The 72,089-nt window shown below is 39.1% G+C and overlaps 2 protein-coding genes and 1 long non-coding RNA gene across 3 annotated transcripts; all 3 read right to left on the minus strand.

The window, feature by feature from the left end:
• Nucleotides 1-30,146: 30,146 nt before the first annotated feature.
• On the minus strand, nt 30,147-31,084 carry LOC104433119 (probable glutathione S-transferase parC). Its single transcript, XM_010045772.3, has 2 exons — nt 30,721-31,084; nt 30,147-30,644 (listed from the first exon to the last, which is right to left on the minus strand). Exons 1-2 carry the CDS (start codon nt 31,036-31,038, stop codon nt 30,300-30,302), a joined length of 663 nt encoding a protein of 220 aa, XP_010044074.2. The 5' UTR covers nt 31,039-31,084; the 3' UTR covers nt 30,147-30,299.
• A 12,672-nt stretch (nt 31,085-43,756) lies between these two features.
• Nucleotides 43,757-48,693, minus strand: LOC120289042. The gene is made up of 6 exons (XR_005546987.1): nt 48,418-48,693; nt 47,825-48,001; nt 45,619-45,894; nt 45,301-45,422; nt 44,593-44,720; nt 43,757-43,880 (listed from the first exon to the last, which is right to left on the minus strand). It is a non-coding gene; the product is annotated as an uncharacterized LOC120289042 (long non-coding RNA).
• A 3,005-nt stretch (nt 48,694-51,698) lies between these two features.
• On the minus strand, nt 51,699-52,631 carry LOC104433118 (probable glutathione S-transferase). Its single transcript, XM_010045770.3, has 2 exons — nt 52,275-52,631; nt 51,699-52,202 (listed from the first exon to the last, which is right to left on the minus strand). The coding sequence occupies exons 1-2, from the start codon at nt 52,590-52,592 to the stop codon at nt 51,858-51,860; spliced, it is 663 nt and encodes a 220-aa protein (XP_010044072.2). The 5' UTR covers nt 52,593-52,631; the 3' UTR covers nt 51,699-51,857.
• Nucleotides 52,632-72,089: the final 19,458 nt, after the last annotated feature.

Genomic DNA, 72,089 nt, shown 5'->3' on the forward strand with positions numbered 1-72,089 from the left:
CAACCACTCAGGCTTGTCCTAGTTATTCATGACCCATCGATCATGACCAACTCAACAATTGGTGGTCATCCGGCATAACCGGGTGTCGTCCCACTCCGTCGGGCATGACATCATCCCGCGTAAACTCATCAAGACGGCATTCCATAAGGAGCATTGGCCTAACCTTCACCGCAACGGGCATTCGTTGACGTGAGGCATTCAAACTTAATCAGGTATTGTCCCGTGTAAATGCATCATGATGCGTTCACTACCCCCGTAAATGCATTCCGTTGACGTGGGGCATCCGAATCAGGTATTGCTCTGCGTAAACGCATCAGGACGGGTTCACTAGCTCACGTAAATGCATCAGGGTACTTAGGTGATCAGACACCAACACATATTTGGCAAAGTACACTGTGCTTTGCACTCAAATATCTTATGTTCAAATAATGGACTTTGCCACTTTTCTTCATATTACAAAATCATTCTAGTAAAATAATCATGCGTGGTCACGCATTTAAATCGAACTAGTAAGCATGGTACACTCTCATCTCAAAATTCTACGATTTTATATACTATATAAAATTTTGGCATCAAAACCCGATACCCGGTATTTTTTTAATCAAATACCAAAAAATCAATTTTTGCAATAATAGCCAATAATCACCACCAAGCACTCAATTGCACAAATAAGTGATCAATTTCACATATAAACTCATCCACGGCTATCAGCATAAAATTATGGTAAATGGCTATCCTGTCACAATTTACGTTAATTATAATTAATTAAATAAATTACAATTAAATTAAATTAATCTAATTAAATTAAACTAACCATTGTTAACTAACCATAGTTAACTAACTAACCCTAGTAAACTAAACTAACCTAGGGTTGTATAGCCTAACTAAACTAACCCCTAACCAAACTAACCTAACTAACTAACCATCCTAATTATTAGTTATGCTAACAAGATTACACTAATCCTAATTAAGGCTAAACTAACCTACTAAGTGTAATTAACTTCCTAATCTGAGATTAGGGCGTTAACTCGCTGGAGTAGGGCGGTGATGGGTTCATGGTGATGGCGGTGCAAGGCGGTGAGATTCTGTGACTACGGCGTCACCAACGGAGGCTCAGATGAGGCTGAAATTAGCCCTCAAGGCTCACGGCTTGGGCTAGAATCTGGCTTTGTGGAAGGGCTAGTCTCAGCTTGGTTGGCGGGCTAGACGCGCGGGGATGGGCTGGATGGGTGCTGGCGGGTTGGACGGCTAGGGGCGGCTGTTGGGTGGTCACGGTTGCTAGAGTTGGTGGTGGTGATTGGTGGCGTCGAGGCTGGATGACGCGGACGGCAGGGACGGTGAGGGTTGCGACTGGGCTCGAGGTGGTGCGGCTATGCGAGTAGAGCGGCAGTAGTTGTTGGCTAGCACGAGAAGCTGGGATGGTGGAGGTGATTTCGTTGATGGCCGGTGGAACTTGGTGGGTGTTGCGATGAGTGAAAGCTTGAAGAAGGAAGCAAGTGAGAGGGAAATGAAAAGGAAGCAGAAGCAGCAAAAGGGGGGAGTCGACTGGGCAGAAGGCACGCATGGAGGGAGAGCAAGGTGGGAGAGAGAGGGACCAAGAAGGTCAAGACCTTGGCCAATGGTAAGCCAAGGGAAATATCTCATGCACTTGAGTGCATTTGCCTCAAAGTCTTTAGCCTTCTATCTCAAAGCATCATCCAATGGCTGATTTTCTTTCATTTCCTCACCAAATCAAGTCATTTTGGTGGCCAATTAAACTTATTCAGCAACTCATACGAATTTCTCTTCATTTCTTTTTGTCGATTTTGATTTTTTCACAATTTTCTGGGTTCGATAGAAATTTCCCGAAAGATGAGATGAGGTCCTAAAAATAAATTGTGATATGCTCGAACGTTCGATTCCCGAAATCGAATTCAATTTCGTGGTTAAAATCAACCGGACGCAATTTTAGCGCGACCTAACCTACTGGGTAGCTTTTAGGAATTTTATTGCGTTTGACCTGTGGTCGATAATTTGAGATCCACATTTGTGCATCTTTGACTTGTCGGCGACTCTCGATTGTCGTAAAATCGACAGAAAACCAAGTTGGTGTCGTTCGACACGAATTTCGCAATCACGCGGAATCACCCGCAATTCAATTACGTCTTTCAATCGAATCGACCTATATCCGATCACTTTTCAATTATAACGGTGTCATATTGATCATTGCCGATTATCACGATTGAGCAGTCGATTTCTGATCGAATTATCAAGTCTGCCGCGTTTATATCCCGTAATGGTTTTACCTAATAGGTTAGTTAACTCGTGAGTGGCCAACTCAAAGAAAAAGGACTATAGGCACGTTGATGAAATGCCCATTTCATATATTCGAGACGGGGTCGAAATTTAGGATGTCACAACTCTTCCCCTCTTATAAAAATTTCATCCTCAAAATTTAAACCATTACAATTCTTCTTAAAAAGGTGGGGGTATTGATGTCTCATTGATTCTTCACTTTCCCACATTGCTCCTTCTGTTCCGTGGTGTTGTCAGACCACTTTGATAAAGGGAATTGTCTTGTTGTGTAGCACTTGCTCCTTTTGATCCACGATCCAAACCGGTCTCTCCACGTACGATACTCTTTCGTCCACATCTAATTCTTCAAAATTTTAGCACGTGGATTAGGTCAAGTTCATACTTCCTCAACATCGACACGTGGAAGACGTCATGCACCTGAGCAAGTCTTGGCGGCAATGCAAGATGATACGCCAAAGTCCCAATTCGCTCCAAAATTTCAAATGGACCGACGTACCTCAGACTTAACTTCCTTTCTTGCCAAGCGCGAAGTACCCCCATCGGTGGCACTTTAAGGAATACGTGTTCACCAACTTGGAATTCCAATGGTTTTTGTCGCTTATCTGCATAACTTTTATGGTGACTCTAAGCGGTCTTTAATCTTTCACGAATAACTTTGACGACGTCAACTGACTGCTGAACCAACTCAGGGCTGGTGATCTTACGCTCTTTGACTTCATCCAAACAAACTGGAGTTCTGCAAGCTCTACCATACAACGCTTCAAACGGTGCCATCTGAATGCTCTGCTGATAACTATTGTTGTAAGTGAACTCAACTAAATGAAGCTATTTCTCCCAGCTTCCCTTGAAGTCCAATACGCAAGCTCACAGCATGTCTTCTAGGGTTTGAATCGTCCTCTTAGATTGGTCATCCGTTTGTGAATGATAGGCCGTTCTGTACTGTAGCTTCGTTCCCAACGCAGTTTGTAAGCTTTTCCAGAAAGCAGCTGTAAACTTCGGGTCTTGATCTGACGTAATTGTTACTGGTACTCCTTGCAGTCGAACTATCTATCGCACGTACAACTTAGCATATCTATCCAATGCATAGTCCTTTCGTATGGCGATGAAGTGAGTAGACTTTGTCAATCTATCAACTACATCTTGTATGAAATCATTACTTTGTTGACTCTTTGGTAATCCCATCACAAAATCCATTGTGATATATTCCCATTTCCACTTGGAAATCTCGAGAGGTTGCAAAAGTCCTCCTAGCTTGTAATGCTGTACTTTCACTTGTTGGCACGTCAGACACTTGGTAACATGTCTGGCGATATCCGCCTTCATACTAGTCCACCATAGTGTTGATGCAGATTCCGATACATCTTCGTACTGCCTGGATGAATGTTGTAACTGCTACGATGAGCTTCTGACAAAATCTCCTCCTTAAGCTCTATATCGTCAGGTACACACAATCGTCCACAAAACTTTAGGGTTTCGTCCTTAGAAATCTGAAAGTCAGCCCTCCTCTTTTCTGCATCCTCTTGTAGAATTTTCTGGATCTCAGGATCTGTCAACTACAACATCTTAATTCTTATCTACACTTCTGGTTCAATTTTGAGGGTGGCCATAAGATTTGAAAGGTGGCCTACCTCAAATTTGAAAACCGAATCTCGAGCTCCTTTGAGTAAGATCCACTCCTGAATCATCATCTGTGCAATCAATGACTTTCCGACTCAACAAATCTGCAACCTTATTAGTTTTCCAGGATGATACGAGATGTCACAATCGTAGTCCTTGAGAAGTTCCATCCAATGACGCTATCTCATGTTCAACTCATTCTGAGAGAATAAGTACTTTAGGCTCTAGTGGTCTGTAAAGATTTGGAACTTTTCTCCATACTAGTAGTGTCTCCAAATCTTTAGAGCGAATATGATCGCTACAAGTTCTAAGTCATGCGTTGGGTAATTCAACTTATGAGACCTCAAATGATGGGACACGTATGCAACAACTCTGCCATGCTTCATTAAAACACAACCTAGTCCTCTGTATGATGCATCACTAAAGATCTTGTATCCTCTAGGACCAAACGAAATGTCAGCACTAGTGCAGTAGTCAGTTTTGCTTAAACTCTTGGAAACTACGCTCACACTTATTCGTCCATACAAATTTCTCTTCCTTTTTCAGCAATTGGGTTAGGGGCATGGCTATTGCTAAAAACCTTTCCACGAACCGTTTGTAATAACCTACCAATCCCAAGAAACTTATGATCTTTGTTACTATCGTCGGCCTTGGCCAATTTATCACCGCTTTAATCTTGGTCGGGTTCACGGAAATCCATTCACCTGAAATCATGTGACTTAAGAAAGCTACACGAGTCAATCAAGACTCGAACTTACTGAACTTGGCATACAGTCCGTGGTTTTGCAAAGTCTTAAATATTGTCCTTAAATGTCTTTCGTGCTTCTTTGGACTTCTTGAGTACACCAAGATGTCGTCGATAAACACTATCACGAACTAATCCAAATACTCATTGAACACTCGGTTCATCAAATCCATGAAAGCAGCTGGAGCGTTGGTCAAACCAAATGACATTACGGTAAATTCATAATGACCGTAATGCATACAAAATGTCGTTTTCGGTATGTCTTCCTTCTAATCCTTAGCTGATGGTACTTTGCCCTCAACTTGATCTTGGAAAATATCGACACTCTCTACAGCTAGTCAAATAAGTCATTAATCCTCGGTAACACATACTTGTTCTTGATCGTAACATCTGGTTGAGTTGCCGATAGTTGATGCAAAGATGCAATGAACCATCATTCTTCCTTACAAACAGAAGTGCTCCCTAAGGTGATGCATTGGGACGTATAAATCCTTTGTCTAACAACTCCTGCATCTACACCTTTAGTTCCTTCAATTCTGACAACGACATACGGTTAGGGGCCTTAGAGATTGGCTCCATCCTAGGGGCCAACTCAATCACGAACTTGATCTCCTTTTATGGGGGCAAATCGAGTTAATTCTTCAGGAAACACATCATAAAACTTTGGTACCATGGCGATGCCCTCCATCTTTGGCTCCTCAACTGTCGTATCCACTACAGTTGCCAAATAATCTTGGCAACCTACATCTAACAAATGGGTTGCCTTAATCGATGAGATTAAGGTAATCGAGGGTCCTCCTTGACTTCCAATAAACTCGAAACTTTCACCTGTTAACGGGTTAAATTGAACCGATTTATGATAACAGTCTACAGTAACTCGTTGTTTGGTGAGCCAATCCATGCCAATGATTACATCAAAATCATACATGGCTAGCACAATCAAATCTATCATTTCCTCTCACTCACCAATAACTAACTTGCAACCAGGACACCTTACTACAGACAACAGTTTATCCTTTAACGGGGTCGATATACTAATGATTGACCCCAACGGTTCTGGACTCAACCCTATCAACTTAACATATTACTAAGTGATAACTGAATGCGTAGCCCCAAGGTCAAATAAAGCATAAATAGTATGGTCGTTCATCAAGATCGTACCTGTGACCATGTCTGGTGAGTCATTTGCCTCTCGTCAGGTGACAACATACACCCTTCCTTGCATTAGTGGCCTGTTCAATTCGCCTTGTGGTGTGTTCAGTGACGCACTCCCTCTATTATGTCCCATCGATAGTAGTGGCAGCTGTGATCCCATAGGCCTATGTGGATAGCTTCTTATTTGATGGTCGTACTAGCCACATCTATAACATGCTCTCGGCCTAGTAGAACACGGGGTTGATCCATGTTGTCTTCCGCGGAAACGACACACACCATTCGGGTTAGGTGCTAACTTTCTAATCCCACCCTTTTTGTTGGGCGGAATGGGATACCTTCCACTTGACATCGGCTTCTTCCCAAACCGATTACCATCTCTACTAGAGCTTAACCATGACCCAGATGCAGCGACTCGCTCATTCAAGTTCCTCTCGATCAACTGTGCCCTTTCATATAGATTGTTGTAATCCTTCAGATTCAACGGCATGAGCGGATCCTTAATCTCCGGTTTGAGGCCATCTTTGAACCTTCTAGCTTTATCCATTTGATCCTCTATCAGCCTTGGTGCATACCTGGACAGCTTGATGAACTTCACCTCGTACTAGTCTACTGGCATCAGACCCTGATGAAGATGCTGAAATTCTGCCATCTTCTGCTCTCTAGCGTAATTAGAGAAATACTTCCCTTAAAAAAATTGTACGGAGGCGTTCCACACTAGGGACCGTGCCTTCTGGAAACACTCTTCCTCTGGTGGCTTCCCACAAGGTGCTTGCATTCCCTTACAGCTAGTAGACCGCTAAGATTACCTTGTTTTCCTTAGAGCACCTCAGAAGTGCAAAGACTTTTTCTAACTCTTGGATCCAGAGGGTTGCAGCTTTAGGATGGCCTGCTCTAGTGAATCGCGACGGATTCAACTTTAGAAATTGCTCAACTAACTTATGCATCAGTTGCTCCTTGATCACATTTTCAGGTGGGACCTCAGCAGGTGCGATAGTAACAGCGGCTATGGCAGCGGCAGCGGTGGTAGCTGCGGCTTGATTCTAGGCCTGTTACCCCATCATGTTCCCCAACGTCTCAAGCGCTTGAACGATCCCATCGATTCTAGGATCGCCTGGTGCTACTCCCTTAGTACCGGCCTGTGGCGGTACTCTAACACTCACGCTAGCCTGAGCCGACGCTTTACCTTGGGTATCGACCCTAATCGGCATCCTACCTGGAGTAACAGACACAACAGTCCTCTTCCGATGAGTTCTCTATTCAAGATCACTCATACTACAAGATCTTTATAGAACCTGCTTTCCAATTCCAACACAGAATTAGGAATTTGAGCAACCCACATAAACAATCAATCAATCACAAGCATCAGTGTAAGGAAAAAGACATTTCTTACTAACTATCCCATGACCCGTCACACCTTACCATTCGGGCAGGGATATCACGCCTTGAACCATTGGGCATGTGCACACCCCTCGCCAGTTGATTAAAATGCAACGTTCCTAGGACACGTCGCCGATACTTCATTTTTATTTTTCAATTATGTACATGCGGAAATGAATTAAATAAACACCCTAACAACCAGCAAACACTGGGATAGTAAAAACTAGCTAACACCTTTTTCACAAACCACACTTTATATACATATTAGGTTAGCCCTACAAGTCTATATACAAAAGTTTGACTAAAAAGAGGTTACCAGCCAACCTACACTATGGGCCCCTCAGCCTCGGGGTTCGGATCCTCCACAACACCATTTGGGATGTTGCCATAGGATGAGCTACCTCCCTTTCTTCCCCATCTCGGTTTTGATGGTAAGTTTGTCAAAACCTTGCAAAGGACCTCCCGAGCCCCATAAGGATAGTTGAGAAAGCAAGCTTTGAAACGATGAGGTACCTAGTGACGGAGACCCTCATCGACCTAAGTAGTGGTCACAACTAACTCACAGGTCAAGTTGGTCCTAGGAATAGGGAAGTAGGAGGGCTCGTAGTCTAACTCCTTTGGTACCCCAAAATGAACGGATGATCTTCCATACTATGGACTTGAAAATATTTAACCATGACGGGGTGAGATAAACCTTAGCGAGTCAAAACCCTAAACCCCGATTAGGATGAGAATTCACCTAGAGGTAGCTTAAACATGTGTCACACACAAACTTAACTCGCCTCAACACATCCTTGCAGATTAGTGCACCACATATATCATATGCATACGGCAAACGTATTTCATAATTGGAACACATCAATTCATCTTTCAATCAATCACAAGGGTCCCGATTATAAGGTAAAACTGTTATGACACGGTGTGCCACACAATTTTGCCCCATAATCAGGCATGGCTATCTCAACCACTTAGGTGTGTCCTAGTTATTTATGATCCATCGACCATGGCCAACTCAACAGTTGATAGTCATCCGGCATAACCAGGCGTCGTCTTACTCCATTGGGCACAACATGTAAATGCATCAAGATGACATTCCATAAGGAGCATTGACCCAGCCTCCACTGCGACGGGCATCCGTTGACATGAGGCATCCGAACTTAATTAGGCATCACCCCACATAAATGCATCGGGACGGGTTCACTACCCTGCGTAAATGCATCCGTTGATGTGGGCATCCAAACTTAATTAGGCATCGGCCCACGTAAATGCATCAGGACGGGTTCACTACCTCTTGTAAATGCATTAGGGTACTTAGGTGATCACACACCAGCACATACTTGGCCAAGAACACCATGCTTTGCACTCAAATATCTCGTGTTCAAATAATGGACTTTGCCACTTTTCTTCATATTAAAAAATCATTCTAGTAAAATAATCGTGTGTGGTCACGCATTTAAATCAAACTAGTAAGCATGGTACACTCTCATCTCAAAATTCCACGATTTTATATACTATATAAAATTTTGGCGTCAAAACCCAACACCCGGTATTTTTCTAATCAAATACCAAAAAATAATTTTTGCAATAATAGCCTATTCACCACCAAGCACTCAATTGCACAAATAAACGATCAATTTCACATATAAACTCATCCACAATGATCAGCATAAAATTTTGGTAAACGGCTATCCCGTCACAATTTACGCTAATTATAATAATTAAATAAATTGTAATTAAATTAAATTAATATAATTTAATTAAACTAACCATTGTCAATTAAACTAACCATAGTTAACTAATGAACTAACCCTAGTCAACTAAACTAACCTAGGTTAGTATAGCCTAACTAAACTAACCCCTAACCAAATTAACCTAACTAACTAATCATCCTAATTACTAGTTACACTAACTAGATCACACTAATCCTAATTAAGGCATCAATAAATGCTAACACTACTAACGTGTAATTAACTTCCATCGAATATAAGATCGGGACGGGTTCACTACCTCCAGTAAACGCGTTAACTGATCATTGGCCAAGAACACCGTTTTGCATTCAAATATCTCGTGTTCAAATAATGGACTTTGCCACTTTTCTTCATATTAAAAAATCATTCTAGTAAAATAATTATGCGTGGTCACGCATTTAAATCAAACCGGTGCATGGTCTCTCATCTCAAAATTCCACGATTTTATATACTATATAAAAGGCGGGTATTTTTCTAATCAAATACCAAAAAATAATTTTTGAATAATAGATAATCACCACCAAGCACTGTACAAATAAACGATCAATTTCACATATAAACTCATCCACAATGATCAATAAAATTTTGCGCCATCAAATTTACGGAATTATAATAATTAAATAAATTGTAATTAAATTAAATTAATATAATTTAATTAAACTAACCATTGCAATTAAACTAACCATAGTTTACTAACTAACCTAGTCAACTAAACTAACCTAGGAGGCTGAAATTAACCTGTTACCTAACTAGATCAAGGCTAAACTAACCTACTAAGGATTAGGGCTTAGGCATGAATATGACTTTGTGGCACCACTAACGGAGGCTCGAGGGGCTGAAATCTGGTCTCATGAATATGACTTTGCTCTCAGGCTGGGGGTTGGACTTGCGGGGATGGGCTGGACGGGTGTTGGCGGGTTGGACGGCTAGGGGCGGCTGCTGGGCGGTCATGGTTGCTGGAGTTGGAGGTGGTGATTGGTGGCGTCATCCAATGGCTGATTTTCCTTCATTTCCTCACCAAATCAAGTCATTTTGGTGGCCAATTAAACCCATTCGACAGCCTATACGAATTTGTCTTATTTCTTTTTGCCGATTTTGATTTTTCCACAATTTTCTAGGCTCGACAGAAATTTCACGAATGATGAGACGAGATCCTAAAAATAAATTGTGACACGCTTGAACGTTTGATTCCCGAAATCGAATTCAATTTCGTGGATAAATTCGATTGGACGTGATTTTAGCACAACCTAACCTACCGAGTAGCTTTTAAGGATTTTATTGCGTTTGACCCATGGTTGATAATTTTTTATCCACATTTGTGCATCTTCGACTTGTCGGCAACTCTTGGTTATTGTAAAAATCACAAGGTTTCAATTGTGTGTACCAAGTACAAAATCGACAGAAAATCGGGTTAGTGCCATTCGATGCGAATTTCGCAATCACGTGGAATCACCCGCAATTCAATTACGCCATTCCATCGAATCGACCTATATCTGATTACTTTTCAATTATAATGGTGTTGTATTGATTATTGCTGATTATCACGGTCGAGTAGTCGATTTCTGATCGAATTCTCAAGTCTGCCGCGTTTATATCCCTTAATGGCTTCATCTAATAGGTTAGTTAACTCGTGAGTGGCCAACTTAGAGAAAAAGGACCATAGGTGCATTGACGAAATGGCCATTTCATATATTCGAGACGGGGTCGAAATTTAGGATGTCACAACATAAGATCAAGAATGCTTAACTAGTAAATTGGTAATTTAGTTGAATAGTGGGAATATCACTTTTAGGTTTAATATTTGTCGTTTCCACATTCTTATCACCAAAATATTGCCATCACATCTTAGAAAAATACTAAAGTACCCACAAGAAATCCATCAACCACATCCTAGCCATGTAACAAGCTTAATGATCCAATTCAAGTGAATACAAGAATTTCACATACCATGATTATAGCTTAATCACAGTTGACAACAATAGCCAAATACTAGTTAACAACCAATAACCTATCAAGTCAAGAGTACCAAGTAGATTAATCTAACTTGGCCCTTACAATTTTCACTTATCTTGAACAAAGATTTGGACATCTTAAAACTTTAATCACCTTCAGAGCAAAGTGAACAAGAACAAACATTAACAACTCTCAATCTTTCTAAACAACAAAAGTAATTTGACAAGATGAATAGGAAGCCCAAAATTCACCTTGTGAAAACTTGAAAGGATAAATTAGAAGCTTCAACAACGCAAGAGTGGAATCCTTGCTTTTAATCAAAAGATTGGAAAGTGAGAATCGAGAAAGAGAGATTGAGGACTTGAAGTATTTGGGAATGAAAGTGTATGGCCAAGGGGAATGTATCTAGAAGCTTTCATAAAATATAAAAGCATGAAAACAACTAGCCATGGGTAAAAAGTAATTATGGCGTTGGATTAAAAGCTTTAGGTGTAAAAAGAGGAATGGTTTTTCAATCCAAAGAATACATGTGGGGCTTTAGGTGTAAAGAGGGGAGTGCTGCCCCAACCCAAGGAATATATGTAATCTTACAAGTGACCTAATAGGATAAGCTATAAGAAGATATTTTAATCCAAATAAAAGATGGCCTCTTCTTAGCCAAGTAAAAGAAGGATTCATCAATAGTATTAATCAACAAAGGTTAAAATACATGACATAATTTGATAGGCTAAGTTTAATGTCACCATTTAGGAGCAAGTGAGTTAATACTTAAGTGACATGGCAAGATTTTGGATGGAAATATGAAGGTGTTTGATTTTTTTTTTTTTTTTTTGGGAGGGGGGGGTTGGGGGGGAGGGAATCATTGGCCGAGCATAATGCATAAACGAGGATGCATTATTTGAGTTGCATTCATTTCAAGCGTTAATGAACGATAGAGAAGATCTTGACATGTGTATCTCATTAACTAAAAATAATACATTTTAACTAAGGTTAAAAACCATGATAGCATTGGGGTTAAAAACATTTGTGGAGAGAGAGAGAGAGAGAGAGAGAGAGAGAGAGAGAGAGAGCATGAATGATGATTTAAGTTTATGAAGAGAATTAATGAGTTAAAGTTAACAATGTTGAGGTCATGCATGATGAAATTCCATGGTTAAAACTTGATAGCATTGGGGTTAAAAACATTTGAGAGAGAGAGAGAGAGAGAGAGAGAGACCAAATAGATGCATGAATGATGATTTAAGTTTATGAAGAGAATTAATGAGTTAAAGTTAACAATGTTGAGGTCATGCATGATGAAATTCCATGGTTAAAACTTGATAGCATTGGGGTTAAAAACATTTGTGGAGAGAGAGAGAGAGAGAGAGAGAGAGAGAGAGAGAGAGAGAGAGAGAGAGAGAGAGAGAGAGAGAGACAAATAGATGCATGAATGATGATTTAAGTTTATGAAGAGAATTAATGAGTTAAAGTTAACAATGTTGAGGTCATGCATGATGAAATTCCATGGTTAAAACTTATGGTTGAAAATGAGGGAGATGTGGTCAAGTGAAAAACTACACATGGCTACAACTGGATTGCTTAATAAAGATATTTTATAAGTTACTAGGAGATGTTATTTATCAAGGAAACCAGTATCCATTCTAAACACTGATAAACCCCAAAAATATATTGAACTTACTAAAATTATGGTGAAAGATAATAGATGCTAGGAGAATCTTAACTCTAAATTAGTAACATGAAAATCTCTCAATATGTGTACTCAAAGTATAGTAGTCCCCAATAACAATCACTATTGCGATATGTGATTCACCATCACTCCATAAAATCAACTTATGTATGAATGCTCAATAATTACACCTAGGTGGAATCACATTTTGAAAGTCATAAATACGGAAATACATTCTAGATCTTCAACGTACTATAAAGTCAATAGTCCAATTGAACTTTCTATTGGTGACACTTATTGTTTTTATTTCCTATATATTAGTAATTGATGTGTGAATTTCCGAATATCACACGGATAGTTCATATTCAACTCTTTTTGAGTCTCCTTGAATTGAATTTCAATGAATTTTCACTTCATCATACCTTATCGCATTAAGGCACATTATTCGTATGAATAAGCTCATTAAGGTCCTATCCTAGGCGCAACACTTTTATTCGTGTTAATATTATCTAAAGAGGATGCGAGAAATGATGACAGAGTCTACTAAATGTGTAGTTGAGTTTAAATTTCTTGGCCCTAAGCATATACATAATTACATAATAGTCACCGTGTTGTTTGTGGGGGTGTTAAAAAGCCCAGTGACCCTAAAGCCCAAATTGGTTTAGTGCTATATACAAGCTCAATAATGAAGGATAATGATCAAGCATAGAGTATGTCCATGTGAGGTTCGTGGACGTGCTCTCTTAAAGGGAGAGCTCTCGCTATCCATGGTGATCAATAGAGCACCACGAACGCCACATATCTCTCTCCAAGTGAGAGCTCTCTTTCTATCCCTGGTGATAGTTGCCTTTTACAAACTCTTATGACGTGCTCTCTTCAAGGGAGAGCTCTCGCTATCCATGGTGATAGATAGAGCACTAGGATCACCACAAATCTCTCTCTAGGTGAGAGCTCTCTCTATCCATGGTGATAGTTGCCTTTTTCAAACTCTAATCCTTTTTTCCCTCTTCCCTTAACCATAAACACCACGTACCTAACAATACACTCTTCCCACATCATCGATTTTCCATAGAAGGCGGATTCACCCAAATTCGCCAAACCCCCATAAACCCTAAACCATCCTTTTCTTTCTCAATTGTCTATTACTCCCTGGTACACAAATATATTTTCCATGTGTAGAACTTCATAGTTGCTTACTTCTCACAAAATAATTTGGCCTCTCATATATTGAAGCTCCCTTCACCCTTCATCCCAAATGTCCCAATGATTTGCTCCATTTCTTGCTGAATTTTCTACCTATCTGGGCAATGTGTTTCGTTTATAGACGAGCTCTTAGAAGCCTTTTCCTAAAAGGGGACTCTGTGTCGTGAATGATTGCTTCCATCTACGAGTGTTACAAATTAAGGTACTTTATTCTTTGGTTGTTATTTTCCCTTCCTTTGGAACTTTGGTGTAACAAATTAGTTGGGTCTTCTTTGTTGGTGGTACTTTGAACCCCAAGATAAATATATAATGTTGGCAGATAACATAAGTGCCAAAACTTGATAGGGAGGACACTTTAAGAAGAAGAAGAAGAAGAAGAAGAAGAAGAAGAAGAAGAAGAAGAAGAAAGAAGAAGATTGCAAAAGGCTTGTTGTTTTGCCTCTTATTTGAATTTGAATTTAAATATTAATGAAATTAAATTTAAAACTAAAATTTTAAAAAATAAGAAGAAGTAGAAGAAGAAGAACAAGAGTGCAAAAGGCTTATCTAGCCATGTTAGCGTTCAAAACAATGACGTTTTCGGCTTATCTAGCCATGTTAGCGTGTAAAACGATTGTTTTATACTTGTCTCACTAGAAAAAGCCATGTTGATATTTTGGTCAGACTTTCTTGCCATCAATACTTAACTGATCTGTTTTGCTCCGATTTTGACACTTAAGTATACATTTCCGAAATTTTGGCACTTAAATGTTCCCTATGTCAAGTTTTGGTACTCTAGGTATCTACATCTCATAAAATGTCTAACTGGGTCCAAGGGCCTTGTCCAAGTTCCTTCTTAGATTAAAAAATAATAATAATATTCTAAAAATAAACTTATTGTTTTCTTAGTGGCATATATGCCTTTGCTTGGTTGTTCACTAGTTGATTTGCGTGCTTAAATCAAAGTGCTTAATTATCCTTACTAATGGATGCTTTGATTCCCTTTCCATTTCGCGTATCATGTTCTTCACATGTTAGTTTAGGCAAGGGTTTAGAATTCATTAGGGGTTAATGATGTTAGCCTATTGCTTTGCGAATGCAAATGGAGGTTAATTATCAATTAATAAATCATTGGATCGGTGAGGAGGTAGAGGGGATATTCGAATTGCATGGACCTCGAATTTTGGTTGATCAATTAAGTTGTGTGATCTTTTTGATGCTTGCTTTGAGTTTTGTATGAGTTGAATCCGAATTGGTTATCAATAGTTGGTGGCTAGTGAGATGAAGGCAGCGGTTACTAGAGAAGGGCAATCCATGGAGGCATTTCAAGAAGGTGTCTAGTGTTAGGATCATTAATCTAGTTCAAGTTAGTTTGGTTAATAGACTTAGATTTAATGATTAAACTAACGTAGGCTTTAGTCTAGTTTAGTGAGTAAAAACCAATTAGACTCATGATTAGCTTGTTACGTAATGGTTAGTTGAGCTTAGGCTAGTCTTATTGTGTAATAAAAACCAATATAATTAGGCACGCCCTAATCTATCTCAATTTTAGGAACTAGGATTAATATAAAATGTCAAGCTTCTTGGGAGGGGGTTTCATGTCCTAACATTTACAACGAGACCATAGATATTCTTTGTCCGATCGTATTAGGTTGTCATTTCTCGTACTGTTTCCTAAATGCTTTCAATACCTAGATGTTTACTTCAAAGTCATTTCAATAACTTGTTTGTCAATTTCTCTCTCTAGAACAATTGGTTACTTGCTCACTTAGTGGATTGATGCATTTAGGATCATAAATAGTAATTAAGAGTGAAGAGCCTCTTAGATAGCACATTTTCAAGTTAGATACTGAAAGAATGCTAACAGGACTATTAGTTTAAACAAGTTTCAGAAATTAGAAATTTTGGTTGTGTAGGATTCGAGACAACCCTCTAGTGTCTTAATTGATTTCTAGCTGACTCTAAATGGCTAGTAGGCAATCTTAGAAATATTAGGTTGTTAGATAACTAAAATGAAATATTCAACGTTGAGCAAGATACGGGTTTAGGAGAGCTCGCACTCCCAATTGATGGATTGTTTTGGATCCTTAAAATAATTTGATTTGATGAACCATTCGAATTGTCTTTTGAGTAATACTTCTAAACCTATTCCATACCTTTTGGGAAGAAGTCATGCCAAGTCCAATTGACATTTGTTTCTCTTTAGTTATCTTAGCATGTGTTAAATTAATTATGTGGATGTCTCTATGCTTGCATGAAGAGTATGCAAAAGAATTGGAAGCTGCCTAGAACTGGATTGGACTAGCCCATAATTGACGGTTCCCAAGGAATCGGTTAGATAATCAGTTCCAATAATAAGAACTAGTAAGTATTGGTCCAATTCTTAGTTCTAGGTGTGAAACCGTCCACTCGAATTGGACCATTAATTTATATTTTAATTTTTAAGAAAAATTAAAACCGTAAATCCGTAATCTCCCTTGTTAGTTGTCTTGTCTTATCTCGGTCTCTCTCATCTTAACTTTCTCAAGCAAATCTCTTGGTCTTTTTGTCCCTCTAATCCCAACTCTCATTAACTCAGGGTTGCGCCTTTGGTTGTTCCTCACAACACGACTCATGGCCTCACCTCCTTCTCTCATTCTCAATTTGTCACGCCCGATCCTAGAGCATGTGCCCATCCCTCAATGGTCAATAAAATTTGCGACGTTCCCAGGATGCGTCGCCAACCTATTCATTTTAATGCACATGCGGAAGCGAATTAAAACACCCCTAACAACAAACAACATGGGATAGGAAAGTAGGACAACCATTCACAACCAAAACACGCCTTTATTAACACACCAAGTTTAATTACAAAGGTCTACAAAAGATTGGTTTTTCAAAAAGGAACTGTCCTACGACCACTAGTCGGACACGTTCACCGATCCTTTAGACTCCATGGACTTCTCAGCCCCCAGAGGCCACCTAAAACGATTCGTCATTACTACCATTTATGGACTTGAAAATTGAGCCCACAACAAGGTGAGACAATGTATCAGCAAGTTCACCCCCTACACCCATATTAGAAAGGAAATACGCCTAAGGGCATCCAGCCACACAACCACTCAATTAGAACAAGGGATTTACCTCACCTTAGTTCCCTCCTGCACATCAGTACATTTCATATCACAACCATAAGCAGGAATCAAACTTAACCAATTGGAACACCATAAATCATTTCTCAAACAAACACAAGGGATCCCGATTATAGGGCTAAATCGTTGTGACACGTCCCATTCCATGCCACAAATTTTGTCCCATAATTTGACGCATCTATCTCAATCAATCATGTGTTCCAATTGATTAATATTACCCGCACAGGTAGTTTTACCCGACACACATCAGTCCTTGGCGTAGCCAGGCCTTGTCTCACTCCTTTGAGTAGGACAACATCCTTCGACACACATTGGGGACGGTATTCCATTAAGCATTCCCAAAGGAACTTATGTCCAGAATCTACTGCGATTGGCTTCCCTTGATCAAGGGCGTCCCATATAGGGGTAACGTCTACCACACACACCGGAGACGGGTTCTCTTAATCAGCACACAACCATCAATCTTGGCCCAGGACACTGTGTATTGCACTCACATTCCTCAATTAAAATAGTGATCTTGGCCTATTTTCTTTGTATTACAAACACTTGATAAAGTAGTTGTGTATAGGTACATGGTCAATTTAAACTAGAAAAATTGATACCATTTCTTTTCAAATTCCACTATTTGATATAATATTTAAAAAATCTTTTCGGTGTTGAAACCCAACACCCGGTATTTTTCAACTAAATACCAAAAATTTCACAATCATCACTTATTTACACAATCCAACAATCAATTGCATAATCTGATCACACCACAACAATCAGCATGAAATTCTAACGATTGACTATCCCGGTATAATTTTTGGAAAATATTAAATAAATAAATAAATTCTGAAATTAATTAAATAATACTAAATATAATATAGATTAATATAAATTAAATAAATAAATTCGAAATAATTAATTAAGTGCCTAATTAAGCTTACACCAATCTAATTGCCTAATTAGCCTTAATTAAATATCTACTAAACTAATCTAATTAGCTTATACTAAACTAATCTAACCACCTAAGCCATACTTAACCTAATCTAATCAATCATTAAGCATGATTAACCTCATAAGCAATGTTTAGTGAATAAACTCAACGATTTAACGATCCGGTGAGTCCACGGCGACGACATCGCGGAGGTGGGCGACAAACAAGCTTGTGGTGACACCAAGTGAGGCCGGGAAGGGCCCGAAAAAGCCTCCTGAAGCTCACAGCTGGGCTGTGAGTTCGGTTTCTGCCCTTGGACAGCGGGGGCTGAACTGGCGGCTTGGATTGGCTAAAATGGCCAAGCCGGGACATCAACTACAATGGCGAAGTGGCTTGGGGGCTACTGGACGGCGGCCGACAAGCTGGATGGAGACGAACAGGGCTCGGGACACAGTTAGGCTTGTGATTGGAGGCCAAACGGGCATATGAGATCGAGTAGTGGCGAGCGAGTAGTTGTTGGCTTCGGCTGCTCGAACGAGGCACAACGGCGGTCGGACGGATAGTAAGAGGCTTGAATGGATAGTAGGAGGCTCGGACGGGCTGCTGGCTATTCTCCTATGGTTTTCTCAAGATTTTCCTAAGCCTTAACAATGGAGAAAGCAAGGCTTCAAGGAGGAAGAAGGCTGCTGAAGAGAGGGGGACCTCAAAGGCTTCCAAGGCTCCTACACTTGTCCAATTCTCCCTTGCCTCGCCCCCACCAGCCATCAGCCATCCATAGCCCATTCATCTCTCCTTAATCTTCCCCAACAAGTTTGCCAAAGGGTCCAAAATGTTGTCTCCCCCATGGCCTGCGAATTTGTGACATCTACTCTTCAATTTCATTCAATTCTTCTTCAAATCAATCCAAATTGAAGCCCATAAATTCAACCAAGGTGTCCTCACTTAATTCCACATTTTTCCTCATCAATTGAACCCACTTGACGGCCAAAGATGCGACCAAAAACAGGCCTACAAATTTCTCGGTCCAAAATAACCTTACTTTGATTTTTAACTGAAAATTTCGATTTGTAAAAAAATCTTATAAGGATGAGTTGACGTTTCTAAAAAGATGTGTGACATAAAAGAACTTTTAATTTCTAAAATCGAATTTAAGTTCACGGTTAATTTCAATCTAACGCGATTTTAGCGCGTCTTAGCCTATCGGTAGCTTTTAGGAATTTTTGGTACAATTGACCCGTGGTCAATTACTTTCAATCCACAATGTATATCTTCGACTCATTGACGATTCTCGGTTGTCGTGAAAATATCGAGATTTCAAATACGGACATAGGGTACAAAAATGATAGAATAATTAGTCCAGTGTCGTTCGATGAGAATTTCACAATCAGGTGGAATCACCCACACATTGATCACATATCTCAGTTGAAACCGGCCTATCTTTGATTTCTAGTCAATTTTGACAATGTCGTATTGACTCTTGCAGATTAGCACGGTTAAGCAGTCGATTTCTAGTCGAATTCTTAAGTCTGTTGCGTTAAATTCCCTTAACAGCTTCACTTGATAGACTAGTCATCTCGTAAGTGATTAGCTCGGAGAAAAGAACTATAGGCGCATCGATGAAAAGCCCGACTCATTAAATTGAAAACAGAAGTAGAAAATCAGGATATTACAACTCTTCCCCTTTTATAAAAATTTCATCCTCGAATTTAAACCATTGCAAATCTTTAAGTAAAAAGGTGGGGGTACAGTTGTCTCATCGACTCTTCACTTTCCCAAGTTGCTCCTTATGTGCCGTGGTGTTGCCAAACCACTTTAACCAATGGGATTGTCTTGGTTCGTAGAACTTGTTCCTTTCGATTCACAATTTGAATTGGTCCTTCCACATATGACATTTTGTCGTCCGCATCTAATTCTTCAAAATTTAGGACGTGGATCTGGTCAGGCTCATACTTCCTCAACATCAACATGTGAAATATGTGATGCACTTGTGCCAACCTCGGCGGTAATGCAAGAAGATACGCTAGAGTCCCTATTCTTTCCAAAATCCCAAAGGGACCTACGTATTTCGGACTCAGTTTTCCTTTGTTGCCAAAGCGTGAAGTACCCTCATTGGTGACACCTTCAAAAGACGTGCTCACAAATTTGGAATCGCTTATTTGCATAGCTTTTCTGGTGGCTTTGAGTGGTCTTTATTCTGTCCTTGATAATTGCAATTGCATCCACTAACTGCTGAACCAACTTTGGGCTTGTGATCTTTCGTTCTCCGACCTCATCCCAACACACCGGCGTTCTACACACTCTGCCATACAATGCTTTGAAAAGAGCCATCTGAATGCTCTACTGGTAGCTGTTGTTGTAGGTAAACTCGACAAGATGAAGATGTTCCTCCCAGCTTCCTTTGAAATCCAACATGTAAGCTCGCAGCATGTCTTTGAGGGTTTGAATCATCCTCTCAGACTGGCCATCCGTCTGGGGATGATAGGCTGTACTATACTATAGCTTAGTTCCTAAAGCAATCTGCAAACTTTTCCAAAAGGCAGCTGTAAATCTCAGGTCTTGGTCAAAAGTAATCGTTACCAGCACTCCATACAGACGAACTATCTGACGCATATACAATTTTGCATGCCTGTCCAAATCAAGGTCCTTTCGCATGACAATGAAGTGAGCCGACTTTGTCAGTCTGTCAACCACTACTCAAATAGAATTATTACCTCTCTAACTTCTTGGTAAGCTTGTCACAAAATCCACTGTGATGTGTTCCCATTTTCACTTGGGAATCTTGAGAGATTACATAAGTCCTCCCGGCTTATAATGATGTGCCTTCACTTGCTGACACGTCAGACATTTGGCAACATGCTTGGAGATATCTGCCTTCATACCAGACCACCAATAATGTTGATGCAGATTCTGATACATCTTCGTACTAACAGGATGAATTTTGTAACTACTATGATGAACTTCTAACAAGATCTCCTCCTTAAGCTCTGCATCGTCGGGTACACATAATTGTCCTCGGAACCTTAGTGTTCCATCTTCAAAAATATGAAAATTAGCCTTTCTCTTGTCGGTATCCTCTTGTAGAATCTTTTGAACATTTAGGTCTATCAACTGAAGCATTTTAATTTTGATTTGTACTTCTGGTTCAATTATGAGGGTGGCCATAAGATTCGAAAGATGGCCTACCTCAAATTTGAAAACCGAATCTCGAGCTTTCTCAAGTAAATTCCACTCCTTAACCAGCATATGCGAACTGTAGACTTTTGACTCAGCACATCCCCGACTTTATTGACCTTTCCAAGGTGATACAGAATATCACAATCATAGTCCTTCAGAAGTTCCATCCAGTGACATTGTCTCATATTCAACTCCTTCTGAGAGAATAGATACTTGAGACTTTGATGGTCAGTGAAGATTTGGAATCTTTCTCCACACAAGTAGTGTCTCCAAATCTTCAAAGCGAAAATGATCGTTGTGAGTTTTAAGTCATGAGTTGGGTAATTCAACTCATGAGGTCTCAACTAATGGGACGTGCATGCAACGACCCTACTATGTTACATCATCATGCAACCCAATCCTCTAAATGACGCATCACTATAGATCTCATATCCTTTAAGACCAAATGGTATGGTCAGCACAAGTGCGGTAGTCAGCTTCTGTTTTAGCTCTTGGAAATTACACTCGCACTTGTCTGTCCACACAAACTTCTCTTCCTTCTTTAGTAGTTGAGTCAACGGCGATGCTAAAGTGAAAATCCTTCCACGAACCTTTTGTAATACCCTGCCAAACCTAGAAAACTTATGATCTCTATTACTGTTGTTAGTCTTAGCTAGTTGATCACTGCTTCAATCTTGGACAGGTCCATGGAGATTCCTTCGCTTGAAATCATGTGACCTAGGATAGTAACATGAGTCAACCAAAACTTGCATTGCTAAACTTAGTGTATAGTTCATGATTCCGCAGAGTTTGAAGCACTATCCTTAAGTGCTTTTCATGTTCCTCAAGACTATTAGAGTACACTAGGATGTCGTTGATGAAAACAATCACAAATTGATCCACGTACTCCTTGAACACTCGGTTCATTAGATCCATGAAAGCAATTGGAGCGTTCATCAAACCAAACGGCAATATAGTGAACTCATAATGGCCATATCGAGTACAAAAAGCTAACTTTAGTATATCCTCATTTCCGATCCTCAATTGATGATACCCTATCTTCAAGTCGATCTTAGAAAATATCGACGCTCCTTGTAGCTATTCAAACAAGTCATCGATCCTCGGCAATGGATACTTATTCTTGATCGTCACCTGATTGAGTTGATGATAGTCGATGCATAGACGCAACAAACTATCTTTCTTCTTCATGAACATAACTGGTGCTCCCCAAGGTGATGCACTAGGACGTATGAATCCCTTATCCAACAATTCCAGCATCTACACCTTTAGTTCCTTAAACTCAAACAACACCATCCGGTAAGGAGCCTTAGAGATTGGCTCTATCCCGGGTGCTAGCTCAATCACAAACTTTATCTCTTTTTCTAGAGGCCGACTTGGCAATTCTTTTGGAAACACGTCTGGAAACTCTTGAACCACTGCGATGTCTTTGATCTTTAGCTCCTCAATTGTTGTATCCACGACAGTTGCTAGGTAACCTTGACAACCCCCGTCTAACAAACGGGTTGCCTCTAGCGATGAGATTAAAGTAATCAAGGGTCCTCCTCAACTCCCAATAAACTCGAAGCTCTCACCCATTATCGAGTTAAACTGAATCACTTTGCGATAGCAGTCCATCTTAGCCCATTACTTGATGAGCTAGTCCATGCCAATTATCAAGTCGAAATCATACATGGCTAGGACTATCAAGTCTATCTTCCTCTCTCGCTCACTAATTACTAACTTGCAACTAGGACAACCCACTATAGCTAACACCTTATCTTTTAAAGGTGTAGATATACTAACCACTAACTCCAACAACTCAGGAATCAATCCTATCGGCTTAACATATCGCTAAGCTATAAAGGAATGAGTTGCACCAGGGTTAAATAAAACATAAGCAGTGTGGTTGTTCAACGAGACCATACCTGTGATCACATTAGGCGAGTCCTCAGCCTGTCTTCTAGTGATAGCGTATGTCTGTCCTTGAGTTGGAGGTCTGTTCACCACCCTGCGGTGCATTCGACAGCACATACCCCCGGTTCTGACCATTGGTGGTAGCGTGCCAAGAACTGCGGTCCCATATGCTTTCTAGGATAGTTCCTGGCTATGTGACCCTGTTGGCCACATTTATAACATGTACCCATCTTACAATGGCATGGGGCTAATCCGTGTCGTTTTTCGCAGAAATGACACATGCCATTCTATCTTAGCGCTGACTTTTCTATTCCACCCTTCCTGTTGGGTAGAATGGGATACCTTCCTCTAGACATAGGTTTTTTTTCCAAACCTATTTCCATTCCTATTTGAACCAAATCGCTACCCAGATGCAGCGGCTTGTTTGTTCTGGTCTCTCTCTATCATTCGGACTCGTTCATACAAGTGACAACAAGTAGCTCAAGTGAAGGAAGTGATCATCAATCTGAAAAATTAATCAGGGAAACATAAGTCCGGTCATCCCAAAATCTTATTGACATCAATGAAGGAATACGCACAAGATCCAAAAGGCGAAGAGTCTAATGCCGTGGCTCTTATTTCTGAAATAGAACCCAAGAGCATAGAAGAAGCTTTATCCGATGAAAGCTGGAACTCCAAAATCGAAAGGTAAATAAGTTGTTGGGCTAAATGGGTTTTTCGAGAAACAAGATGGACGAAAGGTAAGTCGTAAGAAACAAGCAAGACTGCGTGGCAAGGGATACACAAAGAAGAAGGGGATCGACTATGACGAGACTTATGCACATTAGCAAGGTTAGAAGCAATTCGTTTATTACTTGCATTTGCTTGTCATAAAAATTTCAAGGTTATTTCAAATGGACGTCAAAAGTGCTCCAAAAATGGATTCATCTATGAGAAGTCTATGTGGAACAACCATCGGGGTTTGAAGACCCAAAGAAACCGGACTCGGTATTCGAGACTCAATAAGGCCTTATATGGCTTAAAACAAGCACACCTCGGCTTGGTATGACCCAGGTGATAAGTTTAATTCAAAATGGATTTGTTAAGGTAAAGTGGACACTACTCTTTTATTAAAAAGAGAAAGCAAGTTTTCTGCTTGTTCAAATATATGTCGATGATATTATCTTTGGATCCTCTAATGAAAGTCGTACAAGGAAATTTTCTAAGACTATGCATGATGAATTTGAAATGAGCATGATGGGTGAGTTAACCTTCTTTCTTGGACTTCAAATAAAACAATTGGAGGAAGGAACTTTTATTCATCAAGAAAAACATGCAGTGATCACACAATCAAAAAGTTTGGTCTGGACATTTGCAAAAAGAATTTGGTACATACCAATGTCCAAGTTCCTTGAAAATAGACAAAGATAAAAAGAAGGGAAGAAGAGTGATCAAAGGCATGCAGGGAGTATCATCGGATCTCTTCTTTATCTTCTTGCTCTAGACACGACACTTTGTTTAGTGTTTGCATTTGTGCAGATTTCAATCGAGACCCAAAAAGAATCTCATTTGAATGCTGCGAAACGTATTGTAAATATGTTTCATCAACTTCAAGCATCGGTTTTGGTATCCTAAGAGAGACCTTAATCTTATGGGATATTTTCAGAGACGCGAATCTGGCCGGTTGCGGGATTGATAGAAAAGAGCACTTCGAGAACTTGCCGGTTGCTTGGAATAGGACGGTGTCTTGGTTTTCAAGGAAACAAAAACACGTGGCTCTTTCAACAACGAGCGGAGTATGTAGCCCTTGGAAGTTTAACATTCATAAATTTTATGGATAAAACAACAGCTAAGAGACTTTGGAATTGAGCTCATGCACGGAGATTAATTGCGACAACACGGCGCTATCAACCTCACCAAAATCCAATTCTCCACTCAGGGAAGCAAAGCATATAGAGATTAGACATCACTTTATTAGAGACCATGTTGATACCTTCCTCTAGACATATGTTTTTTTTCCAAACCTATTTCCATCCCTATTCGAACCAAACCTCTACCCAGATGCAACGGCTTGATCGTTCTGGTCTCTCTCTATCATCCAGACTCATTCATACAAGTTGCTTTGTAGTCCTTCAAGTTGAGTGGATTGGCGGACTCCTCAATTCCGGTCTAAGTCCATCTCTGAACCTTCTAGCTTGATCTGCTGGATCCTCGATTAGTCTAAGGGCGGACTGTGACAGTTCAGTGAACTTCACTTCGTATTGATCTATTGTCATTGTACCTTAGCGAAGGTGCTGGAATTCTACCATCTTCAGTTCTCTTGCACTCTCAGAGAAGTACTTGCCGTTGAAGACCTCGACAAAGGTGTTCCACTCTATGACCACACCTTTAGGGAACACTATTCCTCTAGTGACCCTCCACCAAGTGCTTGCAATTCCTTGCACCTGATATGCTACAAGGATGACCTTCTCTGCCTTGGTGCACATTAGCAGCAAATGCCTTCTCTAAACCCTAGATCCATAAGGTTGCAACTTCAGGATTTCCTGCACCAGTGAACCTTGGCAGGTTCAACTTATGAAATTGCTCCATTAGCTTATGCATTGGCCTCATAGCAACTACGTTCCCAGGTGGAACTTCAGCAGGTGTGGCGATAGGTGCGGCAGCGGCTGCGGTAGCAGCGGCATTAGTGGCGGTAGCAACAGTAGCATTAGCAGCGGCAATAGCGACAGCTGTAATGGCGGCGGTAATGGTGGCGGCTTAATTCTGGGCCTGTTGCCCCATCAAATTCCCCAAGGCCTCTAGCGCTGCATGATCCCGACAGTTCCCGGATCACCATGTGATACTACACCAGCACCGACCGGAGGTGGTGTTACTCCACTAGCGCTAGCCTCAGCTTGCGCTCTACTCTAGGCACCTCGGGTACCGACCCTGGTCGATGTCCTACCCCGAGTCATAAGGTCTACTGCTTTCTTCCTAGGAATCCTCTGCTCCTGATCACTCAACTCATAGACTTTCTACAGGACTTGTTCCCAATTCTACATAGAATTAGAAATTGAGTGATCCTCACAAACAATCTACCAATTAGCTACTAATCACATGCATCAGCATAAATTAAAGGCATTTCCTACTAACTATCCCATAAACCATCGCACCTTATCACTCCAAACACTGACTAGCTCTGATACCACTTCATCGAGGATGTCACGCCCCGATCCTCGAGCGCGTGCCCATCCCTCGGTGGTCGATAAAATTTGTAACGTTCCCAGGACGCGTCGCCGACCCATTCATTTTAATGCATATGAATAAGTGAATTAAAACACCCCTGACAACAAATAACGTGGGATAGGAAAGCAGGACAACTGTTCACAACCAAAACATGCCTTTATAAACACACCAAGTTTAATTACAAAGGTCTACAAAAGACCGGCTTTCAAAAAGGAACTGTCCTATTATCACTAGTCAGACACATTTACCAATCCTTTAGACTCCACGGGCTCCAAGGCTTCTTGGCCTCCCGAGGCCACCAAAATGATCTGGCCTCATTGCCATCTACAGACCTGAAAATTGAGCCCACAACGAGGTGAGACAATGTCTCAACAAGTTCACCCTCCTAAACCTTTATTAAGAAGGAAATACGCCTAAGGGCGTCCTAGCCACACAGCCACTCAATTGGAACAGAGGACTTACCTTGCCTCAGTTCCCTCCTACACGTCAGCACATTTCATATCATAACCATAAGCAGGAATCACACTTAACCAATTGGAACGTCACAAATCATTTCTCAAACAAACACAAGGGATTCTGATTATAGGGCCAAATCATTGTGACATGTCCCATTCCATGCCACGCAATTTTGTCCCATAATCCAGCGCATCTATCTCAATCAATCACGCGTTTTAATTGATTAATACTACTCGCACATGTAGTTTTACCCGACACACATTAATCCTTTGGCGTAGCCATGCCTCGTCTCACTCCTTTGAGCATGGCAACATCCTTCGACACACATCGGGGACGGCATTCCATTCGGCATTCCCGAAGGAGCTTCGATCCTAGAATCTACTGCGACCGGCTTTCCTTGACCAGGGGCATCCCATATAGGGGTAACGTCCTATCAACACATACCGGGGACGGGTTCTCTTAATCAGTACACGACCATTCAATCTCGGCCTAGGACACTATGTGTATTGCACTCACATGCCTGAATTAAAATAGTTATCCTGGCCTATTTTCTTCATATTACAAACACATGATAAAATAGTCGTGTGCGGATACACGGTCAATTTGAACTAGAAAAAATGATACCCTTCATTTTCAAATCCCACTATTTGATTAAAAATCATTTTCGGTGTCAAAACCCAGCACCCGATATTTTTCAACTAAATACCAAAAATTTCACAATCATCACTCAATTGCACAATCCAACAATCAATTGCATAATCTGATCACACCATAGCAATTAACACGAAATTCTAACAACTAACTATCCTGGTATAATTTTCGGAAAATATTAAATAATTAAATAAATTCCGAAGTTAATTAAATAATACTAAATATAATATAGATTAATATAAATAAATTAAATAAATTCGAAAATAATTAATTAAGTACCTAATTAAGCTTACGCTAATCTAATTGCCTAATTAGCAAACTAATCTAATTAGTTTATACAAAACTAGTCTAACCACCTAAGCCATACTTAACCTAATCTAATCGATCATTAAGCATGATTAACCTCCTAAGCAAGGTTTAGTGAGTAAACTCACCGGTTTAGCGATCTTGTGAGTCCATGGTGACAGCAACATGGAGGCGGGCGACACACAAGCTTGTGGTGATACCAAGCGAGGTCGGGAAGGGCTTGGAAAAGCCTCTCGAAGCTCATAGCTGGGCTGTGAGTTCGGTTTCTGCTATTAGACGGCAAGGGCTGAATTGGCGGCTTGGATTGGTTGAAATGGCTAAGGCAGGACAGCAGCTGCAACGGCAGAGCTATGGCGGCTTGGGGGTGGCTGAATGGCGGCCGGCGAAGCTGGATGGAGACAGACAGGGCTCGAGACGCGGCTGGGTTCGCGATTGGAGGCTAGACGGGAGGATGGGATCGAGTAGCAATGGGTGAGCAGCTGTTGGCTTTGGTTGCTCGGACGAGCCACAGCGGCGGTCGAATGGACAGCAGGAGGCTCGACAGGCTACTAGCTATTCTCCTCTAGTTTTCTCAAGCTTTTCCTAAGCCTCAACAATGGAGAAAGCAAGGCTTCAAGGAGGAAGAAGGCTACTGAAGAGAGGGGGGGGTCCTCAAAGGCTTCTAAGGCTCCTACACTTGTCCAATTCTCCCTTGCCTTGCCCCCACCAGCCATCAACCATCCACAGCCCATTCCTCTCTCCTCAATCTTCCCCAACAAGCTTGCCAAAGGGTCCAAAATGTTGTCTCCCCCATGGCCTACGAATTTGTGACATTTACTCTTCAATTTCATTCAATTCCTCTTCAAATCAATCCAAATTGAATCCCATAAATTCAGCCAAGGTGTCCTCACTTAATTCCACATTTTTCATCATCAATTGAACCCCTTGGCCAAAGATGCGACAAAAAACGGGCCTACGAATTTCTCAGTCCAAAATAACCTTACTTTTATTTTTCGCCGAAAATCTCGGTTTGCAAAAAAATCTTCTGAGAATGAATTGACGTTCCTAAAAAGAAGTGTGACATAACATAACTTATAATTTCTAAAATCAAATTTAAATTCGCGGTTAATTTCAATATGGCGTGATTTTAGTGTTTCATAACTTACCGGGTAGCTTTTAGGAATTTTTGGTGCAATTGACTCATGGTCAATTACTTTCGATCCATAATGTTCTTCGACTCATTGGCGACTCTCGGTTGTCGTGAAAATTGTGAGATTTCAAATATTGACACATGGTACGAAATGATAGAACAATTAGTCCAGTGATGTTCGACGAGAATTTCACAATTAGGTGGATTCACCCATACAGTGATCACATATCTCAGTCGAACCAGCCTATCTCTGATCTCTGGTCAATTTTGACAATGCCGTATTGACCTTTACAGATTAGCACGGTCGAGCATTCAATTTCTGGTCGAATTCTCAAGTTTGTAGCGTTAAATTTCCTTAACGGCTTCACCTGATAAACTAGTCATCTCGTGAGTGATCAACTCAGAGAAAAGAACTATAGGTGCATCGATGAAACGCCCGGCTCATTCAATTGAAAACAGAAATGGAAAATTAGGATGTCACACAATCTCTTTCATTTACCATAAGTTGGAAACCCTAATTCCCGCAATTTGCCCTTTTATTATTATTATTATTTCTTCAATCTACTCATTGTTCGAAGTACCGAGAGGAAAGTGGAGTAATCTTTACACATGTTCAAAGGGAAATTCTTTGAGCTACATTGGAAGTGAAACTTGTGATTCACCAGCTTCACAAGTAGTAAACTTTGTGGTAAATTTGTTGTGATTCTTGTGTCATTATACTCACTGTTTGAAGTATTGTGAGGAAAGTGAAGTATTCTTTGCACTTGTTTAAAAGGAAACTCTTTGGGTTGCATTTGAAGTGTACCTTGTGATTCACAAGTTGTGAAGTTTGTGGCAAATCTTGTTGTGATTCTTGTGTCATTGTAAAGTTGTCTAATTTATTGTGTCGGATGGGCTTGTTCCATGTACTTGGCTTTGTTATGAGGGCAAAGCAATTAAAGAACAAGCATTTTTATTTTTATTTTACAAACGTGGCAATTGATAAATAGAGCATTCTTTTTTGTTGGGAAAAAAGAAGAAGAAGAAGCTTGGTGGACAAGTTCATGGCTTGTTGGAAAACAAACCAGTAATTGTGTGAAGCTTGGTGGGACCATAGAACTAACGGACAGTTTCCGGTTTCAATTTTTCGGAACTGTTCTTTAGTGGGTGGTTCCCAGTTCTAGAGTGAGAATCATCCACCCTGAAGTCGATCACCCCTACCCGCATGCATAGGAGAGAAATAATGTTCAATCCCATTAATGAATTTCTCAATTCAAAGGCTCACAGGACTTGATTATAAACTTAGTTCAAAACTGTATGCATCAAGAACGACCTTGAATGGGTTCCGCCTAAGAATTGACTGGTTTCAAGTTGGGAAACAGGAAAAGAATCAGTTTCCAGTGAACACTCTTGAAATCGGCTGGGTAAGGCTAGTCAATTCGGTTCCTGATTTCAACCGATTTGATTGCTTATCCCCAAACACATACGGTGGACGACGGAATTGATCAATTTCCATCACTTGTGGTGCATGTGCGTGACTAACACAAAGCATAATGTGAAACGGGATTCATGAAATGGTGTATATAGTTTATTAGCTAGTCCAGAAATACTCAAATACCAAAAGGAAATCATGAAAGTAGAAAGAGCTAAGCCTCATCCGAAGGAGAGGAGTTATGAACAAAAGAGTCATGAAATGACCATAATGAGACTAAAGTATTATTACTGCGCCTGAACCTTCTTCCTGACCTCCGACATGAAGTCATAGACCTTGTGCTGGTCGGGCAACGACCTGGCCACGCTCTCCCTCTGCATGCACCGCTTGGCCCATCCCACCAACTTGGGGCACTCCTCCTCGAAGCTACAACCTGTCAACGTCTCCACAGCATAGAACCAGCTATAGAACGGTATTATCGACACATCTAAAAACCCAAACCTCTCGCCTCCAAAGTAAGCCGTGTCCCCAAGCTCTCCCTCCAGCATCTTTAAGCCCTCGATATACTCCTTCTTCGCCGCCTCTTGGGCCTCTCCTGTCGATCTCCATGCCGTCCGTCCCGCAGGAAATATCTGCACCCTCATGTCATATCTCGATGTTAAGCGCACTTACCAAGGAAATGATTGAAAGATGTTCTATCTGTCTTACCTTCTTGTCCACGTAGTCGGCCCAGAATCTGGCACGGGCGCGCTCGTGAGGTTCGGAAGGCAAGAGAGGGGACTCGGGACCCCAAGTCTCGTCGATGTACTGGACGATGATGTGGGATTCGCAAACTGGCTTGCCGTTGTGGATGAGGACGGGAATTTTCTTGTGGACTGGGTTCATCTGCAGGAGCAGGGGGCTCTTGTTGCTCAGAAGTTCCTCCTCCCTCAAATCAAAGTGCACGCCCTTCTCTCTCAGGGCGATTTTCGCCCTCATCCCGAACGGGCTCGGCCAGAAGTCTAGCAATATCACTTCCTCTGCCATTGAAGAATTTGCCCTTAAGAAAGTTTCTTTGTGGTGAAAAGATAAAAGCAGGAGCCACTTAAGTAGTGGGAAAGACAACATTGACGAGACTTCTCTTAGTCGCTGCAATGTTTGAGAGGCTGCTCAATAACGTCATTGCTTGCGTCATTGTCGGTCCAAGTCAATGCTGGAAGTCCGCCCGATTAGATGATGGATTAGGTATCACGTGAACGAGACTACTGCTATTATTATTATTATTATTATTATTATTATTATTATTATTATTATTATTATTATTATTAATTGCATCATGGATTAGGTATTCGGCAATCTCGGTCGGCGGGTGGCTGACGACAGACAATGGTGGGTGGCTGTGAGCAGCAAGTAAAAGAAAAAGAAAAAAAAAGAAAGAAAAAAATAGACTTATTTTTTAAAAATTATTTTCAGAAACAAGAAAATATTTTTTTTTATACATTTTGTTCTCGTTGCAAATCTATATCCTTAGAAAAATTAGTTGATATTATCAAATGGATTTCTGTTCTTTTTTTGTTTAACATAACAAAAGAACAGAAATACCAAGAAATAGAAACGTTAATAATCGGGCCCTAATGAGCTGGAGAAAGGGATTTTTTGTCTCCAATTAAAACCAGCCAACGATTTCACAAGGAGGAAGGGGCGTAAAAGACAAAGCGCACACGAGAGAGAGATTGGGAGAGACGATTTTTGGAGATCCTTTTTTTCTCCGGCTGGCTCTCAGCTCTCCACGCGCAATCACTGATCATTCACACGACCTCACGCCCTTTTGATCACCGGATATTGCCAGCGTCGTCTCGCTTCTGGCCACAATCGGTCAGGCTGTCCCCAAGAGGCTCTCATCTCCACGTCCCAAGGTTCCGAAGTGATTGGTTCATGGAGAAACTCCTGTTGCCGATGCTCGCTCTTGCTGGCGACGCCTGCCGAACCTTCCTTGTAAAGGCTCGACCGGCGACTATGACATACAAGGTAAGGCCTCCTCCCTGTTTTGGTACAACTGGAGACCGGGACTCACCATTCCCCGTTCATAGATATTAACTTTGAGTGCTGCTCTGTTATTGGATTCGGATGTGAGTTCGAGTCTCAAATGAGATAATATCCTCCTGTTACATTTGAGCAGTTTTTGTTGGATATTTTAGCAGTTAAGAAATATTTGTTAGAACTTATGACCACCATGAAAACTATCAATTTTGTAAAGATTTTACGAAAAAGACATAATTACTTTCTAATGTGATTTATTTCTTCATAAACTTTTCGTTATTTTATAATGGCTATACAATAGTCATCTTCTTCAATAATTATCAAAACGGTTTCCTGACGACTTTCTCTTTTATTTGAATATAAAATCAAAATTGCAAACCACATTGAAAAAGAGTCAATGAATTTAAAAAAAAAAAAATCTTTTCTTTTCATTTTCTTCTTCCTTGCTAGGTTATACACATAACGTTATTCTTGCTCCCTTTATTATTAAATGTAGAATAAAGAAGAAGGTTTGTTGTATTTTGGGAAGGTAGCCACTAGAGTCTAAGTTTTGTACTTCAAGGGATGAAACTTGGGGTGTGCATAGTCTGGGTGGGTGGTTCTCGACCTAGAATTGGGAACTGTCTGCTAAGGATTGGTTCCGAAAAATTGGAACCAGGATCCACTCGTTTATTGCATGGATCCACCCGGGAACTGGACCGCCGGTTCGGTTTGGTTCCCGGGTGGATCCATGGAATCGGTCTCACCAATAGAGAATGAGCAATGGAAGGGGCAATGTCAAAGAACCAAAAAGATGGGACTTTGTAATGGAAAGAGAAGGCTTTTGAGCTGAAATAAAGATGGGTACTTGGGAGGGTTCTAGTACTTGGATTTGGAGGGCGGAGGCGGTGTTTTAGGGTTTCTTTGCTACTGTTTTGCAGCTCCCTTCCATGTTGTTTCATCGGGAAGTGACGGAGCTCTGCAGCGTCGATGGAGGATGGCGAGCTACGGGACCTCAAAATTGAGATCTTTCGAGTTTTGGGGAAGGAAGGGAGCGTCGAGAGCCACAGGCTCTCGGGACTTTGTAAGGTTTTCAGTGGTGGGTCGACTAATGAGCATGAAGCTGAAGCTGGAAAATGGTGGTGATTGAGAGAGAGAGAGAGAGAGATTTCAGTGGTGGGTCGACTAATGAGCATGAAGCTGAAGCTGGAAAATGGTGGTGATTGAGAGAGAGAGAGAGAGAGAGAGAGCAAATTCGATCGGATTTGTTAATTAGTAATTTCATTTTTTTAATATTAAAAATTAATCGGTTTGGTCCGGATGGGCGGGTGGACAAATCTGCCCATGGAATCGGGAACCAGACCGGTACCCACCGGTTCCCATAAATTGGAACTGGGAACCATACTGGTTTCCTCAAGAACCACCGGTTCTGGGCGGTTCCGGTCCGGTTCCGGGTGGTCCGGGTGGATCCCGGTTCTTTTGCACACACCTAGATGAAATTATTTTTAAGGCCAATGCTTGCACATCTTAGAGAATTAATTCTATTTCTCTCATCTTTTTCAATAGTTTCTACCAATCATCATCATCATCATCATCATCATCATTATTATTATTTTCATATTGTTTAACATTTTTCCAATAATCTTAAGGGTAATTGCCTTAAAGATTCTCAAACTGAAATTGTCACCACCACCATTGCCATTATCAACACCGCCGCAATTGATACCTCTACCTCCGCCGCTCCAATGGTGCTGTCACCGTTATCATGTATGTCCTTTTATTGAGCCTAGGGATGTTCTATTTTGTTATTATACTGAATTCTCGTTTTTGCTAATAGACCATGCTTCAATGACGCTGTTAATGTTTTTGTCATGTTAACTGAAAATAAGAAAATGGACTGATGATCTGAAGGACTATGATGTGCTTGAAGAGTTGAGTTTACCTTAATCCTTAATGTCGAATATGAGTGCGATTCCTTGACCCGTCTCTATGTAGTTTGTGAATGGCGTTATTCTCCATGATTTATGAGCAAGTTCCACCAAATGGTGGCGTGACTTGGTCGTGCTTGCTTGGGACTGCGGCGTGGGCCTATGACTGCATATTTTCGCACGTTTTTTTATTTTTATTTTTTGGTAATTGCTCGCTCGTGTATGCCCAATAAGTGCATGAAGGTGCAAGAATGCTCTCTCATCCATGCGCGTAGCTTAGTGATCGTTAGATCAAAGGTACAATTCCCACTCTATGCATTATTTTCTTTCATCATCGTCCATTGGATCAGTTCAATCCAAAAAAAAAAAAAAAATTACTATGTTAGTCAGGGCTCTAGTTCATGTGTTTACTATTCAGTGAAGAGATAAGAAATCGTGATTCATTTTTCTCTTGGTTTTTATTTGTAATAAGTCAATAAAGTTGATAGAAACTGATTTTTCTTGTGTTGTGTCCATGCCGGATGTCAAAAGAAATAACAAGATTTTCCGTCAATTTGGCATTACGTGATTCATGTTTACCTTTAGTTGATTTTACATAAAAGAATATTCTGAAAATTACTGCTATGTTTGTATACATTAGCTTTGGAAAGTTGCCGAGAACATTCACTGCCATATACAATTACATGTGATGATATTTGAGTTCAATTCAAACGTGATCTTGTCACAAGGTAATTGGGATAAGTACACTATTAGTGCCAAAAGTTGTATACGACGCTCACTTTGGTGCCAATAGTTTATGTCAAATCACTTAAGTACCAAATCGGAGGAAAAACAATCACTTTGGTGCCACCGGCGAGAGATTCCGACCAAAATGATGGCGTGGCTTTTATATTTATAAAAAAAATCGACATGGCTTTTAAACAACGTTGTTTTCCGTCCTCCTTAAGAAAACGACATCGTTTTGCCGTCATATGTGGATGGCCTCACAAAAACGACGCCGCACAACTCATATGGGATTGAAATTAGGGTTTTTTTTGTTTGATCCTCGCCCAACACTGACCTAGCTAGCTCGGCCACCGTCCCTCGGCCACCCTGCTCGGCCACCGTCGCTCGGCCTCCATCGTAGTTGCTTGACTTGGTGAGCAAGGAGAGGCTGAGGTTGTTTCTCGGGCAAGAAGCGACGGGAAGAATAGGAGGCGAGGGCGGAGAAGGAGAAGGAAGAAGAGGGTTGAAGGTGGAGAGAGAGAAGACGAGGAGGGCAAGGGAAACAAGGAGGGCGTAAATGGAGATGGTGGATTAGGCTCTACTCAAGGAGCGGCTGGTGCTGGTGTTGTTCTTCAGGGAAGAAGACGATGGGGAAGCCTTGCCATGCCTTCTCTCTCTCTCTCTCTCTCTCTCTCTCTCTCTCTCTCTCTCTCTCTCTCTCTCTCTCAATTTGGAGATTTAGGGTTTTGACTTAGGGAAAAGACGCCAAACAAGCATAGGATGAGAGAATGCATGGGCAACATTTATCTAATTGGCTAATGATGATACACCCTCAATATTTACCATATATATTTCAAGTTCAAAACTTTATCCTAAAATCCTTCTATCTTACCAAATTCAACATGAAAGGGCAGAAGCTGAAACTCAACAATATGCAAATTTGTAAAGTCTAACGTGAGGGACAAAGCTATTCAATTCCAATGAATCACACTTAGACCCAATCAAGCACTAAAATGATCGCTTTTCAAATTTTTGGCACTTAAGTGATCCAAAATAATTTTTTTGCAATAAAGTGATCGTCGTACACAACTTTTGGCACTGATAGTGTACTTACCCCAAGGTAATCCTAGTATATGTGTGCTTGATTGGGTCTAAGTGTGTGTCATTGGAATTGAATAGCTTTGTCCCCTCACGTTAGACTTTACAAATTTGCATATTGTTGAGTTTCAGCTTCTGCCCTTTCATGTTGAATTTGGTAAGATAGAAGGATTTTAGGATAAAGTTTTGAACTTGAAATATATATATGGTAAATATTGAGGGTGTATCATTAGCCAATTAGATAACTGGTGCCCATGCATTCTCTCATCCTGTGCTTGCTAAAGTGGTATCTTTCTGAATTGCCTTTAATCACCTTTTTAGCTAGCTTAGCATAATAGACATTGATAATTGCGTGAGTATGCTTTTCGCATCCTGCCTTTATGTGGTATTCTCTAAATATGTATTTTCCATGTTTCACGTTATAAATCACCACTGGACGTTGCTTAAAGGTTGCTTAAAGAGTAAAAGTCTGCTATGAGTTTTACATGAACACTGTTTTTGTGAAACATTGTGAGCCTATCTTGAATTTATCAGATTCCTACTCGACTTATGTTTAAAATAGTGAAATAGGTTTATACTTTATAATAGCCGCAAAATTCATGGGTTGAAATGTGCAATGTCACTTTGGCAATGATTGATTTTATTTGTTATTTTTTCACGCATGACTTTTGATAGAGTTATCAAATATCATTTTATTGCATAATGAAATTGGTTAAACATTTTCATCGAGCATGCATTGTTGAGATTTTCTTTGGTAATTCATATTTAATAATATTGACAGGATGTTTTTTAGAATCATAATTACACTTAATTGTAGTTATTATCTGGATTTATTATTCATTTTGGGTTTAGCCTCTGAGTTCTGGTTAACTTTTTGGAGCAACATGTTCGACAATGGTATAGTGACGATGTGAAATTTTTTTTTTTTTTTTTTTTTTTTGGGAATATTTACTTTGTCAATTTATGTTGAATGGCTTTTTAGAGACTTGATTGGCTTTTTACATTGGGAATGAATATACCTTTAGTTAATTGCCATGGAGATGGAATTGCCATCTTTTCTTTGCACCCGTAGCCAACAGTAATGTCTTTTATGAAACACTTTCTTCAAGGATGATTGCCAACTAATCTTTGACATTTTATACAGTGGATTTCTCATTATATTAGAAGGATACATTGATACTAATTAGATCTCATATTTAGTGAGATAAAATCCACTATAGTATATGTGTTCGCCATTGGTGGAGGTGCTACAACTAGGAAATTAGCCAAAATGAAAATTGTGAGGGAAATGACAATCCTACTAAACCGAATGTTAACTTGGTTCAAACAGATGATTCTGATGACATAATTGTTGCGATCATTTCTCAAGCCAATATTATGGCTAATGCGAAAGAATACGTGGTAGACTTAGGTGCTACTAGACATATATGGATCTAGTGTCTGTTAAGCCCCTACGAGAAGGAATCTCACATCACTTGGGAGAAGTCAACCCACTCTACATATAACCTTTGAAGTTACCCTCACCTCACAAAATCCTCCTACATTCTAGTAGGGAAAGGAGAAGAAACTATTATTATATTTTAAAAATTTGAGAACTACTCAAGTTCTTGAGAAAATGGAAAATTCTCGATACCGTTGTATAACTCATTCTATGCTTTGGAGAAACTGGCCAATTGCAGCGTCACGGAGCAGTGCGCCAAGCTGGTGCAATGGGCTGAGCAGTGTATGTAGAGGGAGAGCGTGGCCAAGTCGTTGCCAGACCAGCACAAGGTCTATGACTTCCTATTGGTACTCAAGAAGAAGCTTCAGCCCCTGTAGAATCTGAGTCTGATTATGCTCATCTCATCACTCTTTTGTTCAGAACCCTTCTCCTTTGGTTGAGGCTCACTCTTTCCACTTTCGACAATTTCCATTCAGCATTATGTTTTGAATAATTCGTGATTATTAGCCAACGAATGTTGAATCTAATAAAAGAGAAAATGCTATCATTCACCATCATGATAGTACTTCGATTCTCTCACCACTTTCATGAAATTTCAACATGAACCACAAAGTTATACGGGAGAGGGAGTTTCGACTCTCTAGTTACTCTCATAAACTCTTGACTTGAACCAAAGAGTTATGGAGAAGAACGAGATTTGACTTTCGCAATTTTCATGGTGCTTTGACATTAATTAAAGAATTACATAGGAATTATGAAACTTCCACATGAACTAGAGTTATGGAGGAGAAGGGGAGAGGGAGTAAGGTTTTTTTTTTTTTTTTTTTTAGAAGTCTCATTGCCCCTCCTTCGAGAATTAGAAAGATCTTTTCCAAGTTTGAATTTTTTCATTAAAATTTTGAGTTATCCAACTTCAATTTTATTTACATGTTTTTATTATTATTTTCACTCTTATTTATTTATTTTTATCCCCTCTCATCATTAATATGAAAACTGTTGTTATTTTTATTCATAATTTTATTTTTTAATTCATATATCATTTTTATTTAATTGAATTGAGAAGTTTGTTAATAGAAAAAAATTAGCTTTCACACATGGATATAAGAAATTTTCTTGACCTTTATCCCACCTCCACTTTGTGATATTTTTATTCGGACCATATTTCCTTATAGTCGGCCGACCTATTAGGGGTGCATGACAACCCCTGTTTCTGTTCCAGAAATAATTTTTCTATTCCAGACTTGTTTCTGGAATAGAAATCCGTTTGATAAAATTATTCCATTTTTCTATTTCTGAAATAGATTTTTGTTTCAGAAATAGGTTTGGAATAGAAATCAGAAGTAAAATTTTTATACTTCTCTATTTCTGGAACAGAAATGAGAAATAAAAATTATTCTCATCGTTCGTCAACCAGTCCTTCATCTGTCACCGCTGACCACTGTCTATCGGTCGCCGGCTGTCGGCCATTGGTTCGCCGCTGTTCAAAAGGAAGAAATTTTATGTCGTTATTAAACGAATTTCTATTTTTAGAATATAAATTTTATATCGTTATCAAACGGTTATTTTTGCTTAGAAACTCATCTAGAAAAATCTCTCTTCCATAAATCAATTTCTGGTTAGAATGGTTATCATTCATGCCCTTACTGTCTTAGGCAAAAACCAGACACGATACATGGTGGTGATTGTTTTAGCCTTAGGGTTAATCACTCTTTCTGCAAGAACGAGGATAAACGATGCGGCCTTTTTCCTCCCATATATTTTGGGCTTTAGGAGCTCCACTCCCTGTTTTAAATTACCTCCTTCTTAACACCAAAAAAAGGGTTCAGCGGGCTGTAGATGATCAATAAGGCCCACCAAGCCCGAAATAGGGGATAAGGACCCACAGGTGCCAAAAGTTGGCACAAAGGGACACTTAAGTGCCAAAAGTTACGAAATGTACACTTAAGTGCCAAAATCGGAGCAAAATGGATCACTTGAGTGCCAATTCGGCCAAAATCCAGCCAAAATGCCGACGTGGCATTTTTCCAGCGAACCGAGCCCAAAACGACGCCGTTTTGCACGCTGACATGGCCAAATAATGCAAAAACAACGTCGTTTTTTACTCATGTGATAAAATAATAATATAAAATTAAATAAATTAAATTTAAAAATAGATTTAGTTAAAATATTAAAAAATAATAACTTTAATGGTTAAAATATTAAAAAAATAATAAATTTAATGAATACTGATAGAAACGGATTCCTAAAAATGAACATATACTAGAATTGTCGAATACTAAAAACAAACACAGAAACAAGCCTGAGGATACGTGTAACACCAATCAAAAGGCACATCACAAGGACAGAAGTACTTTGTTTTTCATGGATTAAATATTTTTTATAGTCTTGAGAGGGATCAATTGAAGCCTTTGAGTTCCTTTCTTGAAAGAGATTTCACCGACGTAAAAAACCGGAATAACGTACATTCTGTTTTTTTTTCCTTTCAACGTTTTTTTTTATACATCAATTATTTTATATAAAAATAACTACCCTCTCTCTTATGAGCACTTCCTTACAGGCCGAGTTTTGGCTCAACACGGGCGAATGGGCTAGGTTTTGGTCCAACATGCTTTATAATAAAACCATCATCTCTCACTCGCACATGATGGGCTGAACATAACTCTTTCTTCTCCTTTTTGCAACGCTCATACTAGTAAATAATTCGTGTGACCAGTATATTTCGTGAGCTCGTTATCATACATCTGTTAGGAATATATAACAACTCAAATTGAGCATTACATTTTTCAAGTAGATATAGTATGTAATATCATAAATCGATTAATTACATTTATATCTCTCTCAATCTTTTTTTAATTATAATATACATTGTATTTATAATAATGATTATCTCAAACTAATCATAATTGATTAACCAGTGAATACAAAACTAGAATGTAATATCTCAAACTTGATCTTCCGCTTTCCTTAAAACTCTCAATTTCAATTCAACTTGTTTTTCTAGAAATGTCCTATTAAATTGAATCAATTCATAATCATTGCCAACATTTTAAGATAAAAAAACATTAAATAGAAATCTAAAGAACAAGAGTCATGAGGGTACTTAATTGAGGAACTTTTTTCTCAGAAGTCTCACATTGTATAAAAGTTGATATCAAAACTTTTGCCACTCTTATTGGTCGTCTCATGCATACATAGTATGAAATACATATTACGATATTAACTCATTTCCCATGGAGCATATATCTTCACTTTCAATATTGTACAGATAATAGTTCCGACATACCTAATATCTAACTTGAGTTCACGTATCTACTCTTTCAAAGAATCATTAAAACTCACATCTGGTATCAAAGATAAATAAAGTAAAAGAAAAAAATCATTATTTCACTTTCGGACATAATAAATATTATATCATTATCTTAATACTTAGTTAATATAATATCTATATTTTAAGCTTGAGCTCTCAATTATCACCTAAATAAGAAGCTTAAAAAAAAATATCCCATCTTTATTTATCGCACAGTAAATAAAGACGATTACTTATGTGAGTAAGCTACTCTCTTATTTGTCCAACATATTTTCTCAATATATAATGTACTATTGAGATGTATAAACATCAAACAAAACCTCATAGGCATTAATAATGAAAGACAACTTCATTAAATTGAATAATTAGGAAAATTACAATATTCAATACATCAACCTCTATGCAGTCCTAGAGATTTTACATGACAAAAAAAATACATCTCTAGATATTGGTTTTGTCATAGGATCTGCTATCATTATATACATAGATATGAACTTTCATATCTTTTCGGTCAACTATTTATATGGCAAAGTTATACTTGATATCTACATGTTTGGTCTTGTCATGATATTTCAGATTCTTGGTGTACATTATTGCTACTTAGCTATCACAGTTAACCAACAATGTATTTGCAATATCCTTTGCAACACCTAAATGATCAAAAAAATCTCTTAAGCTAGACACCATCTTATACAGTTATTGATAATGCCACGAACTTGGCTTTCATTGTGGATAAGACTATACAAATTTACTTCTTACTACTCCAAGATATGGCACTATTATTCATTAAGAAAACAAATCTAGAGGTACATTTCTTTTCATCTAAATCTTATTCCCAATCAGCATCTGAATAGCCTTCAAGTCGTAGATCTTTTCCTTGATAAATTAACGAATAGTCAGTAGTTCTCTTTAGCTACCTTAGTATTCTTTTGAAAACTGTTCAATGTGCTTGACCTGGATTGAATTGGTACATACTTACTATTCCAATTATAAAACATATGTCATATCTTATATACATCATAATTACATTAAACTTCAAATAGTACTAGCAAAAAGAACACATTGCATTTGTTTCTTATCTTGTAGGGTCTTTGGACATAGTCTATTACTCAATCCTTCATCTTTTGCAATTTAGAGTATCTATAGATTTACAGTCTTGCATACGACATCGTTTAAGAATCTTATTTATATACGTCTCTTGCGAAAAAGATAATGATATCTTTGAACAATCTCTTAAAATCTTAATTCTAAGAATATATGCAACCTCATTCATGTCTTTTATCTCAAATTTGGAAGATAATCATCTCTTAACAATATTAACAAATTTTATATTGCTTCTGATAATCAATATATCATTAACATATAATGATATGATCACAAATTAATCTTTGAATCTTTTGATATATACACAATGATCATCATCAATCATTACAAAAACAGTCTTTGATTGTCAATTTTAAACAGTTTCAGCAAAAAAGGCATCTTGACAAGCATTATCGAGAAATGATCAAACTCTTCAATGACCTTAGAGCTGATGCGAACGTGAACATCTATTCCTAGAGATAGCCAGCTAAGGTTTAAATTTTGGCCCTAATCACCTATGACTATCTTGCCTCATCAGATTCAAGTTTAAGAGTATTTTTGCTTTGTTCATCTTTGAACTTGGGGTTAAATGAGATATTCCGGCCACTTGTAGACTTCAAGGAATGGTCGACTGTAGCTCAATGATATCTAGATCAAATGACAAAACTTCAAGTTGGAATCAAGCTCAATCTTGCAAAGAAATTATCAAAGGATGTGTATCAAGTAGAGTTTAAGGAAATCAATGTCGATTGGTGGAGCTTTGGAGAATCGACAGCCACCACAATCTTGAGGACGAGCTGCTGATCACCATCACAAGGCTTCAGCTACCAAAGGAAGTCGTTGGACTATCGGATGGTCACCAAGACTTCAAGACCGGTGTAAGGAGCGGTTTTGATGCCAAGAGGAACAAGTCACCAGTTTGAGGTCTTGCAGCGAGGGACGGCTTTGGTGAAACTTGCGACCGGAGAGGGGATGCCTTGGGGAGGAAAGGCATGGTGGTGGATCGTCAATAGGGATGCTGGCGAGCGATAATCGATGGCAAAAGGAGGATAGAGAGAGACACACGCACACGCACACATGCATAGAGATAGAGACAGAGACAGAGAATCGAGATCTAAAAAATGGTTCCCTCCTTTGAAAATTGGAGTGAAAATGCTTATATAGTCTAGCCTAGATTGATTCTCAACTATTGATTTGATTAGTGGTTAGGATTCAATCTTATAGGATAATATAAAAAAATACTTAGGGATTAAGCAAGTTTGTGATTGGTCGAATTTCTTAATCACATGGGCTAATGATATGGCACATCTAACGGTCTAGATAAATCCTCATATGAACGGCCAAGATCACATCCCCTTTTTAAATCAAAAAACAGTCAAGGGCAATTTGGTCATTTTCCCTTGAAAGGACAAATTTGTAATTTTAAATTCAGGGCATGGGAAGGTCGGCCATGAAACGGGCCACCTGAAAGTGGTCGCTGACCGCTGAAAAGCCACTTGGCCACTTTCTTGTCGGGGGCTAATCTAAACCTGTTTTGACCACTTTGGTTGGAATTTTATGCAAAATTATAAAGATTTTTTGCCCAATTAAAAGAGAAATGCACTAAATTGAAAAAAAAAAAAAAAAAAACAGTCCAAATTCGTCAAAATTAAACCAATCAAACCTTTTAATATCAGCGAAAGTTTCTGATTTTCTAAGCCGAACTGAAAGTTTCGGAATCCAAAAAGCTCTCGTTTGAGGAAAGCTCTCGTTTTGTCGAGTCAATTTCTACCGCCATGGTAGTCTGTTATGTTTTCTTTAAACCCTTCCTTCCCTGATTCTCTATCTCTGTCTGGTAATGGCGTCTTCCTCAGCGCTATCTTCCATTTCATCCCATCGCAACTATCTCTTCTCCATTTTCAGCTACAACATCCATGTTCTGCTTCGCATCAGTGACCTTTCTTTCATCCGTCAATTTCTTCAACTTCTCCATGCAATTGCGATCCTTTCATCATGATTTTCTTTAGCCATATCTATTTTTCATGCTCTATATTCCCACTCCGCTTTATCTTCCTTGCATGCATGGACTATCTGCTTCCCATCTTACCATCCATAGCGCAATTTAACCTAATTCACCCTTTTACCATCATCGTAGCCAGTGCTTTCTTATTCAGTGTTTGCATGTCGTCGCAACTCATTACCAGTAATTTCCATGGCCGAATCTACTCACCACGATGATGCTCGGGTTGCTGCTCTCTGTCATCGACTTGGCCGACTTTGGCCTGACCATGGCGTTGACATTTGGGAAGATGACGTACCGCCAGAGAAACTGCAAGAATGTAAACTTACATTAATTGGTAAAATTCTGTCCAACCCTACTATCAACTTTCCTGCTTTTCAGAGTACTTTAAGAAGAGTTTGGCGCAACGACTATGTTCAAATCTCTACACGTGAAGATGGATTCTATATTTTTAAATTCAATACTGAAGGTGAAAAGCAGCGCGTCTTAGACAACGGCCATTGGCTGTTTGGCCATCACCTAATTATTCTCAAACCTTGGTTGCCCAATACCCCTCTACACTGTTATGACTTTACAACTTGTGTGTTTTGGGTTCAAATTTTCGGTCTTCCTCTAGAACGCTGCACAGAAAAAATGATTACTAGAGCTGTCCGACAAATAGGTACGGTTCAGGAAGTGAGAATTGAAGGTACTGATAATTCTTCAGCTAAATCAGTACGGGTTAAGGTTGAACTCAATTTACAAGAACCTCTGCAATCTGGTAAACTCATCAAGGTGGACGGGAAGCATATATGGCTCGACTTCAGATATGAACGTTTATCACATTATTGTTATTCATGTGGTCTTCTTGGCCATTATGCCATGTATTGCAATGATATTCCTTATGATGCAGCCAAACTTGAAGAATCTGATAGCTTATCTTATGGTAAATGGTTGAGGGCAGAGGTCAATCAACATAGTCCATTCTGGTTTGCATTTTATGACCAAACTTTTAATCAAGGAAATGTCGAAGAAGTAGTACCAGAAACTCAACAGCAGCTACCTCCATTACTCCTTCCAGCTCCTCCGTCTCCTTAGCAGCCTTCGGCAATAGTGGAAAATACAGCAGAACATTCATCAATCATTCTGCAGCCTTCTCCTCCAGTCGACCTGAAACAGAAATCCATTATGTTCAACCAGCCAATGCTTTCACATAATGCTGCAGAGGATTCCTCTACTTGCAAGAAAATTAAGACTCCATGATCAGTCTCCAAATCTAGTCCGCTGAAAAAAACCAAACGATACAATCCTTATGGGATTTCTTCTAATGTCAATGTAGTTCTTGATGAATCAACTCTTACGGATACCCTATTATTTCTCTTTTGAAGGGGTTGGAACATGGGCTGAGGTGGCTTGCCTAAAAAGCCACCATAGGACAAATGAGGATCATCGGTTGGAATTGTCGGGGGCTGGGCAACCCCGACAATTCAAGCATTACTGAGGCCCTTGTGGCAGGTGAAAGGCCTAATATCGTTTTTGATGGAAACAAAAAATCAAGGCATGATGATTCAACGTATCCGAAACGGCTGAAGTTTTCAAGTTCCTTTATCGTTAATCCTATGGGTGTGGCTGGAGGTTTGGTTATTTTTTGGAATGACCAGGAGGTGACATTAACTATCGAGCATTCTACTTGTCATTTTATTGACACTATTTGTACCAAGAATCAGACAGCTAAAACTATGAGACTTACCTGTCTTTATGCGCTTCCATATTCCATCATAGACAGCAAGTCTGGGCAGATATCAGACAGATTCGAACTTCAAGTTCCTTTCCATGGGTGTGTATTGGCGATTATAATGATATCCTTTATCACTGGGAAAAGCAAGGCAAAAGAATTATTGAGGCATATAGATTAAATTCCTTTCGAGAGTTTGTGAATGATTGTCAGTTTATGGACATTGAAAGTAAAGGCTGCTTTTATACATGGGTTAACAAAAGAGATGGTGCTGAAGCCATTAAAGAAAGGCTAGATAGGGCCTTATGCACCATTGAGTGGAGGTTATCTTACCCGGGGGCAGAAGTCTTCGCTTTTCCTCCTTTAGCCTCTGATCATAGTCCTCTGCTTTTACTCACTGAACCGCACTCTTTTAAAAGGAAGAAAACTTTCTGTTTTGAAGCTTTCTGGCTGCAAGAGAAAGCTTGTCAATCAATCATCAACAATGTATGGACTTCATCAGCAATGCGACCTCAATCATTAACTAACAAGCTACAACGTACTTCATTTGCTCTTGCCAAGTGGAGTAAATCCCTTCAGAATCACAGCAACAACCAGCAGCAAGTCTACCTGTTACAACAGCAACTTCAGAATCATATAAATCAAACGGGTCCTACCTATGACAAAGCATTTGTATCTAGTCTACAAGATGAAATTCGCAAAATATGGCAGAGGGAAGAATCATATTGGGCAATGCGTTCTCGAATCCAATGGCTACGGGAGGGTGACAAAAATACTAAGTTTTTTCATGCAACTACAATCCAACGTCGACAACGAAATCGAATCAGCATGTTAAAGGATGACCACCTTGGCTGGATTCGTGATTCTACTCAGCTTAAGAGTATCACGCAATCCTATTTTGTCAATCTTTATAGCTCAACTGGCTTTCGAGATTATCATCCTATTCTTCATCAATGCCATCAGGTCATCACAGCAGATATGAATGCCAATTTAACCTCAGTTGTTACTTGAGCGGAAGTTAAACAAGCTGTTTTTCAGCTTGGAGCCAACAAAGCCCCTGGCCCGGATGGTTTTAATGGGTTATTCTTTCATCATCACTGGGATATCATTCACGAAGACATCTATACATCAGTTAGCAATTTTTTCAGTTCGGGAGTGATGCCCTCTACATCAATGGGACTCTAATTTCTCTTATCCTAAGGTGCCTCATCCGGAAAGGTTAGAACAGTATCGCCCTATTAGTCTATGCAACTTTGCATACAAAATCATTTCTAAAGTGTTGGCCAACCGTTTAAAGCAGTTTCTTCCAGAACTAATCTCATCAGAGCAGAGTGCTTACGTCACGGGTAGACGATTCAAGACAACATTATGGTTGTGCAAGAGGTTTTGCATCATTTAAATCACAGCAAACGAAAGAAACATTTTCAAGCGGTTTTAAAGCTCGACATGCAGAAAGCTTATGATCGGATTGAGTGGGATTTTTTAGAGGACTATCTTAAAAAGCTAGGCTTCCATGTTCAATGGGTTAGGTGGGTAATGCAATGCGTCACCACCACCACATTCAATGTCAAATTTAATGGTGAATTGTTAGATTCCTTTCATCCTACAAGGGGTCTTAGACAAGGAGATCCACTATCTCCATATTTATTTATCCTTGTCGGCAATCTTTTATCCACTCTCATACACCAAGCTGTCCAATCAGGAACTCTCAAAGGAATTAAACTGAATCGGTACTGCCCTACTCTTTCCCATTTATTTTTCGCGGATGATGCAATCTTTTTCTTGACTGGAACTACTCTAGAATGTCAGAACCTAGCCAATGTTTTACATCAGTATTGTCTATCGACTGGCCAAGCTATCAACAGAAACAAATCAGGTTTATTTTGTGGTAAGCACTGTCCTCTGAATTTACAACAGAACCTTGCTGCAGAGTTACGAGTTCCTGTTATTTCTAAGATTGGCAAGTATTTAGGTATTCCATCTGACTGGGGTACATCTAAGAGGATATGTTTGCATGGATTTTGGGTCGGGTTTGTGCTAAACTTGACGGCTGGAAAGAGCACTATCTCTCTAAAGGAGGAAAGGAAATCTTGCTAAAAATGGTTGTGCAGGCTCTCCCGCAATATGCAATGTCTATTTTTAAACTTCCAGTTTCTATATGTAAATCTATTGAGCAAAGAATTGCTAAATTCTGGTGGCAAACAAGCAGTACAACAGCTGGTATTCATTGGCGATCATGGGATATTCTAAAACAGAGGAAGATGGCAGGTGGTCTTGGCTTTCGTGATCTCTTAACCTTTAATAAAGCCCTTTTAGGAAGACAAGCTTGGAGACTATTTCAAAACCCTACCTCACTTTGGGCTCAACTTTTTAAAGGCCTATATCATCCTTCTACCAGTTTTTGGCATGCACGACATACAACCAACTCCTCTTGGGGATGGAAAAGTTTACTTTTAGGTCGAGATACAATTCTTCCTAAGCTTCAGTGGTTTGTGGGAGATGGACAGCATATAAATATTCGAGAAGATAAATGGCTTACCTCTGGCATAATAGGTGGACCAGCACCTCGATCAGAATCTCATCTAGTTGCTGGCTTCATAACCTCTCCTGCTCAGGTTTGGAATCTTTCTCTTCTTCATCAGCATTTTGACCGGCATATTGTTGAGGAGATACTCACTATTCCATTAAGTCATGCTCCTTCAGCTGACCATCTCATCTGGACAGGAACAAAATCAGGTCAGTATTCAGTTAAATCGGCCTATAACTTCCTTAGACAATTAGCCTACCCTACGAACCCCAACCTTCCCTCATCCTCTTATAAGCCATCAGCCCATCTCTGGCGATCTATATGGCATCTCAATACCCCTCCCAGGATTAAAGTTTTTATCTGGTCATTGTGTCATAATGCTCTCCCTACCAAATTTAATCTCTTTCGACGACACATTTTACCAGACCCTCTCTGTCAACTCTGTTCTATGCACACCCCTGAAACTACCGAACACTTTCTGTTGTTTTGCCCATGGACATCAAAGATTTGGTCCCACCAAAAAATACAAATTCCTCATTCAACCTATAATAGAAATCGAATGGACGCGTGGCTTGAAGAAGTTTTTGAAAGTCAAGTGGATTTACCTTCCAAAGAGATCGTTGCTTCTATCCTCTGGCAGATCTGGAAATCGCGCAATCATTTTATTTTTCGGCGGCAGCGAACAGATCCCGATCAACTTGTAGAAGCAGCCCTCGCAGACGCAATGCTATACCGGAATTCCTCACAGCAATCGGCCATTTCGGACTTTGCTCTTCCCAACCCTAATTGGCTTTGGACTCCACCAGACCAAGGCAGTTTTAAGGCGAATATTGATGGGGCTTTTACCTCTGATACCCACTTTGGTGCGATCGCATGTGTTCTCGGAGATTCTCGACCGTATTTTGATTGGTGGATGCAGCAGTTACGTTCGTGCGTCCTCGGCCACGCAATGCGAAGCTCAAGCCCTAATTTCCACTCTTACTTATTTGCTAGAACAAGGCAAGGAAGAAGATCACCTAATCATCGAATCTGATTGTCTGACTCTTGTGGACTCCATCAATGATCGCTGTTCATCACCATGGGAGATTCGCACTTTCGTTGCGAGGCACGCTTACGTGCTGCGTCGCTCCTTTCCTCGCTTGCGACTTGATCTTGCCCGAAGAGAAGCTAATGCGGTGGGCGATTGGGCGCGAAGGCCCAAGCTCGAAAAACTCTTTCACCTTCTTGGCCCACTTTTCCTCTGCACCGCTATCGACTTTGCTTTGTGTATTGACGCCTGTCTTCGGGTTGTAATTTTCGTCCGCCTTGAATATGAATATCTCCGTTTCGACCAAAAAAAAAAAAAAAAAACCTTTTAATATCATCTCGATGGATTAAATTGGTCTAATCATCTCACAAATATCAAAAGTCATGCTTGGATTTAATGGGTATGTGAATTCAGACCTTCCAAACAATTAGCACAATTTTCGCAATTCCCATGCTCAATTGCCAAATCGATTTAAATTGAATGCAATTAGTGTAACATAATATTAATTGATTCAATTAATTGCACCCAATATGGCATAACGCATTCAAATCTACATTGATATGATGATGTGAACTAGACGTCAAAATGAAATTGAAGTTCAATGTTCAAATTAAATATCAATTCATAAAATTAAGCATTAGTCTAGAATGGGTCAAGTTAGATTGGCTCAATCGGAACATATTAACCTTATTTTGCAACCTTTGGATGTGCCAAGTCTGTCAAATCGGGAAGTTCCCATGTGAATTTGTCAAAATTAACCTTGGATTTGGATTGACATTAAGAAAACAAGTCGATTAGGGTTACACTCTCGTCAATCATGAAGAATTCATCGGAACCTCTGATTAAGGCTAAAAATGAAAATTTTTACCCTAACATGCTGAATCACATAATCAGTCACACGAGTGAACTTAAGATGACCTCTAGATCTAATGTTATAAAAGAAGTTAAGTTAAAATGTGACTAGAAAATAAGTAATTTTATTTTTGGCTGATTTCGAACTTAAATTCAGAAAATTCGAAAAAAAAAGAAGATTCTTAATCGACTTTTGAGAAATTTTTGTGGCCAAAGTCAGTTTTCAAAGTTTTCAATTTTTTTCTTTGTCTAGTGATTAATCACTAATGGTCAAACTTTGATTTTTTCGAAACCTTTTTCGGCCAAAATGAAATTGAGACTATTTAGGAACTTTATATGCAAAAAACTAAAAAAAGACTCGGAGTTAACTTTTCGGTCAAATGATTGACCAAAAGAATTAAATCAAAAGTCAAACTTTTTAGTTTTTGATGAAAATGGTTAAAAAAATTAGCCACAAATTATGGACCAATGAAGAAGAAATGAAAAACGATATTTTTTTATCAATAAAAATGGTTTCGTTGTGATTGAAAACCCTAATCGTGACATTTTATTTTTATTAATACATCGATTAAAAATCAAGTGTCAACAAGATTAATTAAGAGGTGACGGGGGATAATTGAATTAAATGGACCCTGAACTTTGGTTGATCAATTAGTGCAAACCTATTGATACTTAACTTTGAGTTTCGTACGACTTGAATCCAAATCATGACCGACAATCAGTGGCCGGTGAGATGAAGGTGAGAGTAGTTGATAGAAAAGGGTGATCCATGGAGACGGTTCAAGGAGGTGTCTGGTGTTAGGATCATTAATCTAGTTTAGTTTTAATTAGGCCAAATGGTTAATAGACTTAGGTTTTATTAATCAAACTAATGTAGGTTTTAGTCTAGTTTAGTGTGTAAAAACTAGTTAGGCTCGTGATCATCTTCTTAAATGATGGTTAGTTTATCTTAGGCTAGTCTAGTTGTGTAATAAACGAGTAGAATTGGGCACACTCTATTCTAACTCAATTTAGGAGCTAGGATTAGTCTCTAATGTCAAGCTTATGAGGGGTCATGTCCAGAGGCTTATAATGAGGTCATGCTATTCTTTGCGCCACTTGCATTGAATTTTCATCTCCTGTGTAGTTGCCTATGCTTTCAATACTTAGTTATTTACTTCAAAGTCATTTCAATAACTTGTTAATTTTTCATAATAAACCCTGCAAAAACGTTTGCTTTCTCACTTAGTGGAATAATGCCTTTAGGATCATAAATGGTAATCAAGATTGAATAGCCACTTACATAACACATTTTCAAGTTACATACTAAAAGAGCGCTGATAAGACTATTAGTGTAAACAAGTCTCCAAATTTAGAAATTCTAGTTTGTAGAAATCGAGATGACAAAGTTGTGTCTCGATTAATTTCCAGCTGTCCCCAAATGCTAGTGGCGACTTCGAGATATATCAGATTGTTAAAGAATTTTAAAATGAAATATTCAACGCCATGTAGGGCACGTGTTTGGAAGAGATTGCGCTCCTAATTAATGGACCATTCCTTAGAATTATTTGATTCAATGAACCAGACCTATTCCCTACCTTTTAGGGAGAGGTCACGCAAAGTCCAATTGGCATTTGTTTCTCTTTAGTTATCCTTGTATGAGTTAAACTAATAATGTTCGTGCCCTTGTACCAGCATCCACGAGAGAGAAACAATGTTCAATCCCATTATGACTTGTAGGATTTGATTTTGAATTGATTCAAAACTGGATGCGCCATGAACCAAACTTGAAATGGGTTCTACCAAAGAATTGACCGTTCAGTTGGGAACGGAGAGCCGAATCGGTCCCCAGCGTCCACACTTGGAATCGGTTAGGTAGGGCTAGTTGGTTTTATTTTCTGATTTCAACTACTTCGGTCGCTCATCCCCAAGCGAGACAACATATGATTGATGACAGAATCAATCAATTTCCATCACTTACTTGAGGTGCACGCGCGTGACTAACACAAAGCATAATGCGTAACAGAATTCATGAAATGGTGTATGTAATTTATTAGCTGGTCCAAAAACACTCAAATACTAAAAGGAAATCATGAAAGTAGAAAGAGCTAAGCCTAGTCCAAAGGAAAAGGAAAGGGGTTATGAACCAAAGAGTCATGAAATGACCATAATGAGACCGAAGTATTATTACTGCGCCTGAACCTTCTTCCTGATCTCCGACATGCGGTCATAGACCTTGTGCTGGTCGGGCAACGACCTAGCCACGCTCTCCCTCTGCATGCACCGCTTGCCCCATCGCACCAACTTGGGGCACTCCTCCTCGAAGCTACAACCAGTCAACGTCTCCACAGCATAGAACCAGCTATAGAACGGTATTAACGACACATCTAAAAACCCAAACCTCTCGCCTCCAAAGTAAGCCTTGTCCCCGAGCTCTCCCTCCACCGCCTTTAAGCCCTCGATGAACTCCTTCTTCGCCGCCTCTTGGGCCTCCCCTGTCGATCTATATGCCGTCCGTCCCGGAGGAAATATCTGCACCCTCATGTCATATCTTGATGTCAAGCGCACTTACCAAGGAAATGATCGAAAGATGTTCTGTCTTACCTTCTTGTCCACGTAGTCGGCCCAGAATCTGGCACGGGCGCGCTCGTGAGGATCGGAAGGCAAGAGAGGGGACTCGGGACCCCAAGTCTCGTCGATGTACTGGATGATGATGTGGGACTCGCAAACTGGCTTGCCGTTGTGGATGAGGACGGGAATTTTCTTGTGGACTGGGTTCATTTGCAGGAGCAGGGGGCTCTTGTTGCTCGGAAGGTCCTCCTCCCTCAGATCAAAGTGCACGCCCTTCTCTCTCAGGGCGATCCTAGCCCTCGTCCCGAACGGGCTCGACCACAAGTCTAACAATATCACTTCCTCTGCCATTGAAGAATTTTCCCTTAAGAAAAGTTTATTTGTGGTGAAAAGATAAAAGCAGGAGCCACTTAAGTAGTAGTAGTAGTAGTTGTAGTAGTTGTTGTTGTTGTTGTTTTAGATCATGGATTAGGTGTTCGGCGGTGGCGGCGGCGGGTGGCCATTGATATAGCTAGTAATAGCACCTAGATGGGGGTGAATAGGTGTTTAAGATAAATCTTGGCAAATATATGCGGAATAAAATAAACTTCAAACAAAGGAGTTAGGGAAGAGAATAAGAACACAAGATTTATAATGGTTCGGCTTAATCCAAGCCTACGTCCACTCTCCCATGCTAACAGCCTTCTTGGCTGGATTCCACTATGCAATCAACAAGAGATTACAACTTTGAGTGCAAACACTTAGTAGTAGATCACACTATCTCACTAAGACACTCTTTTGGTATTTCTCTCACGATCACAAACGTTTTAGCTCTCAAGAGACAAGTATATGATCAAAGATCGCTCGGACTTTGGAATTATAAATTCTACGCTCTATCTCTTACTTGCTCATCGGTCCTTTATCTCCTTAAATATTCCTCCACCTCCAAACTACCCGTTGGACAGTATCCCGGAGAATCGTCTTCCAATATACCAATTGGACAGCTTTGTATCTAGAAGATTTGGTAGCCGTTGAGTGACAAAAGTAGAATCCCAAATTGATTCCGATCGCCTATACAAACGGAATCTTGGTTTCCATAAGTAAAGCTTCTTCGTATAGAAAGTTCTTGTCTTCAAGATCCAATCGTCAATCAATTAGATTGAATCAATCAAATCAATCTTAATGTGGAATCCAAACCAGATCACTAGCCATTATATGATTGGGCTTGCGTTATGATTCATCGAATCTGGATGTAAAGTCTGAGAGCAATAGACTTTACAATATGAGTCTGTAGACTTTACAATCTAGGTCTGAACATATCTGCTTTTGAACAGATTTAGCTTTAAGGTCTGAACACCGTCTGAATAAGTTCAGCTCCAACATAGAGTCTGTCTTCTGGTTCTTCATTCACATTCAGTCTGGAATTTGTCAGAATGAGCAGACTTCTGATGTAGAACAGACTTTGACACTAAAGTTTGGCAGTCTTCAGACTTTGAGTCTTGAGTCTGCGTCTTCGACTTTGAGTCTTGAGTCTGGAAATCTTTAGAATATACTTTGGACATGAGTTACGTTCAGTCTTCTGGTCATCTTCGCACTTTGATAATATCATTTACATGTTCTATCATCTACATGGTCTGTTACTCAACCATCAAACATGTTAGTAGCATTTGATTTATTTTGTCATCTTCAAAATATCATAAGGGATTTCACCTAACAACCATGAGCAGCAAGGAAGAAGAAAAAAAGAAAAGACAAAATAGATTTATTTTTAAAAATTATTTTTTAGGAACAAGAAGATATTTTGTTCTACTTCTTGTTTTCGTTCCAAATCTATTCCCCGCCACTTTTCTATTTCGGGGAATAGAAAAATTAGTTGACATTATCGAATGGATTTATGTTCTTTTTTTTCTATAAAACAAAAAAACAGAAATACAAAGAAATAGAAACCTTAATAATCAAGCCCTAATGAGCTGGAGAAAGGGAATTTTTTCTCTCTAGTGAAAACCAGCCAACGATTTCACAAGGAGGAAGGGGCGTAAAAGACAAAGTGCACACGAGAGAGAGATTGGGAGAGACGATTTTTGGAAATCCTTCTTTTCTCCGGCTGGCTCTCAGCTCTCCTCACTCAATCACTGATCATTCACACAACCTCACGCCCTTTTGATCACCCGACATTGCCAGCGTCGTCTCGCTTCTGGTCACAATCGGTCAGGCTGTCCCCAAGAGGCTCTCATCTTCACGTCCCAAGTTCCCGAAGTGATTGGTTCATGGTGAAACTCCTGTTGCCGATGCTCACTCTTGCCGGCGACGCTTGCCGAACCCTCCTTGTAAAGGCTCGACCGGCGACTATGACATACAAGGTAAGTCCTCCTCCCTGTTTTGGTACAAATGGAGACCGGGACTCACCATTCCGTGATCATATATATTAACTTTGAGTGCTGCTCTGTTTTTGGATTTGGATGTGAGTTCGAGTCTCAAATGAGATAATATCCTCCTGTTATATTTAAGCAGTTTTTGTTGGATATTTTAGCAGTTAAGAAATATTTGTTAGAAGTTATGACCACCATGAAAGCTATCAATTTTGTAAAGGTTTCGTGAAAAAGACATAAAATCAAAACCGTATCCTGATGGCTTTCTCTTTTATTTAAATATAAAATCAAAACTTCAAACCACATTGGAAAAGAATCCATGAATTTAAAAAAAAAAATCATTTTCTTCTTCCTTGCTAGGTTATACACATAACGTTATTCTTGCTCCTCCTATTATTCAATGTAGAATAAAGAAGAAGGTTTGTTGTATTTTGGGAAGACGTGCAGACCCCTCAAGTGCCACAACTTTGGCCAAAGGGACACTTAAGTGCCATAACTTACGAAATGTACACTTAAGTGCCAAAATCGGAGTAAAATGGATCACTTAAGTGCCACTCCAGCCAAAATCCGGCCAAAACGCCAATCTGGCGTTTTTCCGGTGAAGCGCGCCCAAAACGACGCCGTTTTGCACGGCGACATGGCCAAAACGGTGTCGTTTTGGATTGACGTGGAAAAAATAAATAAATAATTAATTAATTAATTAAAATTAAAATTAAATTTAGTTAAAATATTAAAAAATAATAATTTTAAAATTAAATTTAGTCAAAATATTAAAAAATAATTAAAAAATTTTAAAAAGTTTAAAAAAAAAAAAAAAGGCAACGGGGAGGCGGGCGAGGGATTAGCCCTCGGCCGCCACCGCCGGAAGGGCCGGCGACGGCGGGGAGGGTTGGCGGGGTCGTCGACCCCGGCTCGTGAGCCCTCCCCGCTAGATTTGGGGGGCTCGCGGCCCTCGCCCGGATCCGGCGAGGGTCGGCGGCCCTGGCCCGGCCGCGCGAGGCCGCCAACCCTCGCCCCAGATCGGGCGAGGGCTCGCGAGCCCTCACAGCCGGTCGGCCGAGGTCGCCGGCCCACGGCCAAGGCCCGGCGACCCCGGCCGACCCTCCCCCGCCGTCGCCGGCCCTTCCCGACGGTGGTGGTGAGGCGGCGGCGGTGGCGGGCCGAGGGCTCTCGGCCGCCTCCCCCATTCCCTTTTTTTTTTTAAATTTTTTAAATTTTAAAATTTTAAAATTATTTTTTAAAATATTTTATCTAAATTTAATTTTAAAATTATTATTTTTAAATATTTTAACGAAATTTAATTTAATTTTAATTTTAAATTTTAAATTTTTTAATTTTTTTCCACATCAGCCCAAAAACAACGCCGTTTTGGCCACATCAACGTGAAAACGATGTCGTTTTAGGCGTGTTCACCGAAAACGCCACGTTGGCGTTTTGGCCAGACTTTGGCGGAGTGGCACTCAAGTGATCCGTTTTTCTTCGAATGTGGCACTTAAGTGTATTTTAAGTTATTGCACACTTAAGTGTCTCTTTTGGCAAAAAGTTATGGCACTTGAAGCGTTTTTGCCATTTTGGGAAGGTAGCCACTAGAGTCTATTGCATTGAGTTTTGTACTTCAAGGATGAAACTATTTTTAAGGCCAATCTTGCACATCTCAAAGAATTAATTCTATTTTTCTCATCTTTTTCAATATTTTCTACCAATTCTTATTTTTTTAATATTATTTAACATTTTTCCAATAATCTTAAGGGTAATTACCTTAAAGATTCTCAAACTAAAATTGTCACCACCACCGTTGCCATTGCCGACACCGCCACAATTGATACCTCTACCTTCGCCGCTCCAGTTGTGCTGTCACTGTTATCATGTATGTCATTTAATTGAGCCTTGGGATGTTCTATTTTGTTATTATACTGAATTCTCATTTTTGCTAATAGACCATGCTTCAATGACGCTGTGGATGTTTGTGTCATGTTAACTGAAAATAAGAAAATGGACTGATGATCTGAAGGACTATGATGTGCTTGAAGAGTTAAGTTTACCATCAAGATATGACATGAGGGTGAAGTTTGCGAATGGCGTTATTCTCCATGATTTATGAGCAAGTTCCACCAAATGGTGGCGTGACTTGGTCGTGCTTGCTTGGGACTGCGGTGTGGGCCTATGACTGTGCATATGCTCGAACGTTTTTTTATTTTTATTTTTTGGTAATTGCTCGCACGTGTATGCCCAATAAGTGCATGAAGGTGCAAGAATGCTCTCTCAGCCATGCGCGTAGCTTAGTGCTCGCTCTAATTCATGTGTTGTCGCGATCTAATTTTCGGGTGCACCACCTAAAATTTGGCTAATGAATTGTTAAGCCTAAACTTAACTCGGGCTCTCCCAAGTCCATACCAATTCGCGACTTAGGTTTAAGTTCTTAGTATGCAATTGATTTGTTAATCAGAAGTCGCCACTAATCTATTTTTTGGCGGGTCAATTAGAAACCCAAGTAAATGGGAGTTTCACTTTACTCCTACGAACCAGAGATTATGGGTACGGGGACTTAGTTACACTAGATTCCTCTAATGCCTTTTCGGTACCACTTCTTTTTAATTTTCATAAATGTTTTATAAGGCGGTTCGAATTGATTTTAAATTTATTTCCTAACATGTGAGGTGATCATGCGGGTGCACAAATCACCAATTTAACATCCAAGAAAGTAATTAAATAATAAAAAAAATGAGGGGACTTACCTTGTAACAACGAAAGTATCTACATGGTTAGATTAAAAATTCACATCATCAACCCTAGATACTATTTCTAATTAACACGCAATTTCTTTTGTTTTTTTCACTTAATTAATGAAAATCATGCAATATGCAATGCAATATTAACTAAATGACCCAATTCTAATGACATGCAATTTCTAATTAAATGAACCTAGCAATGATCACTAAATGGCATGCATTTCATGAATCTAATTCTAACAACATGCAATGACATTTTTTATTTTTTTATTTAAAAAAAATGCAATCAATCCTAGGGATTAAAACTAATTTATCCTAAGTCATTTTTGTAATTTTTTTTTGAAATTTCGAAATTAGAAAAATGTGAAAATTATCTAACTAGATTAAGATTCTATTTAATTGGCATTAGGAATTAGGTTAAGCCAAATCCTAATTTAAGCTAAAATATTATCTTAACCCAAATAATCATAAAATGCAATCTATCTAATATCTAAACTTATAATAAATTAAGAAAAATATTATATAGAATTAAACTAAGTGCAATTTTACCTAATATGCAATGATGTACAAAAAGATGCCCTAACTCTACATGACATATGCATGATGATTTTTTTTTGTATTTTTTCTAATGAAAATTCATAATTAAAATCATTAAAAATCTAACTAAAGTGAAATGTTATCTATTTTAAATGCCTTCTCAACATGCAAAAATAACTAACATGCAATCAATCCTAATCTACATGGAATGCAAAATGCAATTTTTTTTTTTTTTTATTTTCGGGATAAATAGAGCAATTAAGAGATAAACCCCCAAATCATCACAAATGTTATCCACCATTCGAATTGAAATTCAAACTTAATTATTTCACTAATAATATCGATAAATTGATCTTAAGCCTTAAAAATCAATATATTAATTTTACTCCCGCGTGAATAGTTATTCCATCTAAAGGAATATAGATAGAATAAAAAATCGTGCGGTTGCAAATTGGATGCTACATCAGGAATTTCAACCATGCATTGGAAAACATTTCAAACAAAGAGATAAAATATCAAACTAAAATAAGATAAATTAAATCTACCTAATAAAATAAATCTACCTAAAAATAAAATAAATCTCTACCTAAATCGAATTTTTTTTCAAAAATTCGAACGGATTCGGGGCGGCACGGCTAAGGATGGTGCAAGGGCAGCGGCTGTGGTGTCGCTGGTCACCACCGGTCAGAGGTCTCGGTGGTCGGAGCTCCGGCGAAGTCCGGCAAAAGCAGGCTCGTGCAGCAGCAGGTCGCGCAAAACCAGCAGAGTGTTGCTGTGGGCGTCGCTCAACACAGGGGACTCGGGATCAAGCGCGGTGCTGGGCTGAGAGACAGCGGCGGCGGCGTCGTGACTGACGGCGGAACGGTGCGGCTGAGCGGACAGGAACAACGGCACAGAGAGCTGGAGCAGCAACGGGTCAGCAGCGTCGGGTCGCGCGGCGTTGTTGGCTTCAGGCGAGACGGGGCAGAGGCGTCTTCGCGGGGCACGGTGGCACGGCTGGGTCACGAGCAGAAGCGGCTTCGCTGTTGGGGTTGAGCTGCGGCGCGAGCGCAGGGCAGGAGTAGATCTCCGGTGAAATTGGGTGATGCTGGTGCGGCGAGACAGAGCAGGGCAGGAGTTGGGTGGCACCGGTGTTCACGGACGAGCGTCGTGGGCGCGGCAGCGGTGCAGGGAACCGGCGACTGGGAGGCGTCGGTGCAGAAGCGGGTCAGCAGAGGCGGAGCGGCGAGGAGGCTGCCGGCGAGGGGCAGCAAGGGTGCAACGGATAGGGGGCGAAGAAGAAAAACAGTAACTTTTCTTTTTATTTTTTTTTCTTCTTTTCACCCCTGCTGGCCGCACGTTCCTTTGCTGTTGTACTTTCCACTGTGCTGACCTTCTGCAGACGTGACTTTTCCTTCTTCTTTTTGACTTTTACTCTCCAAGACAAACCGAAGGAAAATTGGCTCAACGGAAGAAAACAATTTTTTTTTCGATTTTTCCTTCGAATTCGCTCTCCTCAAGCTTTTTTTTTTTTTTTTTTTTTGGTAAAGGGTAATGATATATTGAGCTATAACCAGCAATATACGGATCCGGCACCACAAAACTTGCACTCAACAAGACGAAGCCTCTAATCGAGTGAAAGGGCGCCGGACACAAAACACCGCAACGCGGTCAACTCAAGCAAGGGCCGAAACAGGGAAGCCCAAAACAGCGTGCGGGTCGAAGCAACAACTAAAAAAAACAGACAGACTAAACAAAAGGCCACGTAGGGCCAAGGAGAAACAACTTCCTTAAAACTAGACTAAGGCGGCCTCAACGATCGGCATAGGAGAGTTGAAGATAGATGGGTCAAGGCCCCGTTTCTTTGTAACCTCCTATTCCTTGGGCAATCTTCCACGCTTTTGAACGTTAAGGCTTTATCCTTCACAACTTTAATGAGATGCTTCTTGATAGCCGCAACCACAACCGGATGATCTCTAAAGAGGATGTCGTTTCTATACCTCCAAATGAGATGGCACAAAGCTCCAAAAGAGAAGCGACCAATAGCGTGATAGAAATCCTTACACGTAAGGAATCTCATTGCCCAAAGATTTTCCGTCCAAGTCCCATTTCTCCATGGGAGATTGCACCTGGCCGCCCAAAAGTAGGCCATGCTAGCCGTGATGCAGCAACCAAAGAAGAGGTGGTCAATAGAATCCGGCGTGAGCTTGCAAAATGCACATACTTCATTCCCAATTCTCCCATAAGACATAAGAAAAGCTTGGGTAGGAAGTCGGTTCTTAGTGATCAGCCGAGGTTGAATTGGTATCTCGGAGTGATGGCCTTGTTCCAAATAAAGGATGACCATACCACCTTATCTTTCCTTTTTCTAAGTAAATGCCAAGCGAGGCAATCGAAAGACCCGGAAGGATCATCTCTCCATACAAATCTATCTCGGAACCCTAGTGAGAAGAGGAAGGGGATGGTTCCAAGAATCCATCACTAGCCTAAATTCCCGACCCGCCCAGAAAAAAAGGTGCTGCGACAACGCATACCACGGTAGTCCCGAATCGAGAGATAGTACCCAGAACATATAAGATCCAGGCGGACCTCTCGTGCCAATGGTCAAACCAAAGGGATGTCCCTGGCCATCTCCAATCTTCCGGTGGAAGTTGAGGCGGAATTCGGATCTAAGGTGGAGGATCCTCTTCCAAGCCCATGAGCAGGCTGCTCGGCGTCTTAGCCACCCATAAGTTCGCCTTACGAAGAAAAGTAGAGTGAATCCATTTGCACCAAAGAGACTCCTTGTCCGTGAATAGGATCCGATGTGCTTGAGCATTGCGCCTTATTGCACTCTCGCAAACATCGAATCCCAAGGCCCCTTCTTCCCTTGGGAGAGGACATCCTCCCGAAACCTTAGCTCCTCCCCGCCATGGGCCGGGTCCCTTCCATAAGAATTGTCTAAGAATCTGCTCGATACGGTCCAGGACTCCTACAGGGATAATGAACACACTAGCCTAATAGGCTTGAATTGCATGGAGCACTGACCTTATTAGCTGAACTCTCCCTGCAAATGAGAGAAATCGATGGGTCCAAGATTGCACCCTAGCCATTATGCGATCGACTAGAGCTACACAATCCGCCTTCCCGAGCCTCGAGGAAATAATCGGTGTTCCTAGATAACGTACCGGCAATTTTCCTTCCACAAAACCGAATGTATCCTTTATATGGCCTCTCAATGCATCCGATCCCCAGAAGAAATACCTCACTTTTGCTATTGTTCGGCTTGAGTCCACTCCACTTCGAGAAGGTATCCAGCCCATCCTTTAGCAACCGGATGGAGACCATATCCGCACGGCAAAAGAGGAAGACATCGTCCGCAAAGAAAAGATGAGATAACCGAGTGGCCTTGCACCTCCAAGAGAACTTGAAACCCGGCTGCTCCGCACTAGAAGTAAGGATCCCGAGAAGACTTCCATAACCAAGGTGAAAAGATAAGGAGACATTGGGTCACCCTGTCGAAGGCCGCGGCTACTAGGGAAGAATCCATGGAAATCCCCATTCAAGGAGATAGAAAACATCGGGGTACGAACACATATCATGATAAGGCGAATGAAGTGGTCCGGGAACCGAAAGGCACGAAGAACGATTCGAGGAAATCCCAATCCACCGTATCGTAAGCTTTCGAAAGTCTACCTTTACCGCACATTTGGGGAGATATGGCTGTAGGTGAAAGCCGGCAAATAACTCCTGGGCTAGGAGGATATTATCACTAATCCGTCGACCCTTCACGAATGCATTCGAGAAGGGCTTATGGCATCTGAGTGCGAGGCGTGCGGTTAGTCAATACCTTGGTAATGCATTTGTAGATCGTATTGCAGCAAGCGATGGGCCTATAATCATTAACCGAGGTAGCATTAGGAATCTTAGGGATCAACACCGGGATGGTGGAATTAATTTCCTTAATAGTCTCCCGTAACAAAGAAATCTTTTACAGCTTCAACCGTCAACGGTCCAACAATATCCCAATTACTCTTGAAGAATTCGACACCAAACCCATCCGGACCCGGTGTCCCACGTGCTAGAGAAAAGATAGTGTCCTTAATTTCCGTCTCCGAAAAGGGACGACCAAGAGAAGCGATTTGATCCTCTGAGAGCGGACGACGGATGGCTTGCTGAAGGTCTCCGAAGGCCGGTCCAATAGGAGGAGAGCGTGATGCAAACAACTCCTTAAAATGAGCGACAAATGTATCCTGAACAAGGCTCGGCTCGGAGACAAGGTTGCCATTCCTATCAAGAACCGATATAACCCTATTCCTTAGTTGCCTCGTAGTCACAGAGTGATGAAAGTATTTAGTGTTTTTATCACCCCTCTCAAGCCAACGGATTCTGGATTTCACGAAGAAAGCTTCCTCCGACTCCTCAACTCAACGAACATCCTCCGATGACTTTTTCTAGCTACGCCAGAGGACATTGGTGCAGTGGTCTGAAGGGCCACTTGAGCTAGTGTAAGAGCATTTACGGATTGAGCAACCCTCTCGGACAGGTTGGAGAAAGAGTCTCTATTCAACTGCTTAAGACGCCCCTTGAGCGCTTTCAATTTGGTAACCAACTGAAGATGGGTACTCCATCACTCGGGTCTCACACACAGGTAAGAATATCTGAAAGATGGGTGCTCCATCCGAAATCAAAGAATTTGAAGGGCTTTCTTCGAAAACCGGCTGGATCACCTTGACCACCATAGGAGAGTGGTCTGAAATACCAGAAGGTAAAAAGGAAGCTTCTGAGTAAGAGAAATACAAGCTCCAAAGAGCGTTAACTAGAACCCGATCAATCTTCCTCGCTTTACGATTAGCCCCCGAAGACGTCGACCAAGTAAACCTAAGTCCAACATATCTCAAATCCTCAAGCTCTGCCTGATGCAGACACTGATTAAACTCATCAAAGCATGGCGGCCAGGCATTAGTACCCCCTAGCCTATCAGACGGGTCTCTTAGGGCATTGAAGTCACCCGCCACCATCCACGGTAAGTCGAAAATACAAGAACTCATCCTGATCAAGTCCACCCATAGAGGTCTCCTACGAACATAAGAATTCTGAGCATAGACTACCGAGATACAACAACAAGAACCTGTCGAGATTAGTCTAACTCTTTCATGAATAACCTGATCATTGGAGGATATCTCCTCAAAACAGACCAGCGAAGGGTCCCAGCCGATCCACACCCCCCCTGGAGAAGAATCATAGTTGGCAATCCACGTCCACCCCGATAATAGACTCGGCGACGAGAGAGCCAAAAGATGCTCCGGGACTTTAGTTTCCAATAACCCAACCAAACAAAGGCCACTAGAGAGAGCCCACTTACGGACCTCGGCTCTCCTCAAAGGATTCACGAGACCTCTAATATTCCAATAACCGAAATACATCTAAGCTATGTACAAACTACTCTAAACAATGAAGAGCAAAGGGCAGCAAGGCCTACCTCAATTTACGAGGCTGCGGCGCGAAGCTCCGATGGCCTCAACAGTCTCCACCGGCCTCGGGACGGGGCTAAGGACAAAGAACTTTGTGTTGGATTGTTTCTCCTCAAGCTTTTTCTTCTCTCTTTTCACGAATTTTCCTCTCACTTTGCCTCTGAAATTTTTTCGAATTCCCCTCCTCCTGTCATGAAAAATGAGCATACCTTTTATATGATTCGAAACGATCTCTTTACATGGCATTTCCCGAGTTACCATTTTTTATCATATTAAATCAAATCTGTATGATTTGGCAATCAGCTCCATTCTTGCCCATTTTTTACTTGATTTCAAAATTGTTGCTGCATTTAACAAAATTCGGACATCCATCATAATTCATATTTCCTTGCATAATTCAATCAAATCAATTTCTCCCATTTTCATTTTTTTCTTTTTATTTGTTTAAAATGCAATTTTATTTTTCCAAAATTAGGTGTCAACATGTGTTAACTATTAAGTGAAGAGATAAGAAATCATGATTTATTTTTCTCTTGGTTTTTATTTGTAATTAGTCGATAAAGTTGATAGAAACTGATTTTTCTTGTGATGTGTCCATGTTGGATGTCAAAAGAAATAACAATATTTTCCATCAATTTGGCATTACGTGATTCATGTTTACCTTTAGTTGATTTTGCATCAAAGAATATTCTGAAAATTACCGCTATGTTTGTATACATTAGCTTTGGAAAGTTGCCAAGAACATTCACTGCCATATACAACTATACGTGATGATATTTGAGTTCAATGTAGACATGATCTTGTCACAAGGTAATCCTAGTATATGTGTGCTTGATTGAGTCTAAGTGTGCGTCATTGAAATTGAATAGCTTTCTCCCTCACGTTAGACTTTACAAATTTGCATATCGTTGAGTTTCAGCTTCTGCCCCTATTTCTTTTAGTATAGAAAGCAAAATAGGATTAAATGCAACCTTTCATGTTGAATTTGGTAAGATAGAAGGATCTTAGGATAAAGTTTTGAACTTGAAATATATGTGGTAAATATTGAGGGTGTATCATTAGCCAATTCGATAACTATTGCCCATGCATTCGCTCATCCTGTGCTTGCTAAAGTGGTATCTTTCTGAATTGCCTTTAATCACCACTTTAGCTAGCTTAGCATAATAGACATTGACAATTGCGTGAGTATACTTTTCGCATCCTTTCTTTTTGTGGTATTCTCTATATATATATTTTCCATGTTTCACATTATAAATCACCTCTGTATGTTGCTTAAAGAGTAAAAGTCTGCTATGAGTTTTACATGAACATTGTTTTTGTGAAACATTGTGAGCCTATTCCTGAATTTATCAGATTCCTACTTGACTTATGTTTAAAATAGTGAAATAGGTTTATACTTTATAATAGCCACAAAATTCATGGGTTGAAGAGTGTAATGTCACTTTTGCAATGATTGATTTTATTTTTATTTTTTTTCACGCATGACTTTTGATAGAGTTGTCAAATATCATTTTATTGCATAATGAAATTGGTTACACATTTTCATCGAGCATGCATTGTTGAGATTTTCTTTGGTAATTTGTATTTAATATTGAGAGGATGTTTTTCAGAATCATAGTTACACTTAATTGTAGTTATTATGTGGATTTATTATTCATTTTTTGTTTAGCTTCTGAGTTCTGGTTAACTTTTTTGGAGCAACATATTTGACAACGGTATAGTGATGATGTGAAAAAATGTTTTTTTCTGGGAATATTTACTTTGTCAATTTATGTTGAATGTCCATTCACACATGATAATAGTTAAAGACTTGATTGGCTTTTTACATTGGGAATGAAAATACCATTAGTTAATTGCCATGGAGATGGAATTGCCGTCTTTTCTTTGCACCCGTAGCCAAGAGTAAATCTAAATTAAATAAGTTTGATGTATTTTATGAAACACTTTCTTAAAGGATGATTGCCAACTGATCTCTGACATTTATATAGTGGATTTCTCATTATATTAGAAAGGTACAATGATACTAATTGGATCTCATATTTAGTGAGATAAAATTCACTATAGGATATGTGTTCACCTTTGGTGGAGGTGCTGTAACAAGGAAACTAGTTGAAATAAAAATTATAAGGGAAATGACAATCCTACTAAACTGAACATTAACTTGGTTTAATTGTTGCGATCATTTCTCAAGCCAATATTATGGCCAAATGTGAAAGAATACGTGGTAGACTTAGGTGTTACTAGATATATATGGATCTGGTGTATGTTAAGCCCCTTCAGAATGAAATCTCACATCACTTGGGAGAAGTCAACCCACTCTATATATAATCTTTGAGGCTACCCTCACCTCACAAAATCCTACTACATTCTAGTAGGGAAAGGAGAAGTAACTATTATTATTTTTTGGTAATTTGAAAACTACTCGAGTTCTTGAGGAAATGAAAAATTCTTTTCACATTCATATCTAAAAATGAGGCTAAGTAGTTGAGAAACTCTTAGCAGATTTTCCTTTGGGAATAAATTGACACTTTTTGTGTCTAGCCATTGTGATTGCCAAGTGGCAAAAACCATTATATAAAATGATTTTCAATGGTAAAAATAGACACATTTGATTGAGGGATGACATGGTAAAGCAGTTGCTTAAAGATGAAATCATGTCAATTTATTATATTATATGAAGTCAGAAATAAATTTGGTCAATCCCCTACCTATACATCTAAGGGAATAGGACTTAAGCCAATTGAAGAAAATTAATGGTGATGGTAACCCAATCTATGTGGTTGACAATTTTATGAATTAGGTTAATATGGGTAATAACAAGTTACTTGTTGATCTAGTGATACCCTATTAAAAATTATTGTCCTTGCTAAGGAGAGAATTATACAAAATTGCAAAGAAAAAGAGGCTAAGCTAAGCTCTTAATGAATCCCCTAGCTTTTATAGGTAGTGTATTAAATTGCAAAATACACTTGATGAAATCACCTATATAATGTAGAGTGGGGCTACTCTTACGAGAATTATTGGTGATAATTTGAAGAGCACTTATGAAAAAACTAAACACTAGCGTTGAACTACCAAATGTGTGGGAGTGTTATGTAATTAGTAAAAATTATAATTCACAAAAGAAATTCTTGATTCATAGAAGTTTCAATTTCACCAATAATTTCATGAATTATATTTCGTTCTTTCTAGGGTTCATTCATAGTTTAACAAGCACCAATTTCGATACATTTTGTTGCAATAATCCAACATTATTCTAATTTTTCTTTTCAAAACTTTTGAAATATGTGGGGATTGTTGGATATTTCAATAGTTTTGAAATATTTTTGAGAAGTTATGACCACCATAAAAGCCATCCTTTTTGTAATGGTTTTGCAACGGCCATATAACGATTTTCTAATGGCTTTATAATGTTTGATTTATATCTTTATAAACTCTTCATTATTTTATAATGGCTATACAATGGCCATCTTCTTCAATAATTATCAAAATGGTTTCCTAATGGCTCTCTCTTATATCTAAATATAAACTAAAGCTTCAAATCACATTAAAAAAGAGAGACATTGAATTAAAAAGAAAATTTTCCTTTTCTTTTAATTTTTTTCCTTGCTGGGTTATACACATAACGTTGTTCTTATTCTTTCTATTATTCAGTGTGGAATAAAGAAGAAACTATATTGTTTCTTGGGAGGATACCCTCTAAAGCCTCTCATAACAAGTTTAATACTCTAAAGAGCAAAATTATCCTTAAGGACATTACTTACACAAATCAGACAATTAATCTTATTATTCTCATCTTTTTCAATAGATTCCACCAATTCTTGTTTTTTTTTTTTTCATATAATCTAACATTTTCCCAACAATTTTTGTCCATGATGGATAGAAGTGGAAGTAGTTTTTGCTTATGATGGGGAGCGGTGGGAGAAGTTTATTTATTTTTTATCTTTTAACTTCCCACCATTTCATTCACATTATGGGAAGTTAAAAAAAAATATATATATATATCTTACGATCTACTATCTATAAGAGGTGTATGTTCTCCTCTAAAAAGATGATATAGAATAAAAAATTAATTGTATGAAGGCCTCTGTTGTTGCTTTAAGAAGGTAATTGACATTTGCGTTGTGGAATAAGAATATTTTCCTAGTGATCATATGTATACCATTGGGGAGTTGTAAATTGATCCATTAAATGATGGTGATTCAACCTGTATTTCTGGGCAATTCTCTTGTTGTTCTACAAGAGGTAAGTCAATTTTGAGAATTTAGACTATTTAAAATAATCTAACATTGGTATCGGAGCGATGTTGGTTGTTTCCTAGCACTAGTATTATTTGAGCATGATTTGAAATTCATATTTAAACTTGTTAGGAGTGTTAAATATGAGATATGTGATTTCTTGATTGCTCGATAGAGTTTAATGGCAAGTTTTTACACCCTTAATTTTATGGTTTGAAATTAGATGTGGTAGCCTATAACAGACGTGGTTTATTTTTTTAAACGTAACTTAGTATATTTAATAGAATGCGATTATTTCATGATGTCTTTAAATATTTATTTGTCATGTTTTAGAACCTAAGTTTTGCGCAAATTGAACAAAATTTATGATAGTAAGATAATTATAATACAAAGATGATTGGGAACATAGTGAATTTTTGATTTGGCATCTTTTATCAATTTATCATTACTTTAGTTTGTTGTTGCTGCAAAAAAAAGAAAAAGTGTTAATGTGAAAAATGTGCTAGTATTAAGTCTACATTTATTGTGTCAATGTGTAGTTGTCATTGATTATGGCTTCATCATTTAAGATCATCATGGCTAGCCTCAACAATGGTGAGAAACTAAATGGTAGCAATTTTAACTTTTGGCATTGAAAGATTTAGTACATATTAAAGAGTAAGAGGTTTTGGAAACCCTCAACCATACCATGGTTGAACTTGAGCAAGAAACTTCTGCTCAGCACAAAAGAAATGAAGAAGCTTATCAACTTGGAGACAAAAAAAATAACATTGCTCACATCATGTTATTGAGTTATATACAGGATGATCTCATATTTGAGTTTGAAGGTTTCGATAATGTTGAAGAAATTAGGTTGTCTTGAAAGATTAGTTTGGAGGTACGTCTACCACAAAATTGAGGAGGTTCACTCTCAAGTTTGACACCTATCAAAATCGACAAAGTCATACTACGAGGTAGTATTTTCTGGAGATGTCAAATATGATATGAGAGCTGAAGACAACATGCCATACCTTAATCGATGAATAGCAAATTCAGGTTATTATCAGGTCTTTTTCCAAATGTTAAGAGCATATGAAAATCAATAGGACACATGATGATGATTGCATAACTTTTGATGATATAGCACGCCATTTGGAGTTAGAGGATGATTGTCTAAAGGATGCTTGATCTTCTACACATGCTTATTGTTCTAAAACTAGTTTGCAAAAAGTATTAGCCTTCAATCACAAGAGGAACCATAAATTCAACAATACAGGGAAGGAGACTGGTCAAGCATCCAAGAAAACCAAAACCTTTTGATGCAAGAAACGAACTAGAAAGAGGGATAATGCCGAGACGAATTGATACAATTGTGGTATGTTGGATCACTTCGCTCGTGATTGCACTGAGCTTGAATGAAATATAAAATTGTTCCATTATGTTGTTTAATACTTTTGTTTCTAGCGCTATTATGCTTACTGAATCTCATCCAATGTGAACAGTAAACTCCATAGTAACAGATCATGTAGTTAGATACCAATGAGCATTTGTAAAATATCGTCGAATACAATTTAAAATCAAATGGATATATATATTGGAAATAACTCTAGAATTGAAGTGAAGGGTATCCATACTTGTAAATTATACTTACGTTATGGTTGAACTTTATTTTAACATGACGTCCTTTATGCTCTTGATAGTTGGCAGAACTTGGTTTATATAGTTGTTCTAGGCTTAAGTTATGATTTAAATTTTCATGGTAACTACTGTGTTGATATTAAGTTTGGAACAGTTTATTATGGTTTTGATTATATACTGAATGGTTTATACATTGATTATAACGTGTTTAATATTAATGTTGATGGTTGTTTTTCTTAATTGCATCTTCCTGTAATGTAAATATTGCTTCAAATGTGTGGCATGCTAAATTAGGTCATATTGGGTTAGAAGTAATGAAAGGATTAGCTAAAAAAGGATTTTTAAGGTCACTCACTAAAATTGATCTACCTATATGTGAGCATTGTCTAGTAGGAAAAACAACTAGAAAACTAATGTTAAAAGAACCAAAGCTGAACTTTCAATGCAACTTGAACATTCTAACATTTGTGGTCCATTACATGTGAGGGCCATATTTCATCACTTCCACAAACAACTTTACACTTTTTGATTGTTTTTTCTAATATCCCATAAGTCAAAAGCATTAGAGTGCTTTAAACAACATATGAGTTTTGTTGAGAATTAGTTAGACAATATAATAAAAACATTAAAAACTTACCATACATGTAAGCCTCTATCTAAACAATTCAAATTTCTTTATGATGAAAAGGATCTTGTAAGACGTTTGGCTATTCCTACGACTTTGCAACAAAATGTTGTTGAAAAAAATGAATAAAACCCTATTGAAAGTGGTTAAGTCTATAATGGTACAAGAAAATCTACCTATCTCATATAAGGAGATGCATTATTGATTAATACATATATACTTAATCATGTGCCTTTTAAGTCAATCACTTTCACTCCTTATAAATTTTGGACTAGTAGAAAATCAAATTTAATCAATCTATGACCTTGGGGTCTATAGCATATGTTCATAATTCTTCTCATAAATATGGAAATTTAGGTCCTAAAGGGAATAAATGTATCTTCATTAGATACTTTGAATGATCCAAAGGGTATATGTTTACAAGGGAACAAGTTTATTGAAGTGTGATTGAAATGGAGTCTGAGATGTCATATTCTTGGAGAACAATTTTTCTAGTAGAGATAAGATTGATGAAGACTTATAATTATATAAGATAGAAGATCCTGATAAAAAATACTCAATAATATTGAGGGAAATGAAAATTTACTTCGATATACAAAATCTAGTGGGAATATCGCATTGCCTAGTAAATTGATTTTAAAAGAAGTTCAGTTATATAAAATTAATCATATAAATATTCCTCATTATCAGTTTGAGATTGAAACATAAGTATTTATGATTGCTTTATGTGACGATGCAAGCGTTAGACCGTCAAAGAGACTTTCTCATCTCCTTATAGAAAAGAATGAAGCAAAGCTTAAGATTATGAAATGAAGTCTACGAGAATAAATTATGTCTAGAACTTGGTTGATCTACCACTTGAGCACGAGGTAATTGGGAATAAATGAATTCTCAAGATCAAGCGTAGGGTGAATGGATTTGTTAAAAAAATATAAATTTTACCTTATGGCGAAATTATACACAATAAGAGGATATATAATATAATGAAATCTTTTTACCAATTGTAAGTTTTGCATTCATATCCTTACCTCGGTTATTATCACGAATTTGGATTGAGAATTTCATCAAATGAATGTAAATGCAACATTTCTCAATAGAGAACTAAATGATGAAATCCATATGAAACAACTGGTAGGATTCATAGCTAAAAGTAAGAAGGGGTGTAAGGTTTGCAAGCTTCAATGACCATATATGGCCTTAAGCAATCATATAGACAATGACACTTTCGTTTTCATTGAGTCATAACTTTTTTTGAATTGATGATGATTAAAGAAGATAATTGAGTATATATTAAGCAATCCGAGGATAAATTTATGATTTTATCACTTTATATTGATGATATTCTATTAGCTAAGAATAATAAAAGTTCGGTTATCATCATAAAATAATGGTTATCCTCTAATTTTGAAATGAAAGACATCGAAGAGGCTACTTATAAGAAATCGTTCAAGAAAACTTCTTGCTCTCTCATAATAATATTATATTATAAATATTCTTGAACGGATTATCATACAGCATTGTAATCCCATTAATACTCCTATCATACAAGACGAAGACCTAAATTCTAAGATGTGTCCTAAGATTCTAGAAGAAAAGAAAGAATGTAAATAATTTATTACTTTAATGCATTCAATTGCTTGATGTATGCTATGATGTATACTTGACTCAATATTTGTTATGTCGTGTGATTAGTGAGTCGATACCAGTCAAATCTAGGAAATGTATATTGGAAAGTAGTTGAGAGGATCCTAAAATATTAAGAGGCACAATGGAATATCAACTTTGTTATCAAAGAAACAATTTATGTTTATCGGGTTACTCAAACACTAATTAGGTAAGAATTTTGCTTAATCAAATTGTAATCTCTTGTAGTAGTGAGAAAAAGACATGCATAGCTCTATTTACTATGGAGGTTGAATTTATTACATGCTTTGTTGTAGTGCAAGAAGTAGTATAGCCAAATTGATTCTCAAAAAATTTAGCCATTGTCATTAACATTCCATGACTAGCGACAATTTATTGTGATAATTAGGTAGTTATTATCAATGTAAAAGATTCTAGATATCATGTCGAACAAAGCACATTGATATAAAAATAATTTCAATAATGCAAAAAGAAATTATCTTACAATATATTTATACAAATAGAATAGTTGTTGATCCATTCATTAAGGATGCGCCTGGTAATACTCCAATTTCTCTTCTTCTTCTTTTTGTTCTTTTATTCTCTAAAACAAAAAAAGAACATAAATTCATTTAATAACATTAACTAATTTTTCTACTCCCAAAAATAGAAAAGTAACCAAGGAATAAATTTAAAACA

The sequence above is a fragment of the Eucalyptus grandis genome, chromosome 1, assembly GCF_016545825.1.
Source record: "Eucalyptus grandis isolate ANBG69807.140 chromosome 1, ASM1654582v1, whole genome shotgun sequence".
Lineage (NCBI taxonomy): Eukaryota > Viridiplantae > Streptophyta > Magnoliopsida > Myrtales > Myrtaceae > Eucalyptus > Eucalyptus grandis.

Excerpts from the sequence above, each read along its gene's own strand:
- LOC104433118 (XM_010045770.3), bottom strand. The coding sequence starts at position 52,592 with ATGGCAGAGGAAGTGATATTGTTAGACTTGTGGTCGAGCCCGTTCGGG. Across the intron at positions 52,203-52,274 it reads CCGACTACGTGGACAAGAAG|ATATTTCCTCCGGGACGGAC; the intron begins GTAAGACAGAAC and ends ATGAGGGTGCAG.
- LOC104433119 (XM_010045772.3), bottom strand. The coding sequence starts at position 31,038 with ATGGCAGAGGAAGTGATATTGCTAGACTTCTGGCCGAGCCCGTTCGGG. Across the intron at positions 30,645-30,720 it reads CCGACTACGTGGACAAGAAG|ATATTTCCTGCGGGACGGAC; the intron begins GTAAGACAGATA and ends ATGAGGGTGCAG.